The sequence below is a fragment of the Cupressus sempervirens genome, chromosome 9 (genome assembly GCF_028749045.1).
Source record: "Cupressus sempervirens isolate cs-2001-9-10 chromosome 9, ASM2874904v1, whole genome shotgun sequence".
In the NCBI taxonomy this organism is placed as follows: Eukaryota; Viridiplantae; Streptophyta; class Pinopsida; order Cupressales; family Cupressaceae; genus Cupressus; species Cupressus sempervirens.
Window position 1 is genome coordinate 546,301,332 of NC_143126.1, and position 72,089 is coordinate 546,373,420.

Sequence of the window (72,089 nt, forward strand, 5' to 3'; positions counted from 1 at the left end):
TCTCAAGTTCCCATTGATGTGGTATTTTTTTAACTAAAAGAAGGGTAAAAATTTTATTGAATACCAAAGAGAGAAAAACAACACAAGAAACAAAGAGAACTATAGAGCTTTATCTTGGTCGACAAGTTGAACCAACATCTGAGATAAATCAAGGGGAAGCATCCTATGATCAATAATGTTCCAAGCCGACCCTTGCTCAGAGGCCCATTTAGCCAAACAATTAGCCACACCATTCCACTCACAAAGGATATTCATAAAAGACACAAAATCCAGATATCAGTACTAATGAGAATTGACATCTAATGATAGATTTCATCATCTAAACAACATATTTCACTATAAGACATTCATTCAACAACTCAATATGAAAGAAAAAATTTGCAAAAATATCTCTAATGATGAGAGTTAACATCAATGACAACACCATAACCTTCAAAATTCTTCATATGGGTGACAACACCACAATATTCAACAACACCTTGATGTAGGAAAATTAAAATTTGTTTGTTAGATAATTGAAGTAGCATGACTCCTTTAAGAAGTATGTTTTTAAAATCTTTGTGATTCTATAATATAGTTGTACTAGCTATGATTCCTAAGTTGATACATTGAACAATCCATCGAGGTAGGATTTCCCTATGTTTTCCTCCTTATAACACTATACCCTTGAATAATTAAATTTTAGATTTTCTTAAGGAAAAGATAGAGTAAGAGAGCATCTTCGAAGACCTAAATTCAACATAACATGTATTTAAATTGTATACATTATTTTTAATATACATCCATCATATGCCCTTACTCTAATCAGGACAACTCTTTATATAATTTTCTTTCTTATATATATATATATATATATATATATATATATATATATATATATATATATGTATATATATGTATATATATGTATGTATATACTTACATATATATATATAGTATATATATTAATATATATATGTATATGTATATGTATCTATACATACATACATACATATACATATATATATATATATATATATGTATGTATGTATGTATGTATACATACATATATATGTATGTACATATGTATGTACATATACATACATATATATATGTATGTATATATACATACATACATATATATATACATACATACATATATATATACATACATATATATATATACATATATATACATACATATATATATATACATATATATACATACATACATACATACATACATACATACATACATATATATATATACATATATATATATACATATATATACATACATACATATATATACATACATATATATATATACATACATACATACATACATACATACATACATATATAGGGTCATTCTTTTCTTCACAAAGCAAGTGCCACTAGTGCCTCTATTTGTTGTAAATTATAACTATTTAATAAAGTACAATAGAAAAAGTTTAGAATTATAAGAGAATAAATTGAAATAATTGTAATAATAATATTTAAGACAATATGTAAATATTTTAATATAATTCTAAAAGAGAAATATTTACAATTGTTTAAAATTAATTTTTCATTTGATATAAATGTAAGTTTATAATAATAATTTAATTATAATGTTAAACTTTATTAAAATATAAAGTCATTAAATTTGGATTCATGGTGTAGATGATATTTTTTGGGAGATTTTCTTTTATGAATATTCTTTTGGGAAATATTAATCAAACATTTAATTTTGAAAAATTATTATATTCTTATATATATATATATCTCATTGGATAGCAAGGTTCTCATAAACTCAATCAATCAAATTAAAGTTAAATACTTTTAATAATTTTAAAATTTATAAATCTCACATGTAAACATTAATAAAATAAAAATATACAATAAAAAATAAAAATATTAGCTAATTGGTTGAAAGTAATAGATTAATCAGTAGTTATGCACAAGTGAAGGAAACCATCGTTGTCCCAAAATAAGGGGGTGCTACCGACATCAAGGATGAGCTAGGAAAAAGGAGTAGAGCCAGCACAGGAAAGATGGTTGCAGCTGCCTCTACTGATGTTAGCAGATCATAGAAGCTACAAGGAGGATGGACCACTTGGAGATGCAGGCTGGGGAGCCCCTCAAGAATGCGTTCTCTTTGGGTCGTGGTGTTGTTTGTGTTGTTTCTCTATTTTCAGTGTGTTGTCCTTTCTTGATTGGCTTTTGTTCCTTGATTAGCTCTATCTTTTTTGTGTCCTGTTTTGCCTTGTGAACTTAATGCTTAATCAGAAGGTTCTTTATACAGAGTTTCAGGATGATCAAACAATAAGAAATATAATTACATATTAGTTATTAGAAAACTATTTTAAACTTTGTATTTCTATCAAATAAAAAGAAATATGTAAATTTTAGAAAAGAATTTAAATTATATATATATATATATATATATATATATATGAGATTACTTTTACCATTAAATTCCTTTACCAGAATGAAAACAGTAACACTGCAAATTAAAATTGTTTGTATATTGAAATCTATAAAGATGAGAGATAATGAGAGAGGTACAGTCAATCAGAACATGAAGAAGAGTCAAAAACTTAAATATGCATTGACAGTCACAGACCGTTTTTAACAAGAGACAAGCATTCAGAAAGCTGCAGAGCATTCACAGAGTAGACCATGAAAAGAACCATAAAACAGGAAACAGATTATTGCAGAAAATAAGATAACTTCTAGGAATCTTTATTAAGGTGGTGTTGAAAAGTTTTGTTTTCTTCTTTCTTTTTCTTTTCTATTGTCTCCAACGATAAGTGCAAATGCATTCTCCCAAGCAAAAGCATGGCAGAATTTACAGCATGCTTTTTTGTAAGGCAAGCATAAAAGAAGAATTGAATATGTATATTATTATGGCTTGAGTACCCAAAATTCAGCAGGAGTTGAATACAAGAATTATTTTGTCAGACCGACATTCTGATGAAATGAAAAAGGATATAGTATGCAATCCAAACAGATATGGATTTGCATATCAAAGAATTTTCTTTTATGTGGGGTGTGAAGCCCACCCAGCTGAGCACTTTTCCAAAGGCAATCTCGTGAAACAACAACAATGAGACGTACTAGGCAATGCTATTATTGCCAAGAAAATAAGTGGAAGAGTTCTCACACGTTATAGAGTTTTCACACATTTCAAATATTAGTTTCAGTATGAAAAAGTTTACGTTTTGTATTTTACTCAATGCTTTATACTGTCTTCGGTAGATGTTCTTAAGTACATTATATGTGTGAATGATGTTGATTGATGGGTATTTCTATTAACTTTTGGGAGCAGAATTGTATTCATGTTTTTTGTTTAGATATTTTTATGTTGAAAATTAAAAGTGTACAGTTTAAATAAGATTTTAATATATAGTTTTATCTAATAATTAAGCAAATTCAATTTCAATTAAGAATGATATATAAATTTTTATGTCAAATTTTTTTAAAGTGTAAAAAGAACGTCAATTCTAAGTAATTTCAAAAGGCTTGATGTTTGATCATTAAGAAAATCCCACTAATATATTGCTCACAAGAAACACTAAATACTTTTACACAGACACTTTTGCATTAGTCTCAACAAACACATTGGTCCATATATAAAAATTACCAAATTCCTAGCTTTTGAATTAGTCACTCTGATATCCATTGTATTTCAATATCAAGTCCCAAACTCTTACGAAAAACACAAATTCACATCATGGTAATTTCTATTTGCTACAAGTATTGTATTTGCAATTTTCTCATAAGTATGAAATTGATCAATGAAACTGGACTAGGTAAAAAGGAGGGGAGAAAGTAATCTCACAACAATAAAGTACTTCATCGATACTTTAGAGATTATATCACAATCAGAATCATGTTTAACTTCAATTATATCATATTCTCATGATTTTCCATTGGATCTATATTTTTTCCTTAAGAATGCATGTACTGATCAAAGTAGGTTCAAGTGTTTGATATGTGATCAAATTTACAATGCATCTTGTGTTGAGTCAATTAATTAATGAATCCCCTTCAAAAGATAATCAATATGAATCACAGACTTTGTAATATGAATGCAGTAGTTTCTATATTTATTGTTATTTCTTATAATTCTTGTAATATGAATGCAGTAGTTTCTATATTTATTGTTATTTCTTATAATTCTTGTACAATAATTGAAAGAAAGAATCATATTATACTTTACTACAATTAATACATACATTCTAATAACATATTACAATGCATAAAATCATTACTCAAAGATATCACTTTCATTTCTTAAAGACATTCAATAAATTCAAATTTTAACAACTTATTTCTCTATTTATCATTATTCTTTATTTTTCATCTTAATCTTAGCGAATATAAAAAAACTCAGTCATCTTGTGATTTATCACTCCAACAGCCTTTGTCTATTATATATATTCAATTATTGTACTGTAATACATAAAAGTGTTATTAAATACCTCATTTCTATTTCGTTTTCTATAGAGAGTGGCTATTCTCAAAGACATCTCCTTCACAAGTTAAAGCTGTCACTCCCATGCCTAAGGTTTCTACAATTTGTACTACAAAAGCACTTCATTCATCATTTGAAGATTACCTGCCACATGCACTTTTGAACTCACTTTACACTCTTCTAGTATTCATGCATTTATGTCATGTCCCTCTTCATATACTGCTGTATTATTCACAAGCACTTATTACAAAAACCAATGGTTGTAAGCCTGTAACGCACATTTTACTTTCATGCTCAATCACAAAGAACATTGATTTTTTTCGCTGACAGAGAAAGGGATCCACAGTCAAACAAAAACAATAGACTTTTCCTTTATTGATGGAAAATTATTGATATTTCTGTAATGGGTGGGACCATGGCAGAGATAGGCCACTAAAATATCACAGAGAAAACCAATTTAATGTTCAAACAGCTACAATATAAGAAATTCCATGTATTCATGTTTGATCATGTTTCCCTCACAATATGGCTGATTGTCATTGGTCTATTTCTGAGCCAGCAAAACTCTTGATTGCTGAGCAACAAATGAAGTTATTTATTTGAAGGGACATCACTCAGAATGAGAAATATCTTGTGATTCACAAGAGAATATATGATGGGCTGTTTATAGGAAATAAGCTTGCGTTTTTATTTACAAAGTTTGATTGGTTTGAAATGGAAATGATATACTTAGATGGAAAGAGATGTGTATAAGATAATATATTTAATAGAATATATAATTACTTTATAGTAAGAAGAGATATTTGATGGATTAATTTATAATAAATATAATTATGTTTCAGCTTTCATTGGGATTATTTTAAGTGGTATTTTTTATTTCAAAAATTTGTTTGACTAAAAATGGTTATAGTCAAATGAAAAAATGTGTACAAGATAATTCTTTTAACATAATAGATTATTAATTTACTAGGAATTGATAATATCTTGTCACTGACAACAGAATATTTGATGGTTTATTATATATGAAATAGAATGATTGTTAAGGTTTTGGTGGAACTCTTTTAAACTTAGTATTTTTTATTAAGAAAGTTTGTTTGGTTTAAATTAGTCATACTCAAATGAAAAGAGATGTGTGCAAGATAACCCATTTAATAGAATACATTATTTCCTATTTAGGATTTAAAAGTATCTTGTTATTAGGAAGAGAATATTTGAGGGACTAGTTTATAAGTAATAAAATTATGCTTCAGATTTTAATATTACTTATTCAGAAAGTTTGTTTAGCTTAAAAGGGTTATATTCAAATGGAACAAGATGTGTGCAAATTTAATCAAAATCCTATCAGTAGTCAACTTTGACTACCTTTCCACGAGATTACCTTTAACTATTTGTTGAATTAGAATAGTGATGTTTTCGTTGTAGTCTTTATGCACAATTATTCCATTTAACATAATAAATAATTAAATAAAATTCATATCACTTCTATCTAGCTTCTGGACTAGTCAATTTAATCAAACTTTTGATGTTTTTACTACTCATGTTAATTTGTGATTATTTTTGTTAAATTATATAGATTGTTTTTAATATCCATGTCATGGATTAAATATTCTGATTCCTAATTGGTTGCCTTAATTTGTTCCATCAAAAAAGTTGTATATCTATAGTCTTTTTTGTGCTCTAATATTTTTGGATTAAAGATAAACATTGATTTTTAGGTTCATACATCACATCTCTCATCTAAATGAGAACACAACTAGGCTAAAAAATTGTTCAGTATGAATATTCTATAAACATTATATTCAAATGTATAAGAGATTACAGATAATATTTTGGAAAAGTATAATCAATCAGACAATAAGGAATAATATTAAATGAATTCATTTTAACATCATTTATTTAAAAAGTTTGATTGACTTAAAATGACTCTATTAAATAAAAATATAGATAAAAAAGATAAACCAATGTTCAATGAGAACAAAATTATAACATTTCATATTCTATTTTTTATTCGTCTTTTTAAAATTATTTTTAATATCATAATCCTTGACCAGAATGAAAACAGTAACACTGAAAGTTTATTTACATATTGATCAGAGATACAGTCAATGAAGAAGAGTTAAAACATACAACGTCCACTGCTCTAACATAACTATGCATTGGCAGTCAGGGACCGTTCTTCAAGAAGGGACAAACACTACTGAACAGATAAAAAATTTACAGAGTAGAGCATGAAATATTTAATAAGTTGGTGTTGGACAGTTTTGTTTTCTTCGTTCTTTTTCTTTTCTATTGTCTCCCAAGCAAAAACATGGTAGACTTTACAGCATGCTTTTGTTTAAGACAAGATTATGTACCTAGTCCAGTATACAATGAGAATTCAATGTGTATATTATTATGGCTTAAGGACCCATGAGTTAAAGATAAGAATCAGACCGACATTCTCAAATTAAAAATGAGCTTGGATTTGCATATCAAAGAATTGCTTTTATGTGGGGAGCACTTTTCCAAAGGCAATCTCTTGAAAAATGTGAAAGGTACTAGGTAGCCAATGCTATTATGGGCAAGAATATAAGTGGAACAATTCTCAAACATTTCAAATACTTACAGAGGGAAAGTTTCACTATGAAAAAATTTATCTTTGTATTTTTTATCATTCATTTTCTAGTGTTCTTTTTAATTAAAAGAGGGGTAAAAATTTATTAAATCCTAAAGAAAATAGAACAACAGAAGAAACAAAGAGAACTATAGAGATTTATCCTAGTCCACAAGTTGATCCAGCATTTGAGATAAATCAAGGGGAAGCATCCTATGATCAGTAATGTTCCAATCTGGCACATGCTCTAAGGCCCATTTAGCCAAAAAATCAGCCACACCATTCCACTCACGAGGTATATGCATAAAAGACACAGAATTGCATAACTGAGTGGTCTACTAAATAACCAGAGTCAAATGCCAATCCACATCTACAAGGTTCTATCTATTCAATAAACTCACAACCACCTATGAGTCAATCTCACAGATAATTCTTCTCTAGCCATGTTGGTAACATTGTTCCACTACAACCAAGATAGCAAGGGCTTCCATGAGGTTATTAGTATGGCAACCCTTGTATATACAAAACAGAAAATGAATATCACAAGAGTTGTCACTCCCAACTCTCCCAATATCAGCCGGTCCAGGATTTCCCTAAGAAGAACCATTAGTGTTGATTTTAAGAACTCCGGCCTCGAGAGGAGACCAATGCCCCTAATGATTAACATGCTAAGAGCGCTACCTAGTTTTATTCTTAGAACATCTATGGGGGAATGATGGAGTATCACCCTGAAGAGGAAATGAATGGCATGAGTAAATACCAGCATCGCTAGTATTCAAACCTCAACCAATATCACATTTAGCCAAGAGTGTTTCATGAAAAGAAATAGCAATTTCCCCCACAAGTGCTTGATCTCAAACTACACAGCATGAAAGATCCTCCTATTTCTCTCAAGCCAAACATGCCATAAAATAAGGGAGGGGCCAATAGTCTAAGCAACCTGAAGAAAAGAAGTCTTGGAAGGGGGATGGCCTAGACGGTCCTAGAACTCAGACAAGGAGGAAACATGCCAGCACTTGCATCCCCACACACTCCACCAGAAGTGTCAAATCTGTTTGACAAATGGGCACTGGAAAAAAAGGTGAGAAACAATCTATTCATTATTGTGGCATAAGACACAAATGGAGGGACCCTAAAAGCCTCTCTTGCAAAGATTCTCCCAAGTAAGAAAATGATTGTAAACCAAAATCTAGAGAAAAAGTTACACTTAGCCCAAGAAGAGCTATTCCAAACTCTCTTCCACCAAGAGACCTCCACCTCACCAAAAAGTTGCCTAGTTAGCACAAGGTGCCTGGAAGAAACAAAATACTTACTAGAAGAAGCACCTCCCCAAGCCAAAACATCAAGTTCCTGCAGAGAGTTGCACTCTCTAGAAGCCAATATCTGAGAAAGTTCCAATCAATCCCCCAGAGAGCCACCAGGTGGCCAATCAGAAGAAGTCTTCCATTTGTAACCAATAGCAAGGCCTAGGTTATAAGCCTCCTTATAATGAGCCACCTTATTCCATCCAGTAGAAAGGAAAAAATCACAAAGAGGCTACAAGTGCAAATGAGAGAACAAGAGAGGAGGATGCCCATTCTAAGAATCACTCCAAAATAGTGCCTCAGTGCCTCTGTTACAAAAGACTTTTCTTCACTAGGTGAGCACCAATCTTACGGGTATTCCACACCATAGAGCCTTGTCCCTCAAGAGAAAACCTAGAAATATCTAAAGGTTAAACACTAGGTAAATACTTACGTGATAGGATACAGGCCTAAAGTTGAGACTGACTAGCACACCAGCACTAGTAGAGCTTGGCAACAAAAGCTTGACTACACAAGATAGCAGAACGAAGGCCAAGGCCTCCTTCCTTTTTTGGCCTACAAACGGTATCCCAATTAATGAGGCTCCATTTGGTATTTTGCAAAATGTTGCTCCAAAGAAATTGGTGAGAGAGAGCATCAAATTCCTTAAGAAAATATTTGGGATAGCTTGAACCATTCTTCTGTATATGGGGAGGGCTTGAATCTTAGATTGCAGAAGATTCACCTTGCTAGCAGTAGAGAACCACCTATAAGTCCAATGATTGACATTTTATCAAAGCTTGTCGAGCAAGCTCTACCTAAAAAGCCTAGGCTATGTTCCCACCACAATAGGGAACCCCAAGTAAGTTAGAGGGAGGGACTAGATCTAAAATCTCAGGATATTAGCAATCCTCCATTAGATAGGACTAGGGGTGTTGAAGAAAAAAATAGAGGACTTGTGGTTGTTAATTTTCTACCTAGAGGCAGCTAAATAAGTATCCAAGGTGAGCTGAAAGGCTTCAGCATCCTAAATCTGAGCTCTCCCAGTAAGGGTCGTATCATCAACAAATTGAAGCTGGGAAAGAGTGGGAAGACCATTTCCCCATTGCCATCCTTGAATTAGATTTTGGGAGACATGAGACTTGATAAGTCTACCAAGTCCCTCACTGGCCAAAATGATAAACAAATAAGGAGAGAGAGGCTCTCCCTAGCGAAGATCCCTAGATGCCCCAAAAAGCTCTGTCAGTTCACCATTAAGGACCAAGAAGGAAGGAATAGTAACACAGCTCAAAACCCATCTAACCCATTCCTGACTGAAGCCAAAAGCCAGAAGAACTTTCCACAAGAAACTCCATTGAGAGAGCAGAGAGACAATAAACCTAGTAAAGTGGCATAACTTTACTAGGATCCCAACAAATGGAAAGACCACCAAAGCTCCCCAAAGCACCAACACACTGACATTGCCCTAGAAACCAAATTTTAGGAGCACAACTAAAGATGGAGTCCACTGAAAGCTTGGTCTCCTAGATACAAAGGATATCTAGAGAATGATCAGCCACTAGCTCATGAATAGATTTTTGTTTAGGGATGTTATTCAACCCCCTCACATTCCATGGGAGAATAATCATTGAGTAGAGTGGGGAAAATTTTCATCCATGGTCCATACAACCCCAGACTTTACTAGTAAATCTCTTGTAAGTTTAATTTTTTCCTGATCTTGCTTTCGACAAACTCTTGAGGGAGTAGCAAAAGAGGCTTTCTTAAATGGTTTTTTTATTAGGCCCAAAGCAAGAGAAGATCCCTTTCCTTTACTAGAGGTAAACACATCTTTAACCAAACCTGCCAGAAGAATATCATTTTCCTATAGAGCAACAGAAACCGCAAGGGCACTAGACTCTGGGCCAATAGAGGTCTCCAGCTTCTGTTGAACTATAGCATCCTAGTCACCACTAAGAATAGAACTCCTCCCCTTTGAACCAGTAGCCCCACACTGAGCCTCTATAGGAATGGCTTCTTCTATGACCATGTTGTCAAGCACCTCAAAACAATTGAACCTTGAGTCTACTTGTCGATATAGATGAGATCACTTCTGACCCCACCCCTTAGCATGGTTCTAAGCTAGGACAAAACCATCCTTATCAGGACCAGTAGTATTGGATGACACTTGTCCCTAAATTGAATTGTTCATTTGAGCTTTCCCTTTACTAGTACTATCAATCTGAACATTCCCTTTTTTAGTACTAATAGTTTGACCATTCCCCTTACCATCATTGGCCATCCTTGGGCTAGAGAACCCACCAGGGGTACCATTACCTTTAGAGGCTTGAGGGCATTGGCATTGTACAACATGTGGCTATTGGTGATTAGTCTAGGTAGATTCAGCATCACAAACCCTCTCGCATTTCCATTTGCAATGAGAGCCCCATTGTATGTATAAGTATCATTTTTTTGTTTTTTTTCTTATTTTCATAAATAAATTCAAAACTAATTTCCGTGATATTAACAACTAGTATTTTGTATCTCATAGGAAACAACTAGTCCATAAGAGGTTGGATGCTAGAGCTTTTTATCTTTGATGATGCAGCCATTATATCTAGAGGAGTCATCGACAGAGGTATGTTGTAGTTTGAATTGTTGATTATATGTTATAATTTTAGTATGTTATGAATTATATATTATAGTTTAATTTATAGATTTATTTGACAAACATACTTGAACATATGCAGGCCACAATCAACGAGGTTCAAGCATTGTCAAGGACATATGAGAGGACTCCTGACCAACACAGGAGGTTGACGAGAGAGATATTTATGATAAAAAATTAATACTATTAATCTTCATTAAAAAAAGGATCATAATGCATTTGAGTAATTCAACTTTAGATACATAGAATCATATAAATTTAGTAATCTAATTTTGAGTTTTCCTTTTTTGTTTATGAAGGACACATCCAATCCACCTAGTGTAGTGAAGAAGCTGCATTTTGATCATCCACCAGCATCATAGGATAGTATAGTTGTCATAGGATGCATCATGAGACATTTTGAGATGGCATATGCCACATTGTATACAAAAACATTGATATTATACACATTCTGATGATATGATCAGCCACATTTTGTATATGGATCTATGTATTTTGGGGTGTGTGTGTGTGTGTGTGTGTGTGTGTGTGTGTGTGTGTGTGTGTGTGTGTGTGTGTAATTTGTCTATGGAAACATGAACTTTGATATATATTTGTGTAATTTGTCTATAGATATATACATTTTGATATATAATTTTGTCATTTATGTGCACAATGATATACATATTAATTTAGTACATTATTGTTCAATTTATCATGGATCATGTGTATTGTTCATGTTTATGGAATATCATTCATTTTAATCATGCTTGTTATATTTGATTCAAATGCGATAATTTGTGAATAAAATTTTAATACCTTTATTATCAAATTTTGATGCAATTTTTAATTTGAAATGATATCATATATGTTTAATTTGAAATGATCTCTGCAATCCCATAAGATGTCACTATGGTTCACTCACCCAAACACACTTAGAGCACCTTGGATACTCTTCGGTACAGGGTGGCCGCAAATGATGGAGGCTCTCCGAGGTTGGAAGAAGAGTGTCACTAGGGTTCACCCACCTATCTAGAGCTAATGGCATTGATGATTTGATACCAAGATCAATGGTTTCAAAGTTACACAGTGATGCACCTATGAACTAAGGCACAATGCAAGTTTTGGCATTGAGGCAGATTGATGTGCCAAATCCAAACAAGATGTGATCTCTTGAAAAGGAGATAGGTTATTGTAGGCCTTGGCATGACTATCCTATACTATTCAACTTTTCATCAATAGCCCCCATGAGCTCCAAGTTATGACCCTCGGAGATTGACCTCGAAATGCACTTAGAGCACCTTGGAGACTCTTCAGTATGGGGTGGCCGTGAACGATGGAGGTGATGGAACTTTAAAATTTTGACAAAATTTAAAGTCCCAAATATCATGCCAAAGACAAAATTTTCATATCTTACCCACTACTTATGTTCAAAGTTCAAACAATAAACTGATCATGTTGGGAAACTCTTTTCCTTTGTATGTTAGCGATATTCAATGATTTCTTAACCATATCACAAAGCATTGTATAAAATCCTAAAATTTCACCTACATCCCATATTTGGTGATTCTCTAAAACATCATAACTAGCTCCAAGCATCTAGTAATAGTGCCTCTGGATTTGGATAATGACAACAACATTGCAATAGATAGTTTGTTGTAGCAAGCTTTAGTATATAGAGATAAGAGCAATTTCCTGACCTCGAATTGACCATAGAAATTTAACATGTATCTAGAATAAATGAAGACCCGCAAAATTCATATTCTTCAAAACACTAATTTTTTTGTTCAAGCTTCAGACAGTGAGAAAAGTTTAAATCTATTAGCTTCCCTAGATCAGATATTCCTGATATAGTTTCCAGAATATAATAGTGGTGAAGAATAATTATTTCCAGGCAACTCAAATCCTCAACACTTAATTTCTAAAGATCCTTGCAGCTACAAATGTTCAAATAAATGATTGAAAGTTTATACCAGTGAGGGCCCCACTATGGAGGAGAATGAGCACATAAGTTTATACATGAGTATGAGAAAAGGGAGATAGAAAATCTTCAATGTCTTCTCCAAATATTTAATGAGTACAAGTTGTCAAAGTTGGTTCTAGATTACCACATGTCTTTTCAATATTTGGCAAAATTGTTGAGGGACTGTACTCATGCATCATCATAAGTCATAGTGTTCCAACACTATAATTCAATGCTAGACATATGTGGATTAAAAAAGCAACAGGCTAAATGTTTTCATGAGTGAATGTCTCACCAAGTAGATCATCGGGAGAATTCAAAAAATCCTTGAAAATAAAAGAGATTTCATCCAGAGCCCTTCCCATGCCATTCATTTCATCCATAATTGATGTTCCACACCAGCAAGAGTAAATGAATATAAGTCAAGGAGAAAAAATAGACATTTCAAAGCCTCTGAGAAGTGGAAACACAGAGATGGGATTTTTATCAAATTAAACTTAAATCTCAGTCTTGATGTTGAAATGAAGAGCATGTTCTTGAAATATAAAGGAATGAATATGAACCCACATATAGACATTTTAAATGAAGAATCTTATTAGGCTAAGCTCGAAAGTTTTGAAGATAGGTGTATTGTGTGTTGGAACCATCAAGCATGAGATTAATGGAAGAAACCACCTCTCAAACTCTGTCAAGAATAAATAAATTCTCATATGTGCCAATACAAAGTGTCATTTGAAATAATACTTCAATGAATTAATAATGGAACTATATATTATTGAGCAACTCATACCCTCGATCAGAGATAAATTGATAAGTATGGTTGTTCAAAGAAAATTAACATGTCAACATTAGAAATGTTCTAAACATTTCAATTAAGAGGAAATAGCGATCAATGATTTGGTGAGATTGAAATTAAGAGGTATACTTTTATTTTAAAAGGGATGTGACTTTTCTTTTGAAGACTTGTGTCTTCTATTAGATAGAATATATATAGGGTATTTGAAAATAAAAATATAGCAATCCAATATTTGAAAGACATTCATATTCTAAAAAAAGCATTTTATATCTACTTGTATGGAGGAATAAGGGCTTAATATGGATTTGTAATATGAATTCTATTATTTTATTTTATTAATAAAATAAGAAGTATTTTGTTTATTTTTAAATGGCATGGAGATTGAAACTATAGATGAATCATCCTTTCTAATTATTTGTTTAGAATTTTGTATACAATTTAAATATCAAATAAGTGGACACGGTCATTTAGCATCTTAAATGTGATCATCATAGATATAGTGAAATATTTAATTATTTCTATATCTATGTCTAGTTTTTCTCCCTATCAGAGGAGCTAAAGTTCAATATGGACTAATTTAAGATTGCATAAATATTTGATCTGTCACACCTTGATTATTTAATTGGTGGCAGTATAAGTGCACAAAACATTATAAACTTGTATGTGAAAATTCATTGAAATTAACTCTATTGCTTGAATGAGTAGAGGCACTGGTCTTTCTATTATATAAGTCAAAAAATCTATATATTCCTTCTACAAGCATCAAATCTATTATTAAAACCTTATACAATTCATTCAATTCACACTCAGCATCCAATTTTAATTTTTTCGAGTTCAAGGACCTTGCCAATTGGAGAAGTCCCAAACTTAAATTTGCTATAGAAAAGCTCTGAACCAAGTGATCAAGTTCAAAGAGAAGGTCTACCCACCTAGGTGTAGTGAAGTCTACAATATAAGGGAATCAAAGCGATTCTAGTTCGTTGGCCAAAACTAATTGCAGAATCCTATTAGAGAAGTGGTAGACTCTTGGATTTTTGGGTAAAAGCACAAACTTGTGTCACCCTTTTGTAAAGGAAAAGGCTAACAAAAGTATAACTATTCATCTTCAATGACATAAAATGGGTAGTATTATTTAGAATTTGAAAATGAGGTAAACTAATGAAATGTGTAGAAATGGTTGAAGTTTAAGATTATAATTTTTAGTAATTATTTGGAATAAGAAATAATATATTTTATTAATTTTTATAGACATTTTTTTAGTTCTTGAAAAATGCTAAAAATTAGGGGTTTAGTTCCCACCACAAAACTATATGGAAATAAACTTATTGTCATTTGAACTTACACTATGTTATAAATAACACTTATAGCAAGAACAATAAAAATAAAAATTTAATTTAGACCTATATTTTCTCTTTTGTTGTGATTCAAATTTCAACTCACCTGAAATCGATAGTTTTCATCTCCCACCACATTTTTCAAAACAAATTTATATTCTAACAAGAAGAAAAAATATACATTCTGAAAGAGGACTCTCTCCTCTAAAACATCATATAATTTTTAAAATTTTTGATAAGATTTAATATTTTTTTATTTCTCAAAATTAACATCTTTTCGAGTGTTAAAATATGTGCTTGTAGAATTTTTTAATTACAATATAATATACCTAAATAAAATGCTCTAAATTCTATATGAAAATATTCTTGACTTTGAGATCTATAGAATGGTGCTTATATTTTACTTTTAAAAATATAAAAAATAGTAAGAGTTATTGAAATACCAATTTTCTATAAAAAAAATATTTCTTTAGTAATTGGATACAAACTAGTATAAAACATGCATTTAATAGACATTTTCAATTGGTAAAGTGTGAGACCATATATAACTTAGCTAGAATTAATTTATCTAGATCATATGTTTGAGAAAAAATGATTTTTGGATAGAAATACTCTAATTTAGTCATTCTGATAAGTTAACCTGAAAGGTGACACAACTTTGTACTTTTACCCTTCCAATCTATGATTTTGGGAACCAACAGGAAGCTCTCCATAGCCAGAACAAGGGTGCCACTAGGGTTCACCCACCCATCAGGAGCTAATGATGTTGACGATTTGATGCAAAGATCAGTGGTTTCAAAGTTATGCAGTGTTGCATCTATGAATTGAGGGACATTGCAAGTTTTGGCATCGAGGAAGATCAGTGTGTCAAATCCAAATAGAATGTGATCTCTCAAAAATGAGATAAGTTATTGTAGGCCTCAACATGACCGTCTTGTAGCATTCGCCATTTCATCAATAGTCCCTAGTGACCCTCAGAAGATCGACCTCAAAAAAAACTTAGAGCACCTTGGAGACTCTTTGGTATAGGGTGGTCATGAATGATGAAGGCTCTTCATGGCTAGAAGAAGAGTGTCACTAGGGTTCACCCGCCCATCTAGGGCTAGTGACACTAATGATTCGATAAAAAGATCAACGGTTTCAAAGTTACGCAGTGATGCGCCTATGAATTGAGGCACTCTATGAGTTTTAGAATCGAGCGAGATTGCTATGCCAAATCCAAAAAAAATTTGATATATCAAAAATGAGATAGGTTATTGTAGGCCTCAGTACGACCATCTTGTAGCATTCAATGTTGCATCAATTTCCCCCATGAGCTCTGAGTTATGATCCTTAGAAGATTGACCTTGAAATGCACTTAGAGCACCTTGGAGACTCTTCAGTAGGAGGCGACCACAAATGATGGAGGCTCCCTATGGCTAGAAGAAGAGTGTCAATAGGGTTCACTTGCCCATCTTGAGCTAATAACCCTAACAATTTGATGCCAAGATTAGTGGTTTCAAAGTTACATAGTGATGCACCTATGAACTAAGGCACACTGCCAATTTTGGCATCAAGTGAGATTGTTGTGCCAAATCCAAACAGAATGTGATCTCTCAAAAATGAGATAATTTATTGTAGGCCTTATCATGACCATCTTTTAGCATTTGACATTTCATTGATAGCCCTCACAAGCTCTGAGTTACGAACCTTGGAAGATCGACCTCAAAATGCACTTAGAGCACCTTGGAGGCTCTTCAGTATGGGGTGGCCACAAATGATGGAGGCTCTTCATGACTAGACCAAGAGTGTTACTAGAGTTCACCCACCCATTGAGATCTAATGATACTAACAATTCGATGCCAAGATCAACAGTTTCAAAGTTACACAGTGATGCACCTATGAATTGAGACACACTACGAGTATTGGCATCGAGTGAGATTGTTGAGCCAAATTAAAATGGAATGTGATCTCTACAAAATGAGATAGGTTATTATAGCCCTTGGAATGACCATACTATAGCATTTGATGTTTCATTGATAGCCCCCACAAGTTTTGAGTTACGATCCTTAGAAGATCAACCTCAAAATGCACTTAGAGCACCTTGGAGACTCTTCAGTATAGGGTGGTCGTGAATGATACAGGTTCTTCATGGCTAGAAGAAGAGTCTCACAAGGGTTCATCCACCCATCCAAAGCTAATGACACTTATGATTCGATGCTATGATCAGCATTTTCAAAGTTATGTAGTGATGCACCTATGAACTGAAGCACACTGTGAGTTTTGGCATTGAATGAGATCACTGTGCCAAATCCAAATGGAATGTGATCTTGAAAAAATGAGATAAGTTATTATAGGCCTTGGCATGACCATCCTATAACATTTGATGTTTCATTGATAGCCCCCACAAGCTTTGAGTGACGACCTTCAGAAGATCAACCTCGAAATGCACTTAGAGCACCTTGGAAACTCTTCAGTGTGAGGTCGTCATGAAAGATGGAGGCTCTCAGTGATCAGAACAAGGATGTCACAAGAGTTCACCCACCCATTCAGAGCTAATGGTACTTTTAATTAGATGCCAAGATTAGCAGTTTCAAAGTTACACAGTGATGCACCTATGAACTAAGGCATAGTACAAGTTTTGGCATCAAGCGAGATTGTCATGCCGAATCCAAATGAAATGTGATCTCTCAAAAATGAGATAGGCTATTGTAGGCCTTAGCATGAAGATGGAGGCTCCCTATGGTTAGAAGAAGAGTGTCACTAGGGTTAGTATTAAGTAAAAACATTATTTTTTACCTCTCTTAAGTTTTTGGCATTGGACACAGTGCAAGTTTGGTGTTAGTATGTATTAAAATCATCATTTTTTAGGTCCCTCCACATAAATTACATTAAGTAAAAACATCTATGTTTCTTACATTAAATCAACAAGTTTACATTTTCAATATCTCAAGTGTTTCATCATTATTACATCAATATGCAACTATCAAAAATCTTAGTGTCAAAAATAGTAGTGTCAAAATACGTAGTGTCAAAAATAGAATAGATTTTTCTTCATTCTACTCCTTATTTTAGTTTTTTATCTTCATGCATAGCTACTCTTCATGATGTGACTACATTCCAATATCATAAAAAATATTAGTAACTTATTGTATTAAACAAGATAAATATCGATTCACTGAATCATTATGAACAAAAGAACATAAGAAGTAACTATACCTAGTCAAGTGTTCTTGTAGGGTCCTCTCTCTATTTTAGGGTCTCCAATAGGGCTTCATGATTAGCATTAGTAATAGTAAATAATTCTTTTACTTTTTGTCTTTCTTGATGCTTCAACAACTTCACATTTGTTGCTATAATAAGATTTGAATTTATTAGAATTATTTTGTGCTTTTGATAGTCTTTGAATGCAGTAATTCCATTCCTTGTAAGTATGTATGTCCACAACAATGTTACAGCAACAACAACTGAATTAGTAGGATATGTGAATCCACCATCATCTATGATCGATTGTGCAAGCTTTTTTTACCTCTTACATAATGTGCCAACCAATAATTTGATTTCTCATCATTCCCCTATGGTGCAATGAATACAAAGACATGACCTAGCTGAAGAAGATCTAATAGATGGTTATGCTCAAGTGAACTTTCCATATCATTTCTGATAGAGGCTATGATAGACAATGGAGTAAGATAATGTGGAGCCCATGTGTCCACCCACCCACTCGACTCACAATGATCCCAATCACATTGAAAATAACTAAGACAAAAGTAAGCTAGTTGTCATGTCCAAATGGTCCATTTACTAGAATCAAAGCTCTAGAATGAATGCATTTTTTTACGAGTCTCTAACTGTAGCACAATGTTATCTATCACCTATGGACCCTTCCTCAAACAATCAAAAGAACCTACATACTACTGAATCAAGAGTCACCCCCTATGATAATATTGAACTACACTAATCAACAATACTATGAGCATCTAGAAGCTCTGCTCAGAAAATCTTCAATTGCTCCTTAACTAGAGCTCTCTTCACATATGCCCCTACTCCATCATGCTCTGCTTTCCCATGGTTGGACTCAAAAAAACTCCAAATATGAGGCACCCCTCTCTCTACGTGCATCCTACTCAACCAATAAAAATTCTTGAAACAATGTTGCACAAACTCATGAGAGTTAGATCTAGCGTCACTCATGTAAAAATGGTACTCTCTAATAATCTTCCAATTATCTTTTGCACTATTAGGGGCATTTCTATATGTTATGTGGATAAAAATAACAATCTAAATGGAGTTGTAATACTGAGATTGTGTCTTATTTTGTGGATAAAAATAACAATCTAAATGGAGTTGTAATGTGTAGTTCTCTGCGAAGTTAACAACTAATATAATAATGCCAATGGGAAAAGTCTCCTTACACATTCTAAATTTTTGATCCAACCACTAAGACCTGTGACTATGCCTTGCATACTTGTAGAAAATATTTGTCTTAAAATTTGAAATAAAACTAGCCACACTGATTTCTTTTGCAACCAATTCGCATCTAGACCCTCACCCCCACTCTTCAATGTGTATTTCACCATTTTATATACCATTTTTTATTACTATTTTCCTCCCACTAGCTCCAAAATTCTCCAACATTTCTTTACTATGTAAACTAGAACAGATGGAGTGTAATAGTTCATGGTGCATAAAAAACTTAGCATGATATTTGCAACAACGTATATTTTGAATTTTAAGTGGCACATAATAAAATGGCTTCAAATATTCAAAATCCCTTTGTGATATATGTAATCTTCGATGACCCTCTCTAAATTCTTTGAACAACTTAATTTGACTTACCTCCAAATAATGTTTACGATGTGACGTGCAGTCTTTGATGCCAATTCTCAAATTCAACTTGTCTTTAGCATTGTGTGATACTCTTGAGCTAGGGTGTCAAAACAATGTAATTTCTTCCTTCACATCATCAGATAGCTTCTTATCAAAATTTGGAAGTCTCCCACAAAAAGACCATGTTTTATTTTGAAGAGGATCATCAATTCTCTCTTGTCTACTAATTGCTCTTCTCAAAGTAGTATGCTTTAGGTTCAAGTTAATACAAGTGTGTCTCATATATCTGCCCTTTCTCAAATGATGACTTACCAAAGAGATTGTAATAACCCTTTGAGAAACTCTCTTATCCTTCTTATTCCTATTTTTCCCAATGCTATTGAGAGCACTAAAAAGATTGTTCACAATAATGGCATTTTTTTCCAACTTTTTGTTGACATGAAAGTTCAATTACAAAAGCATAGGTCTCATCTTTTGCATCTTTAATAAGTGCATAAAAAGTTGACATTGCTCCACCAATGTCTTGTTGTCAAAAAATATCTTATATAGTCATGAAGCCCATAACCAAAAGGTTTTTTATGATTTTTCCTTCCAAATTGGTAATAATTATTTCATCAATTTCAATTTTCCATTTCGGTGTTCTAGGACCTTCATGTCGATTATAATTAGGAGATATGAAATGTCCTGTGCATTTTCATTTTCGACATGGTCAATCATGTAATTTGAACTGGTAAATTTTCATTCTCCAAATTTGCATTTGCTAAATTTCAATCTTAGCATTATCATTATCAATTGATACATTTCCATTCTCCAACTGTACATATTCATTATTTAACTCTACAATTTCATCTTTGATCAATACATCGTCAACTTAATTCACATTTAACATACCTTGTCTCTTCCTTTAGTGATTTACCTTGTCACTTTCCCTATTTGTTGCAATGTCTTCATTTGAGACCTTCCTTTTGCATTTAGCCTTTCGATGACTACTACTCCCCATTCAGACAACAATATCGGACACCTTATCATACATTATAGCAACATTTTCAATTGTATGGGCCCTAAGAAATCATTTTTCTTCAAACTCATAAAAATAACCCCAAAAATTGTGATTGTCAAGTCTATAATAAAAAAATATTTTGGAAAAAGTATGCTAGTATTTTGGGTACCTGATCCCATATCGGGTACCCAATATGGACACCCAAATTTTGGAGGGAAGTCAAAATTTGGCAAGTGTGGGAAATGTGAAGAAAATTGTATATTATTATATATTAATATTTTATTAAATATAATATGGTAATATATATAATAATAATTATTATTAAATATAATATAGTAATTTATATATATATATATATAATTATTATAGTTATTATTATTAAATATATTATAGTAATATAATTATTATTATGATTATTATTATTAAATATAATATAGTAATATATATGATTATTATTATTACTATTATATAGTCATATATTATAATTATGTCCCTAGGGGTCCTAGGACCTATTTGGTTTGATCGAATGGGTCGAAAGGGGGTCATAGGACAACCTATGACCCATTTTGACACATTTCATGACAACACATGTCCCTAAAGGTCCTAGGACTCCTAGGGACATATTTCATTTGATTGAATGGGTCAAAAGGGGTCATATGACAACCTATGACCCCTTTCGACACATTTCATGACAACATATGTCCCTAGGGGTCCTAGGACCCCTAAGTACCTATTTCATTTGATTGAATGGGTTGAAAGGAGTCATAAGACAACCTATGACCCCTTTCTATGCATTTCATGACAACATATGTTCATAGGGATCCTAAGACCCCTAGGGACCTATTTCATTTGATCAAATGGGTCAAATGGGGTCATAGGACAACCTATGACCCCTTTCAACACATTTTATGACATCATATGTCTTTAGGGGTCCTAGGACCCCTAGGGACCTATTTTGTTTGATTGAATGGGTCAAAGACCCCTTTCAATGCATTTCATGGCAACATATGTCCCTAGGGGTCCTAGAACCCCTAGGTACCTCTATTGTTAGATCGAATGGGTCGAAAGGGGTCGTAGGACAACCTATGACCCCTTTTGATGCATTTCATGACAATGTTATATTTAATAATAATATAATAATATATATTTTAATATAATAATTATATATTACAAGATTATATAATAATAATAATCATATATTACTATATAATAATAATTATAATAATCATATAATATTACTATATATATTTAATAATAATTGTGATTATCATATATATATTACAATATTATATTTAATAATAATTAGTATTATTATCATATATATTACTATATTTTATTTAATAATAATAATAGTCATATATATTACTATATTATATTTAATAATAATAATCATAAAATCATATATATTACTATATATAATAATCATCATTATATATAGTCAGAATAGTCAATAATAATAATGTCTACACATCCCAAATTTTGATTTTCCTCCAAAATTTGGGCTATGAATCTTTGGTAAAATTTTTGGTTGCCACTTTTTGGGTGCTCGATTTCACATTAGGTACTCAATTAGGCTTGGTATTTACCAAACCTGTTTGGTCAACTCAAAAAATGTGTTTGAGATAGGTTTCAGTGACATTCAGACTTCAAGTAGCCATCTGACAATATATTTTTCATTAAAATTCAATGAAATGAAAAAGGTTTTCTCACAATACTCTCAAGATTCCATTGATATAATTGCTATAAAATTTCAAGTTTAATAAGTATTATTAGTTAATTTTTAATGAAGATGTTTGAAAACTACTAATTGACATACTGATTGAAAAATAAATATAACATTCAAACAGTATAACATTTGGAAATCCAAAAGTTGCATTACATTCTATGTTTTGCCTGGTATTAGAAAAAAAAAATTGTAAAATTTTCAATTAGTTAAGTTAGCCACACACAGAAGTTTTTTATTCTAGAAAGGTTATAATAGAAAATTCATATTTAATTATTTATTTGGAATAAAAATACTCAAAAATTCAATGCCTAGATGGTTATCTTTGTCAGGCCGTATTTTGTTAGTTAAAGCTGTCCTAACAACTGTCCCAAACTATTACCTGTCAATTCTCAATGCTCCCTCTTCTACAATTTTTCAAATTCAAAAGATTATCAGAGACTTTTTATGGAAAGGAAATTTGTCAGATGAAAAGAAGCTTCCTCTTGTTTCTTTTCTTGAAATGTCTCATGATAAGGCATCTGGGGGTGTGGGGTTGCATGATATTGCTACTAGAAATAAGGCTTTTGGGGGCAAGCTTGTGTGGAAAATGTATACAAAATCTCATGCAAAATGGTGTTCAATCATGCAAGGAAAATACTTAGATTCTCCAAGTCCTTCCAGAATTTTTACTGTGTTTAATCCTCCTTTAGGTTCAGCCATATGGAATTTTATGATCTCTTCAAAGGATGTTGTTTGTAGTTATGTTACTTGGGAAATTCACAGTGGAGAGAAAGTAAAGTTTTGGGAAGACTCATGGAATGGATTTCCCCCTCTATGCAGACAAGAAAAGTTGAATGAAGCATGCCAAGTCCTAAAAGCCGAGTGGGGCTCCTCTTTTTGGGACTATGTTTTGGCTATTGAAATTCATTCAAGAAGGGTTCTCTGGAAAGAACCTCCAACACATCTTCTTAGTTAGCCAAGTCTCCTTTCCTTGAGGGACTCTCTTGCTGAAAGAATTGTTTTTCTTTCTAATAGGGAAGATATAGTTATATGGGCCCCAGCCAAAGGTGGTCATTATTCAATCAAGGAAGGTTATTATGGTCTTCAACAAGCATATAATTCAAGCAAGAAGTGTAGAGCTTTTTCCTTTTGTTGGAACTCCACTGTGTTGCCTAAGGCTGGATGTTTTTCTTGGCTAGCCCTTAGAAAAAGAACACTCGCCAGTGAACGGTTGTCCAAGCTAGGTATTGCTAAATCTTTTATTTGTAAATTATGCAACAAGGAGCTAAAATCTACAAATCATCTTCTTCTCCAGTGTCCCTTTGCTTATCAGTGTTGGTTTTTTGTGTTGAACAAGCTTCAAATGTCTTTACCTCTACCAAATAGTCTTTGGGACCTTTTTCAGTCTTGGCCAGTTCTATTCTCATGATCTCTATTTGCTATTATTTGGAAGTGCATCCTTGCTACTATGGTGTGGGCCATCTGGTGGGAACGTAACAAGATCATTTTTCGCAATGAAAAATCAAACCTAGAATCTATTCTAGATGGGATTGAGAATGCAATTTTAGAAAGAGTAAATGCAAATATGTTCAATTGTATGAATAATATTTCAGTTTCTACTTGGGATTATCTTCTTCTAAAACTCTAGAAACAAATTAAGTTACCTCTAGGTTTCTCTGCAAACTGGAATTCTAATCATCAATCTGATCGACTTCATGTAAAATGGTCTCCCCCCTCTAGAAATTTTCTAAAGTTAAATTTTGATGGTTTCTCTCGTGGCAACCCTGGTAAGTCAAGATTGGGTGCTTGTATTAGAAATTGGCAAGGTGAAGTAGTTGCAATCAAAGCAGATGTTTTACCAGTTGGTACTAGCAACCTTGCAGAAGCTCAAGCCCTATTGGCAGGTCTAATTCTGGCAAAGAGATGTAATGTTTCCACCATCCATATTGAAGGTGATTCTTAGGTAATTATAAACTCTTGTCGCTCACGATCTTCTCATACTTGGAAACTAGCCTATGTCCTTCAACAATGCTGGGATTTAATTGATTCTTTTCAAGCTACTTGTTTCTCTCATACTCTGAGGGAGGGCAATAAACTAGCTGATTATCTAGCTAATCTTGGTTGTGAAGGCTTCATATTTGAATCTTGCCATTCAGAGATTATTTTTTTGAAATTCCCATGCTTAGCAGAGTGCCATATTTGGGACACAAAGAAGATGAATGAAGCTTTATAGAAACTAGTACTCTATCTGATCAACACATGGCTATTAGCTTGCACATTCTTTGTGCATGTTCACAAATGCTTCAATTAGACAGGAGGTTCAAAGCTCTCTTGATTTTAGTTAAATCTTTCAGAAGGAGAGGTTTATTGGCATAATTGGACCCTACTCATTGTTGAGTATTGATATATATCATACTTTGGGTACTCTTGCTTAGTGCAAAGAAATTGTATTTGGTTGTAGGTATGCCTAGTATGACATATCAACTTTTAACACTTTTGTATTTCGGCAATGATTCAGAGTTTTCTTGCTAGTTCTTTCTCTGATGAGCTCTTGAACTAGTTTATTAATAAATACATTATATAAGTGCTATGTCACTTTTTGATTAAAAAAATAATAATAATACTCAAAAATATGCATGACATTTGGGTATGAGTCTACTTTTTTTTATCTATAATAATATTTAAAAAATATTATTATTTGATTTTGATTAAGGTGGTCAAACATACTTTTACTTTTTATTTTTGCCCTTAAATTTTTTTAGTATTGCATTAAAATCCAATTTTTTGATAAATCAAATAATTTTTTCTCTAGATAAGGCCTAGTAGTTTAGAAATTAAATTCACTTTCTTACAATTCTTTTCTTACAATTTTTTTTGATATAAAGCTCATAACTACTTTAAAATTATGTGTCAACATAACTCTGATTTGTTGATTTTTCATTGCTACTTAAGAACATAGTTTGGTTGACCATGATCCTTCACATATCCTAGAAACAGATGTGTATAAGATAATACATTTAATATAGTATATAATTACTTTTATAGTAAGAAGAGATATTTGATGAATTAGTCTATAAGAAATATAATTATGTTTCAGCTTTCATTGGGATTATTTTAAGGTTGGTATTTTTTTTTAGAAAGTTTGTTTGGCTAAAAATGGTTATAGTCAAATGAAAAAAATATGTGCAAGATAATTCTTTTAGTATAATAGACTATTAATTTAATAGGAATTGGTAATATCTTGTCATTTACAAGAGAATATTTGATGGTTTATTATATAGGAAATACAATGATTGTTGAGGTTTTGGTAGGATTGCTTTAAGCTTAGTACCTTTTATTTAGAAAGTTTGTTTGGTTTAAATTAGTCATACTGAAGTGGAAAGAGATGTGTGCAAGATAACCCATTTAATAGAATACATTATTTTCTATTTAGGAATTAAGAGTATCTTGTTATTAGGAAGAGAATATTTGAGGGACTAGTTTATATGAAATAAAATTATGCTTCAAATTTTAATATCACTTATTCAGAAAGTTTTTGTGACTTGAAATGGTTATACTGAAATGGAAGGAGATGTGTGCAAATTTAATCAAAACCTTAGTAATATAAAAGTTCCTGAGTGAACTTTGATTACCTTTCCATGAGGTTACCTTTAACTAGTTATTGAATTAGAATTTAGTGATGTTTTCATTGTTAGTCTTTATTTTGTGATATGCACAGATATTCCATTTAACATAATACATAATTAAATAAATAAAACTCACATCGCTTCTATCTAGTTTATGGTCTGGTCAATTTAATCAAAATAGTTGTATTTCTATAGTCTATTTTTGTGCTTTGATATTTTTGGATAAAGATTAGCATTGATGTTTAGGCTCATACATCATAATCTTGCCTCTGAATGAGAACACAAATAGTCTAGAAAATTGTTTGCTATGAATATTCTATAAACATTATATTCAAATGTATAAAAGATTACAGATTATATTTTGCAAAAAAAAATCAATCAGACAATAAGAAATAGAATTATATAAGTTAAAAAAAATTAGCATCATTGATTTAAAATGTTTGATTGACTTAAAATGACTATTAAATGAAAATAGATATGCACAAAATAAACCAATGTTCAATCAAAACAAAATTGTAATGTTTCATGTTCTATTTTTTATTTGTTTTTAATTATTATTTTTAATATCATAATCCTTGACCAGAATGGAAACAGTGACAATAAAATTTATTTACAACCACTGCTCTAACATAAATATGCATTACCAGTCAGGAACCGTTCTTCAATTAGGGACTAACACTGCTAAAACAGATAAAACATTCACAGAGTAAGCATGAGATTGACCATAAAACATGAAGCAGATTACTGCAGAAAATATTGATTAAGTTGGTGTTGGATAATTTTGTTTTCTTCCTTCTTTTTGTTTTCTATTGTCTCCAAGGATATATTCTCCCAAGAAAAAACATGGCAGAATATACAGCATACTTTTGTTTAAGACAAGATTATGTACCTAGTCAATTCAATATGTATATATTATTATGGCTCAAGGACTCATGAGTTAAAGATAAGAATTATTTTGTCAGACCGGCATTCTCAACGTAGAGCTTCACTTTTCACAAGAACTTTTTAAATTTTTTTTTTGTCAAAGTTGCAAAAACTTTCTGAAGGATGCAACAGAATTGATGAGAAAATCAAAGAAGAGAATCTGTTTTCCTCGCCTAAGCATCAAGATAAGACAATAAGTGTTGACCAATTTTTTCGAGGTAAATTAAAATAAATGGATTTTTAGCTTTTGTGAAGTTGCAGAGGATTCCATCGTTGATTTATAATTAACCTTAGCAATCGAGGAGGAATATTTGGGACGGCTGGCCCCATATATCTCGATCAAATCTACAAGAAAGAAGGAATGTGTGGGACGGCTGGTTCCCATTCCACTCTATAAATTGGATTGTATCTGAATTTGTTGAGAACATAGAAAGATGGCAAAGGTAATGAAAGTGTTTTGGGTGGTCATAATAATGATGGCTTTGATAGTGGGAATGGGCGTTTTGATCTTAGCTGGTGAGGAGGATTTTAATCCGTGCTATAAAAATGAGTGTCGGGGTCCTGAAGATTGTATCTCACCTCAGACATGCCTCTCTTTTGGAGCATGTGCTCTCGGTGTGGGATTTTGTTCTGGTTAATATGGGTCTTAAACATTACGAAGAAATTAGCTTGGAAGAATAAGTCAATTTTGACTATTTAGTACTTTTTATATTAGAGATCAACTCTTAGTCTGTGATGTTTTTGCCATCCCTATGATCTCTTTATTTGCTCTATGCAATTAGACTTTGCTCTTAGAAGGAAAACTTTGAACTTCTCAAAATAAATAATCTCTACCATTATGATATTGTTATAGTTTAATAATTATGTTTTATATGGTGTGAGTTATGAGACTTTGAAAAACACGATGTAGTTGTATTGATGTAGTGTATATTTGAATAAATCAAATTTGGATAGTTATGAATGTATGTAATTTTATATCTATATCTTTTATTGGGAGCATCTACAGGTTATTTAAATAAATTTTAGGCTCTAGGGAAGATGGTCACTATCATTACATGTAGTATATTATTTTGTAGTCTAATGAACATAGATAAAAGGGAGATAAGTATGTTTTAATATGTATATCTTTTTGTTTTTAAATTAGTCATATATAACAAGGAGATGGCCACTTCATTGTATGTAGTGTCTTATGAAACATCTAATTTTCTTGGGATACTCAAATATATAAAAAGGATATGGTTATCTTTTACTTCATAATATCTTGTGTTCTTATATCAATGATAGATAAAAGAGAGGTGGTTATATTTTATTGTTACTATATTGATTCATTAGATTGATAATAGATAGAAGAGAGAGAACCACTTTAGGCAATACAAACTCAACCAAAGTTATGCTAACAAAGTAGATGATGAAATTTAGATTCTCTTAAAACTAAAGATGTCTATTTTATTATTTACTAGCATGTGTGCAATGACTCTTTCTATGATCATATTGGCATATTAATGTCTTGATTGGTTACTAGATATTTATTATGAATGAAAGATAAACTATTAAATTATTATTTTTAGTTCCTGATGCATTAGAACCTTTAATGTATCTATGAATTGATGAAAGAATTTATTATGGGTTAATTGCCTTTTATGATGCTTGATCTATATGAGGAATCACTTACTCTCAACTTAGAATGTTCCAAATTATGGGCTTGTGGGGATGTGTTTTAGTCCTCCTTTAAATTTGATAGAATGCAACTAGGGAGATGTAGTTTTTTCTTATTTTTCTTCTATTTGACCCATGATTTAAAAAGTAAAAGAGGCAAGATTTAAAAAGGAAGATGTGGATTGAAAAGGGAAGCTCACAATGTCTAAGAGGGTTTCAAGCAAGGAGAATACTTAGCTAAAGGTAACAACCATTTTATTATATGGGATATGAAATAACTTTATTCAACATTGAACTAATGTTTTAAGTTGAACTTTCTAGGTGACACAGATGGTCCAGATGTTTTCCAACCATAATAGAGAGTTGCAAGCATAGGCGGTGCTGCATAGGAGAGATTAAGAAGTTAGAAAAAATAAGTGATGCAATGTCATTCTTCATATATTCAATAATATACTAATGATCTATAATATTGATTTATCTAGATTTGAATGTATATCTTAAATTTATTCTAAATAAATCTAAGGTTCAAACTTATTCAGTGGTTGATATAAATTTGAATATATATCTTAAATTTGTTTTAAATAAATGATAGATTCAAGAGATATTTTAAAAAATTTGTTATGTAAATTATTTCAAGAAAATTTGTTTCATATGTCTTTTATCTTATATCTTAAAATATCATAACCACTAACTCCTTCCAATTACATTCTTTATCCTTGAAAAAATAAATTAAGGTTTTGTATTTCAGAGTTCATGAAGGCTAACTCCTTGCAATTAAATTTCTCAGCTCTTTTGAATATGCTTGATAGTATATCTCCTTAATTTCAAATTCTCTTTACTTCCTGTTGTTCAGCGGCCATCAAAAGATTAGAAAAAAAATGCCACCATAGTTTTAAAACATATAAGAGAATCCCAAAAAGCATTGATTTTTTTTAGCATGATAGATAATCCACAGTAATAGTCTTTCTCCTTTAACGATGAAAATTTATTGATAATTTTGTATTGGCTAGGACCAGGGCACAAATACTTAGATTAAGAAAGTTTTCTTGTCATTAGCTTTTGGCCATTAAAATATCACAGAGAAAACTAGTTTAATGCTCAAATAACTGCAATATAAGAAATTCTTTGTTATTAGCAATTAGAAATAGGAATTAGAAATATCTGGTTATTAGGAAGAGAATAATTTAGGGATTAGTTTATATGAAATAAAATTATATTTTATAGTTAGTATCATTTATTTAGAAAGTAAGTTTGATTTAAAATGGTTATATTCGAATGGAAATAGATGTGTAGAAGATAATAAAATGAAAGCTCATCTTACTTTCATTTATTTGTTTGTTTTGACAAGTTATTCAATTAGAATGGTGATGTTTTCATTATCCATCATTTTTAATAAATACTAAATTAATTATAAGTGTAGACTTTTTGTATCATTACACCTTATGCCTAATTGTTTGTCTTGACAATTTGTTCCATCCAAATAGTTCCATTTCTATAGTCTATTTTTGTTTTCTAATACTTTGATCAAAATTATATAACAATTGGTGATCTCTCATTAGAACAAAATCAGAAATATTAAAAAAATTGTTCACTGTGTATTATCTAAAAACATTATATTCAAATGTACAGCTTACAAAAATATAGCCAATTAGACAATAGAAAATAGAACCTTGCTATCTTAGTTGTAATGGAACAGTGCTGTCAATGTGGCTGGAGAAGAATTACCTATGAGACTCACTCGCAGGTGGTTGTGAATTTATTAAATAGACGAAACCTTGTGAATGTGGATTGGCATTTGGCTCTGTTTATTCAACAAATCACCCAGTTATGCAATTTTTTGGATTTTGTGTCTTTTATGCATATCCCTTGTGAGTGGAATGGTGTGTCTGATTGCTTGGCTAAATGGGCCTCCCAGCATGTGCCAGATTGGAACATCAATTATCACAGGATGCTTCCCCTGATTTATCTCAAAAGCTGGCTCAACTTGTGCACTAGAATAAAGCTCTTTACTACTCTTTGTTTCTTTTATTGTTCTGTTCTCTTTGGTATTCAACAAAATTTGTACCCCTCTTTCAATTGAAAGAGAAAACATTATTTTAGAATTAGTATATTTTATTTAAAAAGTGTGATAGACTTAAGAAGTTCTATTTAAATAAAAAGATAACCCATTGTTCAATCAGAACTGAATGATAATTTATCTTTTATTTTCAATAAAATAGTCATTAAATCACAATCCTTTACTAGAATGAAAACAATACCACTGAAAATTTGTTTGTATATTGAAATCTATAAAGATGAGAGAATGGTTTACAGAGGTACAGTCAATCAGACCATGAAGAAGAGTGAAAAAACATAATTCAGAGGACCACAAAACATTTAGACAACTGTAGAGCATGAAAAGGACCACAAAACATGAAACCATATTACAAATACATTAGAGAGAGTTTTTTTCACATATTTCAAATACATTAGACAAAAAGTTTCCGTGTTTTTGTATTTTGCTCAATGATTTGTACCATTTTAGGCAGATGTTCTCAAGTTTTCATTGATGCGGTATTTTAATCTCATGAAAAGGAATCTATATTATCAACGCATACACATTCATTGAATCATTATTGTTACATAAGGACAAGTATGAATGACACTACAAGATATCAATACTAGAGTTAGACATCTAAAAATAGATTTCATCATCTAAACAACATATGTTTACTCCAATCGGATTTTATCTCACAACTATCAAAATTTGTATCACATCGGCCGAAATTTGCCGGATTTTGAATCACGCCTGCAGATAAAAGATTTACAATCATAAAAGGCATGATTTTGTGATCTTACAATCATGAAAGGCAGAAAAAATCTTTGAGAAATCTTATCTACAGATACAAGGGTATGATAAGATCGTGGCCATTGACAACCTGTCCAACACACCATTTAACTCAACTCATGCACTACTTGTCCACTTTTCCTGAATTCCACCCAATGCAGACAGATCAGATTTGAATTAATCCAATGTATTTGTTTTCTTCTTCGCTCAAGCAGATCCTTCAAGATTCAGGTTTACCCATGAAACTTCATTTGTAAGTCTTTTACACCTTCAGAAAAAGTCAAGGGATCAATATTTGTCTTCCATATGTGGTAATAGATTTATCTTTTCTTGAATTGCATGTATGTTTCTTTCGACAATTATTTTGGTGAGGACCTAAAGTTGATTACATGGCTTTGCGCCATGGCTTCATTGTGGTAAGCCTCACTTGTTTGGAATCATCTTATCTTTTAACAATTCCTTTCGTTGGGTTCCATGCCCAATTCATGGCATTGATGAATTTGTTCTTAGTTCCTCAAATCTTTATCCATTGAAATGTACAGGCCCACTTGGCTCCAAATAGCAAATTCAACTTTCACAAATACATAAGGAAGTCTTTCGATTATGACTTCAATACGGTGGTTGGAATCAGGTTAGTAAACATACTTTTGAAACCATTGCTCCTCAGATGTTTATAATGTTTTTTTTCCTGTTCTTCCCTATTTTTCCCTTTTCATGTATATTAACACTATTTCTTTGAGTTGTATGCAGCCCTCCATTGTGGGCATTTGTTGTGGTCTTTTTGCTTCTGAATGTGTCTGGTAAACCTTCAACATAGAAAAACCTCAAAATATTTGCTCTTCATTATCTTATAAGGTTTTTTGACTGCTATATGAAAATCGAATAAGTCTTTTGTTGATTGTATGCACTATCTTTTGGAACAGGGTGGTATGCATACTTTTGGCTCTCTTTCGTGCCTTTATGTGTAAGTTATGAAATTTGTGTGTTTTAATAGAAACAATTGTTAAGAATTTTTGTGATAATAACAGAGATGGCCTTAGAAATCCATGAGAGACATATTGTTGATGGAACGCCAGTAGTTCAACCCAGTGATAAATGCTTCTGGTTCGATCACCCAAAGTTGGTTCTCTTTCTGATACATTTTATTCTCTTCCAGTTATTAAAATTTTGTAGAGCTTGAAGTCTCAATGTAAATGTTACTTCCTATTACTCTGTGGAAGATAATATAATCGTTGATCAGTTCAACCTTATTTTGTGCAGAATGCTTTCTAGCTTGCTTTCTTTATATGGATATGGGTAAGTACTAAGAACAATATTATTTGGTCAAGAATAATTAGTTACATAAATACTCTCAAACAAATTTTCAGTAATAGAGTTGAATAGTACATCTTCCAGCATAAATGCAGCTAATTTAGACTTCATTTCTTGGCAAGTGCAGTATAAGTTTGGCCTGAGGTCCTGTTTCCATCAAAATTTCACATTTATCTTGATCAGAGTTGCAATGGAGTAAGTATACAAAATGATTTTCATCCACATTTTCAGTTAGTGTTTTTCCCTAATAGACTCGGGACAGGCATGGAATCCTTTGAATTGGGGTTTTGATTTCCATTCCCCTTCCTAATTTACACATAAATCTTGTAAGAATAACAGATCTCTGATTTAGAGACAAATGTAAACTAATCTTCATTTCTTGTGCATGTTTCTAGCATCGCTGTGCAATTTTTATGCAGCTATTTCACACTTCCTCTCTATGCACTTGTGATAGGTATTTCTTTTTATGCACCCTAAAAGTGGAAAAAAAACCGAGTATTCTCTTAATGCAGATTCAATTGAGTAGCATTCGTGTTGAATCCCATAAGAAAAATCCAATGTAGTTATACTCCTAGAAGCCAATTCAAATTCATTACTGAAGAAATGTGGAATTTATTGTGCTCAACATTTTAGCCACAACTGAACAATAAATATAATTTTGTTTTTGGATTCGATTGTATATGTTTTTTAAGCATCACTATTTGTGATCACACTCTGTGATTTAATTCTTTTTTCCTTTACTATACTTCACTCTCATTCTGATGATGGATAATGAAATGTGATATAAAACATTGATGCTAAAAAATTACACACAATCGAATCCAAAAACAAAATTATATTAGAAATATATTGTAGAAATGTAGAGAATTATTCTCTAAAGTTCAAAACAATGCTTTATGCAGATGGGGTCTCACATGAGAGAGGCTATATTGGAAGAGCGAACAGCTAATGCGCTAAAGAAATAGCAGCACAATGCAAAGCAAAAAAGGAAGAAAAATAGGGGGTCTGAATTCTCTGGAAGTGGATTTCGAAGTGATGATACAACTCCAAGCCATGGATCATCACGAATACACGTGCTCCACAAATACAGATCAATGGGAGACATTGAAAGTCGAGATGTTTGTCGTAAATTTTTACCGTTCAGACTATGAAGCATCCAAATATGAGATTGAAGAGCCTTCTCCTTTGCCTTCTCCTCATCATCCTTTTTCTTCCCATCATGCTCAACCAATCCCAACTTCTGAGAAAGAGAAGACAACAAGACAAGACTTAGCTATAAAAAAGATCAATGATGTCACTGATTTCTCCTTTGCAGTGGATTCTACTGAAATAATTGCATCATAATACCATTTGCTAATATTATTCATCAAAGATAAAGACAAATAAATTCCAAGAATGGTAAAACCATTTCCCACCCTATGGTAAATCATGTTACCAGTCACAATTATTGCAATTACATTCTACTATTTGTTGTTCATTCCAACCATCCAATTACAAACTCTTTCTTGTCCTTGCGAGTTCTACATACCAAACGTCCAAATGATTAATATGTATGTGTTGTAACCCAGGCATGTGCTGGGCACATTAGCAACTTCAAACTCGCTATAGTTACCATCAATGATGCAATTATTGGAGGCTTTGTAATGGGAATCATCATAAAGTTTTCATTAACTGGGTCAATAATCAAGTTGAAAAAATGTTGAAGCCAATATTTCTGATTTGGGCAGCCATTGTTGAAGCTATTGCATCTATTGTTTCTTATGTGCTTTTCTTTACCCTTGTAGATAGGAATGAGCAGTGCATTGGAGACATTATGCGGGCAGGCTTTTGGAACAGGGGATATTCATATACTGAGTGTGTATATGCAAAGATGTTGGATTATTTCCATAACCACAGCAATTGCACTTAGTCCTCTTTACATATTTGTTGAGCCAATACTCAAGGCATTTGGATAATCTGAAGAGATTTCTCAAGTTACCCAAAAAAATTGCATTTGGATGCTTCCCCAACTCCTTGCATTTGCAATTTATTTCTCAGTCCAGAAGTTTCTTCATGTGCACAGCAAAGTGATGGCCATGGTATGGATCTCTCTAATTAGCTTGATCCTCCACAATTTTCTATATTGGAGATGCATAGTAAAATTGGGATGGGGGTTAATGGGAACAACAATGGGGCTGAACATATCATGGTGGATAATAACATTGGAGCAGTTAATATATGTAGCATGCGGCCCATGCTCAGATTGTCCATATCAGCTTTCAGAGATCTTGGGGCTTTTGTTAAACTTTCCATGGCTTCTATGCTCATGCTATGGTATATAATAGATAATAGATAATATGTAGAAAATTAAAAAAAATATTGTGAGATCAAAGTCTCATCTTTCATACATAGTCTCCTATCAATAAGGTAGAAATACACCAAAACTTTTGAGAAGCTTTTCTCCACCACTGAAGCAAACTCTTTTTCATAACTCTGTTTCTAACGCTTTTTGCTGCAAGATTCTGTTATTCTGCCTGTATTTAGAACTACTTTTCTATTATAGAATGTCATATATATTGGAAGCTCGTACTAATGATATAGTTTTTCCTTTGTATAACCTCTGTTGTGGACTAATATGAAGTTATGTTATTTTAGATCCCTGCAAGAGTTGCACTTCTCTTTGAATTTTTTTCAAAAAGATTAATAGATCTCTTGTTTGGCCTTCAATGATATGTTGGGAATGTTCTATTCATTATACGAAAGCTCCACATAGGTCTATTATAAGAACTTCTGCTCGATGCCTTTGAATTTTAGAGCATTACCTCTGCTATGTTAATGCCATGCTGATATAAATCTGAACCTTCTGAAAAATGCTTTTGCTAAATATCATGCTCAGTGATATTCTTAGAACATTATATATGCATATCTCCTGTATGTGTATGTTTTTTGGAGTTTTATCGCGTGGGAACTGTTGTGGACCATTCTGTACGAAAACCATACTGCAGATTTTTACATTTTTGCCTCATTTGCATAAAAACACCACACAAAAACAGACCATCTGATAACATCATGCTCCCTTTTACAAATCAGCTTGGCATTCCTAAATAATTTCTCTTTAAATTAGTTCTTGTATTGGGCATGTCTTCTTGTATACTACCCCTTTTGTTCTTTGGCTCAAATCATCATGATAATAAATTTTGGTGATCTTAAATCTTTATTCAGTTATAACTATGTGCTATGAATCCCTTTCTTATTCTTTTGTTTGCATATAATATCTTTTGCTTGACTTTAACAACATAGTTTGTTTGCATATAATATCTTTTGCTTGACTTTAAAATAGGGTATGTGATCCAATAAATTGAACCCTCGTGTAGCTTAATGAGTCCTTGTAAGTTCAAAAACAACTTAGAACTTTAAAGTCCCTGAAAACAAGATTCTGGAAGAGCTAGAGTCCCAGCCTATAGTTTAGGAAAAAGATAACTACCTATAATCTTTATAATAATTTGTATGAAGTTTGATCATAGCCTTGCAATAGATCTCAAGGGTGCCAATTATGAGCAAGATCAAGTCAAACAAAGCCAAGATTTAGTCAACAAAATCCAATTACTTCTTCAACCTAATCTTGGTTGTAGAGAAAAATATCATAAGAAAGATAAAATATTATGATATTGTAGTGTACTTACACATAGATGACTTACTAAATAGTACACAAGTTTTTTTAACCATACTAAACTCATGCTTCTCTTTCCCACTCCCTACATTTCTAGTGATTTGAGCTTCCATGATTAACTAATAAAAAGTTAGAAATAAAAAACTAAAATCATTGATTGAATGTAATTTTATGACTACAATTATAATCACTAGAAGCTAATACTTGCATTATTGCAATAAAGAAGGAATGCAGTAGTTGTAGTGTCATTAATTTTTAAAATGATAAGGAAAATATATAATACAGCTTGGGTGAGGAGATTCCTCCATGATGTGGCAAAGAACTTCAATGAAATGACATTGTACAATATTGAAATAAAATTGGAAACAAGTGCCACATAATGGCTTACTACTTCCCTTAATGAATTTAAATATAATTTTAATTAAAAAATATATATACATTATTTAACTTTAATAACTTATATCAAATTGTTGATAAAAATAAAATTTATTTATTAGCATATGTGCAAGCAAACCAGCTTTTATGACGCTTGCTCTCAACTTAGAATGTTCCAAGTTATGGGCTTGTGGGCATATCTTTTAGTCCTCCTTTACATTTGACAGATGCAACAAGGGAGATGAAATAGTTTTTTCTTTCTTTTTTTCATTTTTTGACACATGATTTAAAAAGTAAAAGAAGCATGATTTAAAAAGAAAGTTGTTGATTGAAAAGGGAAGCTCACAATGTCTAAGAGCATATTAAGCAAGGAGAATACTTAGCAAAAGGTACCAACCATTTTATTAAATGAGATATGAAATAGCTTATATATTCAACAGTGAACTAATGTTTTAAATTGAACTTTCTAACTAATGTTCCAAATATTTTGCAGCTATAATAGAGAGTTGGAAGCATAGGTGGTGCTGCATAGAAGAGATGAAGAAGTTGAAAAAGTAGGTGATGCAATGTCGTTATTCATATATCCAATGATACACTGATGATCTGACAATCTATAATACTAAATTATCTAAATTTGAATATATATCTTAAATTTGTTCTAAATAAATCTTAGATTCAAACTTATTCAATGGTTGATATATTTTTTAAAATTTGTTATCTAAATTATTTCTAGAATATTTGTTACACATATCTTTTATTTTCTCTCTTGAAGATATCATATAAAGACTGTCTCCTTCCAATTAGATTCTTTGTCCCTGAGAAATTAAGCCAAGGTTCTGTATTTCAGAGTTACCTTACAATTAAATTTCTTAGCTCTTTTAGACATGTCTGATAGTATATCTCCTTCCTTAATTTCAAATTCTCTTTGTTTTCTGTTGTTCAGCGGCCATCAAAAGATTAGAGAAAGAAATGCCACCATAGTTTAAAATCATATAAGAGAAATCACTTTTCTGAAAACAGCATCTTTTGGATTTATACCTATTCCACAACTTCTAGTTTATTCCACCATCAAAAACTGAGATCCATAGCTTTTTCCTATATGACTTTTTTGGGTGCTTATTTACTTCTAATTCATCCTTTTTAAGGCTTCTATTTCCCTTAATAATCATGGGAGATTTTTGAAAGTAAATATTTAGAAGGCGAGTTTGGCAAAGAGATTGTACAAAGAAGTTGAGATATCAGGCATTAACAGTAGCACAAATCAAAACGTAAGTTGGAGAGCTTAAGAGCAGGTTAAGGTGTTATATTACAGTTTTCCTTTGTTAGATTTTGTAATTATTATCATGTTCATAATCTGTTGTTCATTGAAGTTGGTTTTACTATGACGAGTAATCAATGAGTTTTACTGACTTAAACATCACACACTAAGATTTGATTTTTAATCTAACAATGTTAAATAATCAAAATTGACTATTTTCATCAATATAGTGTCCAACCCCAGAACTTCTTTTTGAGTTGTAATTAAAACATTCCTAGCATTGACAACATAAATTTCCACGGCATTATATCTATCATGTCATATATACCCATTGTCACTATATAGCTTTGATTATTTTCTACATAAAATGGTATAGGAAAAGATTCCATTATCAATAGGGGGTTTCCTTATTATTTTTGTCATAGACTCATTTAATTACAACACAAAAAATGAAAACAAGTGTACTAATAGTTGATGGCACATACATATGGAGCAATGCTAAATAGTTCATCAATTTTTTAGCATTTAGGTTGAAGATTGACACTTTTTTTTAATATATTAAATATAGAGATTGGAGAACAACCAAAAGAAGCTCAGCCTCAACAAAAAATAACATACAAAAGAGGTTACATCGGAGAGAGCATATATACAAAAGGAGATACAAAAAAGGAAGCAGCAGAGGCTAGTGAAGAATATCTCGAAGGTGTCTATCCAGGCGGTCCGGCCTAAAGGCCCATCCATCCAAACAATACTCTTTCTGTTCTGGACTTGAGTCAGCATGAAAATCTTGTCCATGTTGGTTTTGGGACATTTAGCCACAAGTACTGGTATTTTTTACTGAGCCACTATTGGTACATTACATCGCAGGTATCCAAGAACATTTTGAAATGACTTTTTTGGACCACTTTGCACTCTGTCTTCCCTATAAAAAGATTTGTGAATACCCAAAGCTGAAATCTTAACTTTAATGACTTCACTCACCTATGAAAACACACTAAAAAAATTGACAAATCAAACTAATAAAAATTTGATTTTTGGTACAAATATATACTTATTTGCTATTGGTGTACCAAATAGAACCTATATCTATCCATCCATAAATCTAGATTGTTATGTAAGAACTTTACAAATCTAGATTGTTATGTAAAAGCTTTAAAAATCTGACAAAATAAATATGACTACATAACTACAGGGTGGCTGCTCTGAGGCAGACACCCTTCTGAAAAAGAACCGATGGCTGTAACGCTCATTTTACTTTCATGCTCAATCACAAAATGCATTTATTTATTTAGCTTGACAGATAAAGGAATCCATAACAATAGTCTTTTCCCCTTTATTGATGATAATTTATTGATAATTCTGTATTGGGTGGGATCATGACAGAGATACGTAGAATAAGGAACTACTTTTCATGTCATCAGCCTTTTCGCCATTAAAATATGAGAGAAAAAACTAGTTTAATGTTTAAGCAACTACAATATAGGAAATTCTATATATTTATACACAATATGGCTGACGGTCACTGGTCTATTACAGTCAGCCATATTGTGTGGGAAACATGATCAAACATGAACATATAGAATTAAAACTCTGGATTACTGAGCGACAAATGAAGTTATTTTATGATACTTCTTGGCGCACTAGGAATGAGAAAGATCTTTGAAGGGGCATCACTAAGAATGGGAAATATCTTATGATTCACAAGAGATTATACGATGGGTAGTTTGTACTAAATAGGGTTTTCCTTCAGCTTTTCTGAATTTTTCAAGATTAACAGTTTTTGTTTAGAAAGTTTGTTTAGTTTAAAATGGTATGTTTAGGTTGAAAGAGGTTTGTAAGATAATCAATATAAATATACATATGAAAGTATGAAATAGATAAAACATGTATTAATTTTATTTGTTTAGTAAAACTAGTATCGATTACAAAATAATTATAATTTAATGACTTTTTTTTAAAATTTCTAAATATTATAAATTTATTAAATTATTTTAAAAATATATTCTTATTATAATAAGATTCAAATTTAACCTAGAAAAGTTAAACATCAACACAATCACACCATCCCACTCCACCTATTCTGCCATTGTTTAAGTTGACCGATTAATTAATATTGGTTCTAATGTTCACACAATATTCTATAATCATTATAATATAATATTATAGGATATGGTAAAAGTTGATAATAAGATTCATTTTTTAGCCTAGGGGGATAAGAAAAAAGTTAGAGTGAAGATCAAACAAAGTAGAGTATTCTTAGATTGATATATAAAATAGATAAATAATCTCATACTTCCTAATGTCATGTGACACCTGGATGATAATATCCTCTCCATCTGCACCCCTTTTTGCTAAGCGATCTGTTTTTTAATTTCCCTTTTGATAAATATGAAGAAGTCTTGTTCTCTCAAACTTATCTATAAGATTAAGAACTGTCTCAAATTTTGAGTTCATAATGCAATTAAGAATCATCCTTTTTCTTAAGGTGTTGATGATGATTTGAAAATCCACTTTGATAATTAATGTTCTTATTCCTAGTTTTGAGCTCCCAATGAGCACTTCCTCCAACTCTTCTACTTCAGCTATAATTGTTTTTTTGCATTTTCACAGTATTGTAAAGACAGATTAGAAAGATCAGATAAAAAAATCCCATAAAAATTCTTTACAATATGAAACTTTTGATTTTTAGTACAAACATAATACATCGGTCAGTTTACACTCTTCTAGTGTTCATGCATTTATGTCATGACCCTCCACATTTCACTTTCATGCTTAATCGCCAAAAAACATTGAATTTTTTCGCCTGACAGAGAAAGTGGTCCACAGTCACACAAAAACGATAGACTTTTCCTTTATTGATGGAAAATTACTGACATTTCTGTAATGAGTGGCAGATATACGTAGATTAAGAAAAATTTCTTGTCATCAACCAAGTTTGACCATTAAAATATCATAGAGAAAGAGTGATTTAATGTTTAAACAACTATAATATAATAAATTTCATATATTCGTGTTTGATCATGTTTCCCACACAATATGACTGATTGTCATTGGTCTATTTTTGAGCCAGCAAAACTCTTGATTACTGAGCAACAAATGAACTTATTTATTATAATTCCCGGTGGGGGGACATCACTAGGCATGAAAAATAAAGGGACATCATTAAGAATGAGAAATATCGTGTGATTCACAGGAGAGTATATGACGGGCAGTTCAGTTTGAAATGGTATCCTTATATGAGAAAAGTGTATAAGATAATCTATTTAATTGGATATATAATTAATTTGATAAAAATAAGAGATATCTTGTTATTCTTAAGAAAAATTAGATGGATTAGTCCATAAGAAATATAATTATGTTTCATCTTTTGTTAGGATTGATTTAAGGTTGATAGTTGTCTAGCTTAAAATGGTTATAGTCAAAAGAAAAAAATGTTTGCAAGACAATCTTTCTAAAAGAATAGACTATTAACTTATTGGGAATTAGTAATATCTTACCATTGACAAGAGAATATTTGATGGTTTATTATATAGGAAATAGATTGATGGTTCAGTTTTTTGTAGGACTATTGTAGACTTGGTATCTTTTATTTGGAAAATCTAATTGGTTTAAATTGATTATAATCAAGTGGAAAGAGATGTGTGCAACATAATCCATTTAATAGAATACATTATTTTTTAATCAAGAACTAAAATATCTTGATATTAGCAAAATAATATTTGAGGAACTACTTTGTAACAAATAAAATTATCTTTCATATTTTGGTACGATTATATCATTTATTTGAAAAGTTTGTTATATTTACATAAAAAGAGATGTGTGAAAGATAATCTATTTGACAAAATAATTAATAAATTGATATCTCATATATTACTTCCATCTATTTGCTTGTTTTGACAAGTTGGTTGATTAGAATAGTGATGTTTTCAATGTCCATTTTTTTGTGATAAATTTGTTCTCTTTGGATTAAATTATATAGATTTAAATGCTTTGTATCATACCCCCTTATCTCTACTTGCTTGTCTTGATAGCTTGTTTATTTTGAAATTATTATTTTTACTATATGTTGAGTTGTCATTTTGCACGATGCTTAACGATAGGAATCTTTTCAAACTCCTCTCTTGAAAAGCTGATCTGGGATCAACTCCAAGGTTTCGGGTAATTTTTCGACTTATTTAAATCCACTCAGTTGAAAATAAATGTGAGTGTTCACGAGGAGGCCTTTGCTGATTTGTTTAACAATTTGGATAAGATTTTGAATTTTTTTGTTGTCTCAAAAGAATAAAACACACATAAGAAATATATTTTTGTATTTTTATGTTCTATGATGAATGCAATCTAACAATGCAACTATATGAATTCCTAATTTAACCAAGGGGTTATTAAAGAAAATAATGAAGATATGGTAACAAGAAGTTTAAGTAAATAACATGAAAGTAAAATCCTTACAGACATAAGCCACGAAAACAACGCGTCTGCGAATTATGTCTTTCAAAAAGATTAGTGGGTAACCAATGAAAATAGGAGCAATGCTTTCTTAATTCCACTAATGCAATCATCGATGGTAATCTAGTAACTGTAAGATGTCTCACTTTTCATCAAATTGCAAGGCCACAGAAAGTGCGCTTGTGCAAGATGAAAAGCTATGCAAGAAAAATATGGTGATCTCTACTCGAACTAAGTACATCAATAGAATTTTTAAAACCATAGCAAACACTAGAATTAAAAGATCGCACAACCAGAAAAATGCAATAAAACTATCAACTCAATTACATTCCATGAACATGCATCCACAAAATATAACACACTTAGGCAAGAATCACTATACTCCAAATGTGAGCACCAACATGCCATATTATTGCATCAAAATAATGGCAGCTTAGAATACATATTATATTCCTGAATTTATAAGAAATCCTCTTCTCAATTTGCGTTGAGAGTGAGAGATATCTTTATGCAATCATATGCTTCTAAACTAATAAAACAAATCTATTTATATACAAACTGACTATCTATTTATATACAAACTAACTATTTATATCATTATTTAGATGCATGAGCCTTTACATATCTTTAAAACAAAGAAAATATGATAAAATAAGAAAGAGAGAGCCATCAGTTGATGTAAGAGTGAACTTGGAAGTGCCAAAAATAGAAGCTCCATTTTCACTAGGCATCTATTGGAGTTAAATTGTTGTCAAAATGCATTTTCAATGCATGGAAAGCTCTAATTTTAGAACTAGCAGTTAACTATCGGTGCACCTTTGGCTTCTTTAAAATATTCTAGAACATCATTAAAAAAGTGTACCTGGCATAGCAACACAGCAGTGCACCTCGGAGGCAGGTTCAAAAAATATAAAATTTCGCCAAGTGTCAAAATTGAAATTTTGGCTTATAGGTTTTGTTCCTATTTATATCAAAGCTATGTCTGGGTATTTGCCCTTGAATTTCTAAATGATCTCAGTAACTTGGGCCGCATTTGGAAAATCTAAGGCTTCATATTTGTCTTTCACTTTCTCCATTTAGTTGCCCACCTGGATACAAGTTTCCATAAAATCTCTAAGTTTTACATCCAACTCTAATAGTGTCTCTTCTACCCTGAATGTTTGCCTAATTTTATCATCATTAGTAGCCTCTTCCAAAGTTTTCCGAAATTGTTCCACTACTACATCTACTGGTATTAACTTCTCCCTGGAATTATCCTCAAAAATTTCTAAACATGCATCACTATAATGCCTCTCTGCTTCCAAAATTCACTCTTTGGTTTGATCCTTGAGCTTGAGAGTCACCATATGTAATGTCTCCATTACTTTATTTCCATTACTTTATTACCATCTGCAATTTTCTCTATCCAATCATCAATTTTATCTAACTCCTCAGCTGTATACACTTCCATCAACATCTGATACCTTTGTCCTTTAATAGACTAAAATGTTTGCAAATCTTTGACCTAGGTATGCACTTTGTCCATCAGACCAAAATCTTGATTCTAAATGGCAACTAGCCTATCTATATTATCCGACATATGGTGTAACATCTTTAGATTTCCTTGTATAATCTGTACACCTTTCTCCTCAAAAATTTCTTGCCATTGCTGACAAGCTTTCAAAAATGGATCCAATTGGCTTGTACCCCTATCTCTTCTCTCGAGTGTTGCATTCAAGTTTTTCTCGGGGTTTTTAGGATCTAGGGGACCAATAACTTTTCTTAGATATCCTTTTAGGATTTCACTTTGTTGCCGAAGTGTTATCAACTCTGCCCCATCATGTTCTAAGCTCTTGAACACTTCTTTAATCCCTATTGTAACCATCAACTTAGCAGTATCCATGGTAGTTTTCCCAAGTATGACCTCCTTGATTTGATAATTCCTTGGAGTTGATTCTTCAACATTGGAATGAAGAGGAGGTATAGCTACATAAGAAAACAAGTCTTGGCTCTGATCACTCATGATGAAGGCTAACTTTTGTGCATCTTTTGGGGGTGATTAGGATTTCTTAGGACTTTGATCAATTCCATCATATCCTCTTCCTCTATGGTGAATTGTTTCTTCTTATTTCTTATTACTTCTTTCCTCAGCCACCTTGGGATATGCTCCAATGAAGATTTTCCTTTTGAGGATGAAGGAATATGCTCTACTACGCCCTTTCCCTTATCTCCCCTTTCTGGAGTCCTCTCCTTTTGTACATCTGTACAAGGAGTCTTTGTGTTCGTAGAGTCCACAGTCCTTACCTCGGTGTCTTGGGAAGTTTTCTAAGGTTGTTCACTTATCTATCCTTCCTCTAAAACTTCCTTGGTGGATGCTTGTTGTGGCTCTTCCTCTTGTTCTGCCTGAACCTATTCTCCTTTGGTGCTTGGAGGAAGAGGGGTAGATGATCCCTTGTCTACAAAAAATGTGATTTTTACTGGGGATGATGGAACTACCTTAGGCCCTTGTGGTTTGGGTAGTAGATGACTCCAATCCTCCTATTGAGGTTGATTAGTTAGAGTGTCTCTTGTCTTATCCTTGACCAATTTAGTACCCACAAGCATGAAATCAAAATCTGACATCTGAAAGACATTAGTGCCCTCCACATCCTGCTCATCTATCCACTATTGCATTTCATCTTCTGATGTTGTAGTTTGAATGGGTTGCTCAGGAATAGATGACAATGTGATTATGGAGCTTCTTCTCCTTTCTGACTTTGTGACTCTTGTGAGATGAGTCATTTGGTTCAAAGGTGCATTTTCCTCTTCCTCCTCATCATCCTTCTCTTCTTCTTATGGGATAGGTTTGGGGACTAGTGGGAAAGGAATCACTTTCCTAATGACCTTTTGCCTCCTCTTTACAAAAGTCTTGATCTTTATTTTCTTAGGTACAGAAGGAGAGGCTTACATACCTCTTGTTGGGGCAAAGATACCTCTTGCACTTTAGTTTCTTTTTCTCCTTGGCCTTGTGCAAATGGCAGCACTTGAGGATCATCTTGGGCTTGTGTAGCTTCCACATTCTTAGGCCCTTGTACATTATCTTCTCCTTTCTATGGAGGTGCCTGAGTCACTTCTCCTTCTGGCTCAGCCCATTGAGGAGAAGTTCTCTTCCTCTTCCCTTTACCCTTTTGAGCCCTATAATACCCAAGTGGTCTATCAAGTTGGTGTACTATCTCGATTCTCATTAGAGACTGGGCTGTAAATGTGGGCACAATGACCTTAGCTTCTTAACCTTTAGTTGTGTAGGCTTGAGCATGAAAGACCATTGTTTGAAGAATTGGATCAAGTTTGAAAGGTCTCTTGATCAAATCCTTTATCAATTTGATGACATGCCTCGCCCTGCGATTAATGTTTGAGTTTTATTCTTTGTTAATCTTGACATTCATGATAGGTTGGTTACCAATCTTATCCCTATTGAAAAATGGATCAAGCAGATCCTCTATATCTTCTTGAACAATCTTCAATGGAATATTTATCTTCAAAGCACTCTTTGCCAGATATAGAGTCATCCTACAATAATCTCTTGTGTGGACATCATAATCGTCTATTGCATTCATCCAGTGATCCTCAACTACATCCTCATGTTGAAATGTCTTTCCAGTTAGATGTTGCACTCTTCCGATGTTATCAAAGTAGGGTCGAGCAGAATTATATTCTTCTAAGGGATATTGATCCCATTCACACTCAAAAGATGAAATGTCTTGTCTTCAGGCCACACTGAAAGGCCCTATAGTAATAAGCCATACCCAACATATTTTGTGTTGTTTTCTAACTCTTTCGTATGCAGACAAGAGTTGTTGAGCAATCTCTAGTAGAATGAGTTTGTCACTGAGATACCTAGTGAGCTTTTTAGGGTTGATAGTTGTACACGCTACCCTCAAATATGTAAATGTTTGGAGCTGGATGTAGTAGGCTTCAAATTATGATACCTTAGCAATTGCCTCTTCTAACATCCCTTTTGCATAATCCCCCTCTATGAACCAAACTATTAATAATGTGAAAGCATCATTTACAATCATGTATTCCTTGCTTTTCTCTGTAAGCTTCTTCTTTACCAGTTGAGGATATATAATATAGGCTCATGCATTTGCATCTTGCATGTTGTCCTTCTTATAGAGCCTAGGATAATCTATGGCCCTTGCGGCTAACAAGTATACTAAATATGAGGTCATATAAAACTTTTGGTTATATTCCTAACTGCCACTAGCTACTCACCCAAGTACTTGCTAAGAATAGAAACCCAATCAATCAGCATCTTCACCGTCTTGATAGTCTCAATGAAATTGACCATTCATATGTTCAAATGTCTAGAAGCAGGAAAAGCCATGACTCTGCTCAAGAGTATGATTAAATATCCAATATCCTCCTTCATATATCCTCTTTTCATATCGAATTTGCCTACTTTTTGCCCCAGAGGAGTCTTCTCAATTAGATATGATGATTGTATGATCTTAGAAGCTTCATCAATATATTCCTTGTACCATCTCTCGGCTTGGTGATAGGTCAATATGATAAATTGATCCACCCTTGGAAGATGGAACACCTTCTCTATATTGTTGGGTTAGAGATCTAGGATGACCTCTCCAGTATGCTCTTTATGATCCTTTCTTCAAGAACATATATTTATGCTAGTGTCATGATCAATTCTAATGACTGTACTAAAATTGGATGCAATGTTGCATTAACCAGTCCTGATCGAATCAAGGAAAATATGATCGGTGATCTTTCTATTGGTTTGTTGCATGTGTTAGGAATGCGCCCAAATTTGTGTGACCCAATTCGGTGTCCCACATTTCTAAATAGTCATCTTGAAAGCATGATTTGGACGCAACACCTTGAAACTTGATTACTACAAGCTTCGAGACCATCTTTGTGGTGAGGGAGGATGATGAGGAAGCCATTGAATCTACATAAACGTGATGTCCATTAGTTCATAATTAAAGAAAAAATGATTAAATCAAACCCTAATATGGACACAAACAACCTAGAAACCAAGTTGCTTGAAAAAATACCAAAAAACCTAAAATGACTCTAGAATGCAAAAAAAAATGCACACTTGGCACACCTTGAAGGTGCGCCTGGTGTGCATTATCCTTTGCAAAGTTTCAATACATAGGGTGCATAGCAACACACCTCATGGGGCTCACTGATGCACACCCTTATATTCACTTGGTCATTCTTAAGTGAAAAAAGAGGTGTGCATCTAGTTTAGCTTTTAAAGTTTTTAATGAGTTTTTAAAGTTTTTTTTGTTAAGGTTTATTGCAAAAGGAGGTGCACATTAGTGCACCTAGGTAGGTACATTGCTATGCACCCTCTTTGATGTTTTGTTGTCTTGTTTTATGTGAGTGCAAGCAGGAAGGAGAGGTGATGCACACCTCTGCTAGTGCACCGCTCTGGTTGATCAAAGAAGAAATGAAGATAAAGAAAACAAGTGGAGAGAGGCATGGGGGTCCTCAGGTTATGTAGACCTAGGACCCAGTGCACCACTTGGTGCTACCAGCTACGCAACACCAAGTGGCGATGCTTTCTTCTAAGTACTTTGGTACACTAGCGCACCTGGGTAGGTGTGCTAGGGTGCCTTTTTCCTTTGCAAAATTGACTTAATCTCTCCAAAACATGATTTTCAAGATCTGAGTTCCCAAGTTGGGACCAGTCTTGACCAAAAATAATAGATAAAACCCTAAAAAGACTTGGACCCTTGACTAGAGTTCCAAAAAGTCAAAAAAACGTGTGTTGTGAAACCACAACACTATAGAAAGTTTGTTTGACTTGAAGTGGTTAATTCAAATTTCAAGAGAAATGCATTGAAGTGGTTGTATTCAATTGAAAAGAAATGCAAGTAAAAATGTTTTATTCAACAAGATACACAATTAAATAAGACTCATGTCACTTCCATCTAGTAGCTTGTTTGGACAATTTGTTCAATTAGAATTTTAATGTTTTTAGTGTCCATCTCAATTTTATGATAACTTTTTTTAAATTTAATAATATCTAGATTATTTTAAATATCCATGTTGCCCATCATATGCTCTCACTCTAATCTAAAACTAAAAAGGGCAGTTCTTTATATATATATAGTCAATCTCTTCTTCCCAAAAAAGACATCTATATTTGTACTCACATATCACATGATCTCTTAAAATTTTGTTCAATGTTAACATGCTACTTAAAATCAGTAAGTTGGAGAATACTACTGATGTTAGCCAGATCAAAGAAGCACCAGTTGGAGATGCAGGTTGTGAAGCTCCTCAAGAAAATGAGATAGGTTATTTGTGTTCTTTTCTGTTAGTTTGTTTCAATGCTTTAACTGGCTTTTTTAAGTTGGCTCTATCTTTTTTGTCAGATTTTGCCTTGTGAGCTTAATGCTTAATCTTTAAGATTTCTTGTACACCCATTTCTTAATAAAAACTTTTAAAACATAGATAATAAAACAAATTACAAATTAGTTTTTAAGAAAATATTTTTAAATTAGAATTAGTATCTTTATAGTTGTATTTAAATAAAAAAATATGTAAATTGAAACAAAATTTTAATGTTCTATTTTTATATAAAATAATTTTTTTTAGATTACGTTTATTACCATCAAAATCTTTTACCAGAATGAAAACAGTAACACTGGAAATTTAAACTTATTTGTATATTAAAATCTATAAAGATGAGAGATAATGGTTTAGAGAGGTACATTCAATCAGAGCATGAAGAAGAGTCAAAAACATAAATATGTCTTGACAGTCAGAGACCGTTCTTCAACAAGGGACAAGTATTCAGAAAACGATAGAGCATGAAAAAAAGCATAAAACATGAAACAGATTATTGCAGAAACTAAAGATAACTTCTAGGAATATTTATTAAGGTGGTGTTGAATAGTTTTGTTTTCTTCTTTCTTTTCCTTTTCTACTGTCTCCAAGGACAAGTGCAAATGCATTCTCCCAAGCAAAAGCCTGGCAGAATTTACAGTATGCTTTTGTGTAAGGCAAGCATAAAAGAAGAATTAAATATGTATATTATCATGGCTTGAGTACCCAGAATTCAGTAGGAGTTGAATGCAAGAACTATTTTGTCAGACCGACATTCTGATGAAATGAAAAAGGAGACAGTATGCAATCCAATCAGATTTGGATTTGCATATCAAAGAATTTGCTTTTATGTGGGGTGTGAAGCCCACCCATCTGAGCACTTTTCCTAAGGCAATCCCGTGAAACAACAACAATGAGACGTACTAGGCAATGCTATTATTAGCAAGAAAGTTAATAGAGTTTTCACACATTTCAAATATTTTGGACAGAGAGTTTCAGTATGAAAAAAGTTTATTTTTTGTATTTTACTCGATGCTTTCTATTGTCTTAGGTAGATGTTCTTAAGTACATTATATGTGTGCATGATGTTGATTGATGGGTATTTCTAATTAACTTTTGGGATCAGAATTGTATTCATGTTTTTGGTTTAGATATTTTTAAGTTTAAAATTATAAGTGTATAATTTAAAGAAGAATTATATATAGTAGATTTATTCTTTCTAAATTCAAATTTTATCTAACAATTAAGTTAACTCAATTTCAATTAGAAAAGATATATCAATTTTTTTTTAAAGTGCAACATGAACATCAACTTTAAGTAATTTCAAAAGGTTTGATGTTTGATTATTAAGAAAACCCCACTAATATATTGCTCACAAGAAACACTAAATACTTTACATAGACTCTTTTACATTAGTCTCAACAAACATATTAGTCCATATATAAAAATTACCAAATTCCTAGTTTTTGAACTAGTCGCTCTGATATCCATTGTATTTCAATATCAAGTCTCAAACTCTTACTAACAACACAAATTCACATCATCGTAATTTCTATTTGCTACAAGTGTTGTATTTCAATTTCATAAGTATTAAATTGATCAATAAAACTTGACTAGGTAAAAAGGAGGGGAGAAAGCAATCTCGCAACAATAAAGTACTCCATCCATAGTTTGGAGATTATGTCACAATTAAAATCATGTTTAACCTCAATTGTATCATACCCCATGATTTTCCATTGGATTTATAGTTTCTTCTTAAGTATGCATGTACCGATCTAAGTAAGTTCAAGTGTTTGATGTTTGATCAAAGATGCAATGCATCTTGCATGAATTCAATTAATTAATGAATCTCCTTCATAAGATAAACAATATGAATCACATACTTTGTAATATGAAGGCAATAATTTCTATATTTATTGTTTTTTCTTGTAATAGTCTTATATTATTACATACATTCTAATAACATATTGGAATGCATAAAATCATTATTGGACAATATCATTTTCATTTCTTAAAGGAAAAAACATTCAATAAATTCAAATTATAACAATTTATTTCTCTATTTACCATCTTCTTTTTTCTCTCTTTTTTTTAAAATCTTAATATTAATGACTATAAAAAACTCAATCATATTGTGATTTATCATTCCAACAGCCTTGGTCTATTATATATATTCAATTATTGTACTGTAATGCATAAAAATGTTTTGAATGCCTCATTTCTATTTCGTTTTGTATAAATATTGGCTATTTCCAAAGTCATCTCCTTCACAAGTTAAAGCTGTCACTCCCATGTCAAAAGTTTATACAATTTGTACTACAAAAGCACTTCATTTTCAATGGGCCCTTGGTCTACTGGTGAAGTTGAATGGCTCACAAAGAGCCCACCAAGGATCAAGTCTTGCTAAGAGCAAGGCCCAAAGACATCATAAGGGATGAGGTTGGGATCATGCCCCGGTGAATTTGGTAGCGTGGATGCTCCTCAGTCCTTGGCTCTAAGCCAAAGAAGTTTTAGGCATGAGTGGGCCTGTATCAGGTTCCTAAAATGTCTATGTGGCCTTCGCTGGGCTACCTGGCAGGTTTGAACCCTCCATCAAAAAAAAAAAGCACTTCATTCATCACTTGAAAATTACTTGCCAGATGCACTTTTGAACTCAATTTACACTCTTCTAGTATTCATGCATTTATATCATTTCCCTTCTCATATACTGATGTATTTTTTTTTTTTGATGGAGGGTTCAAACTTGCAAGGCAACCCAGCGAGGCACGAAGCCTGCGAGCTACCAACTAGCGAAGGCCACCATTAACAGTTTTAGGTACCCGATACGGGCCCACACGTGCCTGAATACTGAACACCTCTTTAGCTAAGAGCCAAGGACTGAGGAGCATCCACACTGCCAAATTCGCCCGGGGCACGATTCTTGCCTCATCCCTTATGATGTCTATGGGCCTTGCACTCAGCAAGACTTGATCCCTGGTGGGCTCTTTGTGAGCCATTCAACTTCACCAGTAGACCAAGGGCCCATTGACACTGATGTATTATTCACAAGCACTTATTACAAAAACCAATGGTTGTAAGCCTGTAACACACATTTTACTTTCATGCTCAGTGACAAAGAACATTGTTTTTTTTCCGCCTAACAGAGAAAGGGACAAACAATAGACTTCTCCTTTATTGATGGAAAATTATTGATATTTATGTATTGGCTCGAACCATGGCAGAGATACGCAGATTTAGAAACTTTTGTAGTCATTAGCCTTTTGACCATTACATATCATAGAGAAAACTAGTTTAATGTTTAAACAACTGCAATATAAGAAATTCCATGTATTCATGCTTCCCACACAATATAACTAATTGTCATTGGTCTATTTCTGAGCTAGCAAAACTCTTGGTTGCTGAGCAACAAATGAAGTTAATAATGTTACTTCTTTGTGGGGGGACATCACTAGGAATGAGAAATGTCTTTGAAGGGACATCACTCATAATGAGAAATATCTTGTGATTCACAAGAGAATATATTATGGGTAGTTTATAGGAAATAGGGTTGTGTTCCAGCTTTTTTTGGATCATTTAGGATTAATAGTTTTTTTTACTTGAAAGACATATTTAGATGGAAAGAGATGTGTATAAGATAATATATTCAATAGAATATATAATTACTTTTATAGTAAGAAGAGATATTTGATGGATTATTCTATAAGAAATATAATTATATTTTAGCTTTCATTGGGAATATTTGATCGGTAAGAGGCCAAAGTCAAGATTAATTATTATGTGTTGTAATCAATTATTATTAATAATATTTATTAAGCACATTCATGGGTAGGCTCTTGCCTTTAAGGCTGATATTTTTCATTTAGAAAGTTTGTTTGGCTAAAAATAATTATAGTCAAACGAAAAAAATGTGTGCAAGATAATTCTTTTAGTAGAATAGACTATTAATTAGTTTACGAGGAATTGGTAATATCTTGTCATTCATAAGAGATTATTTGATGGTTGATTATAAAAGAAATAGAATGATTGTTAAGGTTTTGGTAGGACTATTTTAAGCTTAATTAGTACCTTTTATTTAAAAATTTTGTTTGGTTTAAATTAGTCATATTCAAGTGGAAAGAGATGTGTACAAGATAACCCATTTAATAGAATACATTATTTTCTATTTAGGAATTAAAAGTGTCTTGTTATTAGGAAGATAATATTTGAGGGACTAGTTTATAAGAAATAAAATTATACATTAGATTTTAATATCACTTATTCATAAAGTTTGTTTGACTTAAAATGGTTATATTCAATGGAACGAGATATGTGCAAATTTATCTATTTCCATCTATATTATCAACATGTACACATTGAATCATTGTTGTTATATAAGGGCAAGTATGAATGACACCACAAAATATCAATACCAACGAGAGTTCACATCTAAAAATAGATTTTATCTTCTAAACAACATATTTCACTATAAGACACTAATTCAAAAGCTCAATATGAAAGAAAAAAATTCCAAAGAAATCTTCAATAATGAGAGTTGACAACACCATAAAAATGACAACACCATAACCTTCAAAATTCTTCATATCAGTAACAACACCACAATATTCAACAACATCTTGATGTGAGAAAATAAAATTTGTTCCTTAGCTAGTAGAAGTATCATATCTCCTTTAAGAAGATTTTTTTTAAATCCTTATCATTCTATAATATAATTGTACTAGTGATGATTCCTAAGTTGCAACATTGAACAATCTGTCTAGTTAAGATTTCCCTATGTTCCCCTCTGCATATCATTCTACCTTTGAATAATTATATTTTAGATTTTTGAAGGAAAAGATAGAGCAAGAGAGCATCTTTGAGGACCTAAGTTCAACATTACATGTATAGTAGGTGGAAATAGTTCTTTTGGTGATTGTACAAATAGAGTTTCAAATAACATAAATAATATAGGATTTCATCATCTTTTCTTTTTGGAAGATAATATATTTTGAGTTTTTTTTTTATTTAAGTTTACATTTTTTTCAGTGAAAAAAAAAAAGTTTAAACTTTTTGATGCTAAATGAACATCCCTTCAACTTTCCATTTAGAAGTTATAATTTTGAGAAATTTTTTTTTTTTGATTTCTATAACCAAAAGTTTGAATCACACCTCCATAGCTGAAAGTCCCTTATAATTTACATTGCTAAAAAAATAAATCATTTTTTGTGGGTTTTATATTTTAATCACTCATAAAAACAATAAAATTCACACTTGAAAGTAGAGCTTCACTTTTCACATGAACATTTTAATATTTTTTTTGGGTCAAAGTTGCAAAAATTGTCTCGAAGGATGCAAAGAATTGATGAGAAAATCAAAGAAGAGAATCTATTTTCCTCACCTAAGCATCAAGATAAGACAATAAATGTTGACCAATTTTGGAGGTAAATAAAAATAAATGGATTTTTATGTCGAGAGGCGTTCTATACAATGGCAACACAAATGCCCAGCACAGGAATATGCCAAGGTTCCTTGTCAATTAAAAAGAAAGGAAAGTTGTTACACACTAATTTAATTAAAAATAATTTAATAAATACATTTTTAAATTATGCTACTGACAACAAGAGTAAGCAGTGACAATAACTGCCGCCGAGGTGGGCTATGCGGGTGGCGTTTCATGCATTTAAATTTGTTTTTGCGTTTTGAAGTATTAGCCATGCAAATATGCCATTTCAAATGTTTCCTTTTCATTCTTTCAAGATGATCGAATTAAAGAATTTGAATATAACTCATGTAATGGCAGGAAGCCGTAAGGACAATTCTAATTCCTTATATATTATATTCGTCTCTCTTCTATTCTGCAAAAGTCTCTTACCTTGCTCATTTACAGTGCATGAGGAGATCCGAAGGAGGCATTTAAGCCAAGATAAAGTAATTATCGACTGTACAAGCTGTGAGTCAAGTAAGGTTGTGATTTAAATTTCTTCAACCATATTTCATTCGTAAATACTAGTCTTTCTTTATGTGGCATATTCATATATGTTTGAATCGATATGTGTTTCAAGTTGTTGCTGATTCTTGCAATATATCCATATATGTTTGAATCGATATGTGTTTCAAGTTGTTGTTGATTCTTGCAATATATCCATATAATTTTGAATCGATATGTGTTTGAAGTTGCTGCAGATTGTTGCAATATACTCTAAAATGAAAATCTTCCGCTCATTGTTGTATCTTAATTAATTTTTTTAAAACTTTCCTTTTCTTTCTCATTCTAAAATTCTAAAAACTTTCCTTTCCTTTTGCTCATTTTAAAATTCTATTTTTTTTTTCCTCTCTACATAATTTTGGAAACTTTCTTTGTAAATAAAAATAAAAATAAATGAGTTTTTTAATGACAATTATTGAAATCAAAAGTGACTAAAATTTTAGTAAAAAGAAAAAAGAAACGAGGAAACAACATTTTTTAATAGTTAAATTTAAAACAACCACCTAAAAACATGAAATATAATCTTTAGAGTAAACCAAATAGGCCCATCTTCTTTACATGTCATGGACTGTGTCTAAACCTTAATGGCTTCTATAATCTTCATTATTTTTTAGAATAAGTTAGGGAGCCTAATCATCTTTACCATAGCAAATTGTGACTTTTGAAGCAACATCTGTCATTCTTACTTGCTCCTCTATTTTCCTCTATTTGTTGCTATGTATGCTAAGAATTGAATCTGCAACAATATTGCAAAAATGTTGTTGCAATAATAAAAATCATGAGCACACAAATAATCTTATTAGCCATTGCTATGAATCTTTCATAGTTTATATACAGTTCTTTGTTTGCATAATAGAAACTTCCAAATCAAAATAATAGAAACTTCCACATTAAAATACATTTCCTTCCTTTTTCTCATTTCAAAATTCTAAAAACTTGACTTTCCTTTTTCTCATTCTAATTTTTCTAAAACTTTCCTTTCCTTTCTCATTGTAAAATTCCAAAAACTTTCCTTTCCTTTTGCTCATTTTAAAATTCTATTTTATTTTTTCCTCTCTACATAATTTTGGAAACTTTCTTTGTAAATAAAAGTAAAAATAAATGAGTTTTTTAATGACAATTGTTGAAAACAAAAGTGACTAAAATTTTAGTAAAAAGAAAAAAGAAAGAAGGAAACAACATTTTTTAATAGTTAAATTTAAAACAACCACCTAAAAACATGAAATAAGTTTTTCCATACAAATTTTGTTTACATAATTTAAACAAATAAATAAATAAATAAATAATGTTTTCTTATGAGTAATAAAATGATGTTACACATGGTCTTTATTTTTATATGATTAAAAAATGAGAAAATAAAGGATATGTAAAAAGTTCTAAGTATAGATAATATTAACTATTATAATACTAAGCAATTTATTATAATGTTAATTATATTTGAAAAACTATTTATAATGTTTTCATTAAGATTAGTATATTGATTTAGAGTACTTGAATTAGATTACTATTTCAATTATAATAGTTTTGTAATTTACATTTAGATTAAATTTAATCTTCATATATTAATATTTGAAAACTGGATGGCAATGCCGCCATTTTCCAAATATTTTATTAAAGTGACAATTTATTCATTTTTAAATTAAAAAATTAAATTTACACTTTTAATTTAGTTGATTGAAAATTAGAGTAGCCATATATTTATTTTAAGTTATGATTATTTTTTATATGCAATTTTAAAAGAATAAATAGTAACTTTTACGCATCAATCTTTGAAAAGTGGAAGGCAATGCCGCCATTTTTTAAATATTATAATACTAAGCAATCAATTATAATGTTACCTATATCTAAAAATATTTGTAATGTTTCAAAAGTGGATGATAATGCCGCCATATATTTTCATTAAAATATCAATTTATTTGTTTTTAAATAAGGAAAAATAAATTTATACTTTCAATTTTATTTTTCTATTGCAAAGTTCGACATCATGTATACATGTGTTTTGCAATAAAAGGTCTTTTAGACCATTGTTTTTTAAAATGATGTATCCAAGGTTTTCATAAATAAAATAATATATTTACATGATGTATCCAATGTTTCATAAATAAAAAGTCACTATATATCTTCATATTTGTATATTTCTTTAACAAAATGTATTTTCATAATTTTTTTAATGTATTCTCTTATTTATTGTTCATACTTTCTTCATTTATTCTTAATTAATATATTTTTCAGCAATCTTTAAATCTTTAAATTGTTTGTCTCCATTCACAGATACTTTGATTTTACTCATTTAAAATATAAATTTTCTTCATTCGTGCAAACATTATATATAAATTTAACTACTTATATAATAATCTTCATTGCTATAATTTTTCTGATGTCTACTAAATAAAGTATCTTTTAAATAAATCATATACACATCTTAATAGATGAAGTTTACTAATTTATATGGTTTCTATGGAAAATTATTTAGTGTCATGAAAAATATAGCTTAATTCACTAATATTAGTTTTGTACTAGCTATGGTGAGACCTAGGTTAAATTTTGAATCAGAGGAGGCAAGAAGAGAATACCAAAGGCAATATCAAAGAGAATATCGTAGAGAATACCGTAGATGTCAACAACAACAACAACAACAAACAGAAAATGAAACAGAACAACAAAGAATAACATTAAATCAAGGAAATAGGCAAAGTTATGGTAGAAGAAGGTCTAAAGTGTCAGTTGCACAACTAGAAAATGATGAAAAAGAGAACAGAAATGTACAGAGAAATAATCGTCAACGTACTTCTCAGAGGGTCCTTCCAGATACACAAAGGTGCAGAGTCCAACATGTTGAAGTGCAAGCAAGTGACATACATGAATATCCTATAGATGCAAACAATCAACTAAATGTTCAGTATGAAGGGTCTCCATCTGTAGAACATGTCCCAGAAACACCACAACATGAAAGTCAAATCCATGTGAATGATGAATTAGAAGGTGATAGAGAGAACATTCCCAATCCAAATGGTATTCTTCAATCCAAATTTAGAAGATTCCAAATGCAGTTTAGATATCAGATAGATAGTTTGAAAACACCAAAGATGTGTTATGTTTGTCAGGAGTCATATGCAGGAATGAAAGTATATCGCACCAGTGAGGGTCCAATATGCAATAGGTGTCGCCAAGAGACAGGAATTTATAGGTTTTTATCTTCAAATAATATGGATCCAAGATGTCAACCACCAAAGCTTGCAAATTTAACTCAAGTTGAAGAAATGCTCATTGCATGTGCAAACCTTATATTGCAAGTTACACATGCAACTGGAGGTCAGTATAAGTCTAAAGGACATACCATTAGTTTTCCTCAGCATGTTGAACAATTATCAAAAGTCTTGCCACATACAATTGATCATTTACCAATCATCATTGTTCGAAGAAGGGATCAACGTGGTACAGGATATAACTTTACTATGAATAGGGATCGTGTTTATAGAGCATTGAAATACAAAGTTGAAAATGATAAATTTTATGTAGATGTCAGGATAGATGAAAGTTCTCTTAATGACTTGCCTTCAAATAGGGATGAGAATATTTTTCATAGATTAAAGACAGTGCACATGGAGTTTGATTCTGATGCAAATGAAGTTGTATTCCTAGGTCCTCTCATGGAGATAGATGAAGGTAATATAATTGAGCACACAAACTCTATGGCTTCAAGGCCACCTAATGCTCAAAGGGAAATGGAATTAATTCATGCTTGGGTTAATAATCCTGATGCAATTCCATCTACTTTAATTGAGTGGCCATCTATAGGTGCATCACCTATCAATGAGTATGTCACATCTGGGTTGTTGGATATGGGTTTCTCAACATTGTTTCCAGATGGAAGATGTGATTTGTTAGAGCCTAGAATGAAGTGGGTATACTTGCATGAATTTGTAAAGCATCTGATCAAATATAGGGATCATCGCTTTGGAAAACATCCAAGGTTTAGGTATTTTGTGCAGAACATGGTAATGAGACATCATGCACAAAGTTCATCATCTATTTTTGCAAAAAGGAGCTTTTAGGAAATGCCAATAACTATTCATGAATTGCGTGAACATATGGAAAATATGCCTCACAATAATCTCGTAAATAGGCTAATGCGATTTGGAACAAGTCTAAGAGGAACAAGATCATATTGGGCAAAATGTAAAGCAGAATTAAGTGACTTGCTTGACCGACTTGGCACACCTACAATTTTCTTCACATTAAGTGCAACAGATATGCAATGGCCTGATTTACATGCACTAATCCTGGTACAGCACCTACTAATCCACAAGAGGCTCAAAGATGGAGAAGGTAGAATATCATCAACTATCCGCATATTGTCAAATATTACATGCACTTAAGGAATACAATGTTCAAGAAATAAATACTTGAAAAAGGTATGAAAGTAAAGGACTTTTGGTGTAGATATGAGTGGTAACATCGTGGTTCACCTCATGTTCATGGCTTCTTATGGCTCGAAGGGGCACCAAATATGGACACTATTAATTGGTCAAATGAGGATGAACGAAAATGTGTTGAGAGATATTTTGATTCCATTATTCATGCTTGGAATCCTAGACATGATCCACATCAAAGAAACATAAATTTAAGTTTCATATTATAAATGAGTTAAATATTAATATGTGTTTCTCACCTCTATCCAATAGAATAATCTATGAATTATCATTTATAGGTCTTCCAAAATTTTGGTGAGCATCCATGCCTGGAAGCATACAATGCAACTAGCTGAGATGGATATAGACCAGGATTATGAACAGATGCTCAATTGTGTTGAGAGACACACTGTTTGTAAGGAGGGAGCATGCCTTCATAAAAAAAGAGGAAGAATGGTTTGCAGGTTAATCAAATTAAAAAAAAAATTATGTATAAATTTTCTATTTCACATTTTTTAACAAGTTGGGTTAACTACATATGTATTCACCAATGTTTCAGGTATAATGCTCCTTGGCAATTAAATTTGGAGGGATCAAAGTTATATATCGATGCAGAATCGGGTGAGAAAAAATTTGAACCAGCAAAAAATGATGACAGAGTTAATACACACAACCGATACATACTGCAATTGTGGAGGGCTAATGTTGATTGGCAACTTGTCCTTTCAAGACATGCAATTATCAAATATATTGCAAAGTATGCAGCAAAAGCAGAGAGAAGCTCTGAAACATATCAACAAATATTGATGCGTCTTTCAAATCTTGAAAATCCTGATGATTTAGCATCACAGGCATATAGAAAGCTTTTAACAAAGACAGTTATAGAAAGAGATATTGGAGCTCAAGAAACATGCCATATGTTATTAGAACTTCTGTTGTTGGAGTGTAGTAGAAAGTTTGTCAATCTAAATGTCTCACGTGAAGTTTTCAAACCTGTGGTAATCAATGATGATAGAAATTAGGAACAACTCACAAAATCTTTTGTTGATGGTTATAAAACAAGACCACTTTGTATGGAAGGTATTAGTTTGATTGATGCAGCAAGGTCCTAGTTATATAATCCTAAAAGAAGAGGAGATAATAAATGGGGGCCAAGAAAGAAAGTAGCTATTGTTAGATTTTTTCCTAGGTATTTTTCTATTCCTCCACGAGATTCTAATAAGTGGGTGAACTTTTGTTTGTCTGAGTTGTTACTATACAAACCTTTTCGTAATGTTGAGAGAGACATTGGTCATGATAATGATACTATAGTAGCAAATTGGGACTCCCTCAATTATAATCCTTGGCATGTCCGAAGGCAAGAACATGCACAAAATAATGAACCTTCAAGTGATTCAGAGACAGAAGATAATGGAGCCATTCAGAAAAATACTACAGAACATGAGTGGGAAATAATATCTAGGTTACATCGTGGTCAACATATGCCAGTTTCTGAAATTGACACGTTGGGGAGAAGAGATATTGATAGAAATACAAATTGGTGTAGTGGATATCAAAGTGAAGAGGAGACAATCCGAGCAATAAATTTCATACCTAAAATGAAAAAGCATGGATTTCTTATGTATGATGACATTCCATAGTGTATCAACTTTACAACTCTTAGTCATAAGCAAAAAAAGGTAGTCGACATTATTCTGACACACTACCATAGCAATCAAGTGGGAAATCCTTTGTTTATGATAATTCAAGGAACAACAGGAATGGGAAAGTCTTATCTAATTGGTGCCATCAATCAATCTTTTCAAATGACATCGATGAAAAATCCTTCTCCTCTTCTATTGCTTGCACAAATTGGAGTTGCAGCTTTCAATATAGGAGCATCTACCATTCATTCAAAGTTGCAAATTCCAATTAAATTTTTTTCCCAACTACAAGGGACAAGACTTACAAGCTTTCAACAAGAGATGGAAAATATCAGATATATTTTGATTGATGAAATGAGCTTCATTGGCCAGAACATGCTGGAAAATATAGATAGTCGACTTAGACAAGCCTTCCCGCATAAAGCAGACATAAGCTTTGGAGGTATCCCTTTCTGTACATCACATGGTGTTATTAATGTCTTCTAATTCTTATTAAGATTGGTCATATAGAATACATATCTTTTGATTTTACTTTATATATGTAACTAAAAATTTTGCAACTATCTTTTAGGTGTATCTATTATTTTAGTTGGTGATTTGGGGCAATTACCTCCTGTTAATGATAGACCAGCATATGATAGCAATAGGCGGGCAAAGTTATTGTGGCAAGAATTCAAGACAGTGGTTACACTAGATAAAGTATTTAGGCAAGATGGAGAAAATATCCAACAGCAAAGATTTCGTCAGCTTCTCACAAATGTGAGAGATGCGAATCCACAAATAGATGACTGGAACTTGCTTATGACATGAACACCTATAAGATTAGATGTTGCAAGCAATGATGAGTTTGATAGGGCAGTGCATTTATTCTCTACAAATGACAATGTTCATAACCATAACATGAGGATGTTGTATTATTTAAGACATCCAGTTGCATGTAGCCTTGCAACCAAGTCAAGGAATGGTAATGGAAATGAAGATTTATCAAGCGAGGAACTTGATACAGAGTTATTGATTAGTAACAATGCAAGAGTAATGTTGACTATAAATCTATGGATAGAAGCTAGTCTTGTTAATGGATCATTGGGATATATCAGAAATATTGTCTATAAACCAAGAACTGCTCCACCTGGGCCACCATCATATGTTACAGTTGAATTTGACAATTACTCTGGAGTACCATTTGATGATCACCATCCAAACATAATACCAATAGCACCATTGCAAAGGGGTAGGACCTTCCAACTACCATTAAGGTTGGCATGGGCGTTGACTATTCACAAATCTCAAGGGCTAACTCTTTCAAAAGCCACAATCGACATAGGTCCAAGAGAAAGACCAAGATTGACATTTGTGGGGATATCTCGTGTTAAGTCACTGGAAGGTTTGAGGATAATGCCACCTTTTACATATGACCGTTATGAGAAAATGAAAAGTAGGAAACAACTTTCAAAGAGAAAAGTAGAAGAATGTAGACTGAGAAGTCTTGAAAATCATTGATGTTTTGAAACATATTATTTAATAATAAAGATTTATTTGTTCTACTACATTATGTGATCATCATATCAACTATTATGTTGTTATTCTTATTATGCACATTGATAGTTCATATTCCATAGTTAATGAAAAGTATAATTTGATATGCTCAATCTGACATGATAACCTTTTTATTACCATTACGCTGAAATTTTATTATACTAATTCTCTAATTTATAAATTTAACTATGATCATCAATTGGGTCCACAAATTAAGTTTATAATATTATTTCAAATTATAAAGGCATTCATCAATTCAAATAAATCATAATGTTTTTGCTTCATTACTTTCAACCAATACATTGCTACTCAATATTTTAAATCTATGTTTGTCTATTCTTCACTATCCATGAATGGTCATAATATTACCATGTTTCAATACCCAAAGTTTCATTACAAATTTTAATACAATTTGGTTTTATATTCATTTTCTCCACAATTGATTGTACTAAGTGACCTGTTCTATTTTTTCAAGACCATTATTGATATAAAATATTTATCCCTCTCATTAAGTATACATTTGTTCTATTTTTTTTAAATTGGTGATAATGCTTTCTAAATTGTTTTCCATGTCTTTTTTAGCCATGGAAACCTCTGATAGATAGTCAAGCACTGTTGACATGAGCCCAACTTCTTCAGTAGACTCAAATCATTTTTATGAGACAGAGTTTCAGAAGTGTGCACGAATAATTAAACAATGTTGTACAACTATGGTAAAAGCTCTTGAGAATGCAGCTTTATGTATTGATCATGTACAAGAGATAGAGATAATGGAGATGGAAGATGTTGCGAAATATGTACGCAACACATCTACAAAAGTAGATGCATTTCCATCCATGATGAAAGAGGTCTATGATGATCATATTACGAAGAAAGGCCGTAATACAATTTTAATCTCTCAAGAATATGTCATGTACTTACATCATTATGGAGAACTATACACATGGTCCATATGATGATTTCACAATTTTTAGTATTTCACTTATTACTTTATCTAGAGAATTGTACTAGGAGATGTTGTTCTCCTTTCATCTATGTATTGGAAAAATAAATAAACAATTTAACTTCTTAGCTCAAATTCTTCTCAACTATACTTGCAAATATTTCAAATCTTTTTCCTTCACCTTTGTGTTTGTATTATTAAAGCTTTAACATGAGATATATCATTTATTTGTTGATCATTAAATTATGTATAAAATTGATGTTTTATTTCTAACTATTAATCCACTCTAAAGCATAATATTCATTTTATACTCATTTTAAGTGCAATCATTACCTCAATAACATTTAGTAGTCCTTCATTGTACACTATTCATGCTAAGCATAATTAACATTAATCAATTGTCTATTTATAAATGCAACTATTAAAGTTATAAAACTACATAAGGAACATTGTAATCCTTATATTGCTCTATTATGGTAAGAGGCACGTGTAAGGAGAACAAGCTGCTCTCCTAAATGTAACTTTAAACATAACAACAATCATAATTCTAAACATGGTCCTACTTTTCCACTAACCATAATTCTAATGCTTTGTCTACTCCTAACTCAAACTATAAGCCTAATTGCAACTTAGAATTTAACCCTAACTCATATTTTAACCCTCACCCTAACCCTTACCCTGACCCTAACCCTTTCTCTACCCATATCTTTAATTCTAACCCTAACCCTATGCCTACACCTACCCCTACCTCTAACACTAACATTAATTGTACCTTTAACCATTGTCCTACTTTTTGCCTAACCTAATCCTAACTCTAATTTTGACTCTAACGCTAACTCATATTCTAACCATAAACTGAAACCTAACCTTAACCTTAACCTTATCTCTAACCCTAACCCTAACCCTAACCCTAAACCTAACTCTAATACTAACACTAACCCTAACCCTACCCCTACCCCTAACTCTAACTCTAAATATAACTCTATCATAATTATAATATAGCCCTAACCCTAACCCTAACTTTATGCTGACTAAAATTGTAACCCTAACTCAAACCCATACCTTAACCTTAACCCTGATGTAACTCTATACATATTGCTAACTCAATATATAAACCTAACCCTAACCATAACCCATAATCTAACCCTTTCTCTACCCCTTTGTCTAACTCCACCCATAATCATAATCGTAACCCTATTGCACCTCTAACTCTAACTATGAATCTAACTCTACCATATGATTTTACTTTAATATTAACCCTACCTCTAACCCTAAATCTATCCTTAAACTTGACTTAAAACTCTAACCTTAACCCTAACTCTAACATTAACCCTAATTCAAACCCTACTTGTAATATTAAATCTATTTGTAACTCTAACCCTAACCCTAATTGTAATTCTAACCCAAACTCTAAGTGTAACTCTATCTCTAACTATAACCCTAACTCAAACTATAACCCTAACTCTAACCCTAAGTCAAACTCATGCTCTAACCCTTAACTTGACCCTATCCTCAACCATAACCCTAACCCTAATACTAACCCTTTCTCTACCCCTATCTATAACCCTTACCCTAACCCTAACTCTAATCCTAACCTTAACCATAACTCTAATCCTATCACTAACCTTAACCTTACTCCTACCCCTACCTCTAACTGTAAATCTAACTCTACCATATCTAAACTTCAACCCTAATCCTAACCCTAACTCTAACCTTGACCCTAACTCAAACCCTTACGCTAACTTTGACCCTGATGCTACCTCTATATATAACATTATCTCTATATAAACATAACCCTAACAATAACCTTATGCCTAACCCTTTCTCTATCTCTAACCCTAACCCTAACCCTGATTGTAACCCTACCCCTACCTCTAATTGTAGCCCTGAATCTAACTCTACCATAATTGGACTTTAACCCTAACAATTATTTTAACTCCAACCCTAACCCTAACCATGACTGTAACCCTACCCCTACCTCTAATTGTAGGCCTAAATCTAACTCTACCATAAATGGACTTTAACTCTAACCCTAACAATTATTTTAACCCTAAAGCTAACCCTAACTCTAACCCTTTCTATACACCTATATCTAACCCTGACCCTAACTCTAATTCTAACCCTAACACTAACCCTAAACCTTACCCCAACCATACCCATAACTCTAACCCTAACTCTAACTCTAACTATAAATCTAACTTTACCATAATTAGACTCTAATCCTAACTGTATCCCTTAGTTTAATCTTGACTAAAACCCTAACCCTAACTCTATCCTTAACCCCAACTCAAAACTCTAACCCTAACCTTAACCCTTACTTTAATCTTCACTAAAATCCTAACCCTAACTCTAACCTCAACCTCGATTCAAAAATCTAACCCAAACCTTAACCCTTACTTAAATCTTCACTAAAAACCTAACCCTTATTTTAACTCTAATTCTAACTCTACCTCAACCCTAACTCTAATTCTAACACTAACGCTAACAATAATAGTAACCTAAATCCTAATTCTTACCATTGTCCTTACCCTAACCCTAACACTAACACACTCTAATTCTAAACCTAACCCTAACTCTAACCCTAAGAATAGTCGTAATCCTAAAATAGCCCTTTCCCTAGCCCTAACCCTAACCCTAACTCTAATTGTAACTCTAATCGTAATCCTAACTCTACCTCTAATTGTAACCCTAACCCTAACCCTAACTCTAATTAAAATCCTAACCCTAACCCTAACGATAACCTTAACCCTAACCCTATTTCTAACCCTAACCCTAACCCTAATTCTACTCTTCAATATAACAATTTACCTAACAATATCCTTAAAATAAAACTCGATTAAACTGATAAGAATTTTTAAAAAAAATGTTCAATAATTTTATACTAATACTATTTTATAGTAAGTTTATACAACTTTATTTAAAAAGAAATAAAAAAATCAATACTAACCTTATCAAAAATAGAAAAATTAAAAAATACTTTTCTGGTTGCGCCGAGAGTAATCGTTCTCGAGGCGCCTATTTTCATTTTCATAAATCCCAACCATGATTAAAATAACCTTGGGATTAAATGAAAATAGGCACACTCTCAGCGTAATAAAATATATATATATATATATATATATAAGCTAGTTTTATTTTTTTTAAGCTTTTGTGAAGTTGGAGGGAATTTCCTTGTTGGTTTATTAGCCGATAGGCTATTATAGGTGGGCATTTCATATAAACCTGTTGACACCTTGAAACAACTAGTAGTTTTTTTAGGCGGATCCCAGTTTTCAATCATGTGCCATTTTTCTTCTCTGATCTCATGATGAAGTAAGATTTATAAAATCTCATAATCAAATTAGATTTATAATATCTAAGTGATCTTCACTCATTCTATAAAGACCTCATCTTAGATCAGAGCAGAAGAGAGAAGCACCTGGCTGTTTCACTGCATGCTCCTGAATCTTTGCATAAGCAGACTGAGAAAATTCATCAAGAATCTGGTAAACTACCTGAAGCATTTTGCAGACATTGCTAGCTCCAGAAACCTTATGCACGCAGGCAAATTCGTGCGGCTCGTCCGCAGGAACTTAAGGAGCAAAAATACAGTCTTTTGCACAACGTCTACGCAGAAGCTTACAGGAAGCGCATGGAGAGTTTCCTGAATGTTTAGTTCCTCCCATTCCAAACACAAATCGCTAAAATTCGCCTTTCCAAAACGAAAATTTATATACCCTCCTGTCTGAATTCCTTTTCGAAAGTAATCAAATTTCTTCTCCAGCAGCTCTTTGCACATCTGTCTCTCTGCATGAAAGTTTCTGAGCCAAAATGTCGATACCTCTTTTGATCTTCAAAACAAACAACAGATTTGGTACTGCATGCACCAGCCACTGAGAGAAATTATAATGACTGCATCAACCTGGCCATTCTCAAATGCCTCCACCGTTCACGGGTATGGCTCTCATTGATATCATCTTATAGATTTTTCAATTGCCGTGTTCTTGAATCTGATTGTGTTCGCATTATAATTATAAATTATATACAATCAATGAATTGTAATGATCTGATGTCTCTAATTTACTTATCGATTCATTTCAGATGTTTATCTAATGGAGCACTTTGTTTATTCAGGTTGCAGTTTTTGCAGTGCAGAGAGTAGTTGAAGATGAATAGGCACTATAAATCTACCTCAGATATAAGTTAATATATTTATTATTTGAAGGAGATTTTTGGTTCTTCCTTTTGTTATTGCTGTATTGTTATAGATTGATCGGACTATAAATAATGATGTGAAAATGTTTTGGTGGGATCGTGCAGGCCGCTGCTTTACCAGGGGATTCCACAGTTGTTTAGAAACAGTACAGCCATCGCCAAGCCTGAGAGAATGAACATCATTAAAAATCAACCATATTTTATTTCTGCGGCAAAATTTTGTCATCACGTCTTCCTCCAATTCTCTTGTTGGAAGTATAAGAGTTCTGAGGGGGTGAATCAGAACTCACTGTCACTGATTTTGCTTAACCAATTTTTTCAAATTACAACTTTAAAGTTTTATAAACTGAATGCATTCAAATCTTACGGAAATAGTAGTCATTCACCATGCATGAATAAGATCCACTACTACATGGTAGCATATTTTAAGACATTCCTTTGAGACAAAACTTTTCTTTTGTCTTTAATGTTTTAACTTTTTCAATTTTTTGAAGAATTTTAATTAACGCATTTACCTTTTGTTTCTAATATGAAAAAATTTAAAGATCATGAAAACTTTAAGCGAGAATGAAAAATTGATGGGTAGAAGAAAGAGTGAAAGAGGGCAGAAATTTTGTAGGGTTTTAACTGGTCCAAGAAAAAAACTTTCAACGGAAGTTGAATAGAACAAAAGGGAAAAAATCTGGAAGCAGGGCCATGTTCCAAACACCGAGTTGAATCAAAAGTTCGACAAAGAAGCCAAGCTTTTTGAAGATTTATCTTGGGTAAGACCTTAACTCTTTGTCTGATACAATGGTATTTACAGTCAGATCATTGTTTTTTGTCTTCTTATGTTTTGTAACCAGAGATCTAGGGACGTGTTTCATATATGATCGTGTAACCAGAGGCATCAACATTGAGCGCATTCCCAGATCTGCGGCAAGGAGAATTTTTTTGGGTAAGATTTTCCGCTCCACTCCTGTAGTTCAGCCAACAAAGAGTCATAGGCATCCATTGCAATATGGGTTTAAAAATAAGGGTCTTAAAGATCATCATTCACACAACCTAATATTTTTTAGGTAATACAATGGTGTCTGATTCAGGCAAAGAGTTGTAGATGTGCCAGAGACGTGATTGCGTAAGCAGAGATCTAAGGGCTGGAGTCAAATTTGATCATGTAACCTGAGGAACCGACATTGAGTGCATTTCCAGATCTATAGGTAGGGAAGGCAAGGAGAATATATCTTTTGGTAATATTTTAAGCACCACTTCTACAGTTTAGCCAGTAAATAATTAGCGGCATCCGCTACAAAACAAGTTTCAAAGTAAGGGTCCTACAAATCAGGCATCCAGACAACATACAATTTTTTGAGGTAGGGCTTTTGTTTAGCCTAACGTTCCTCGAAGACCTATTTAATCTAGTATTTATCATAACAATGGATCATATCTGGAGAAAAAATTAAAAAACCCTGAAAAAATGCACACTGTTTCAAACCATATACCATTTGATATCTTTTTAGAGGATCATCTGGTCCAGGATTATTTACGTAACAACGAAGACAATACAAGATCAATAAGATCTGGGCCTATTATAGAGATCAATAATGCAGTCAAGATCATGATGTTTAATCCAAAATATGATCTAATTGATAGTAGTCTGTAACAAGGCATTGATTCTTTGATAGCTCCCTTCAATCCAAATTCTCATAAACAAGCTTCCTCTAGTTCTCATCAGCGTTTCATTTGGGTTCCTGCGAAGAGCATCTAAGGTATGAAATCACAGAAGGTTTTGTGGTCATAAATTCTTCAGAATATTTGGCTATTGTTGAAACCCTCCCTAGATTTGCAGAATGTTAATAACCAAGTGTAGCTAGATCTTGTCTAGAAAAATAGTGAATGGTGCCCCTTTCTTCAAAATGCTCTGCAATGTATTGCAATAAACATTGGTTACAAACTTGTTAAAAAGGATCATACTTATGATCTAGCAGAACTACAATTACAACATATTATGCAGAACTACAATTACAACATATTATGGAGAATTTGGGAGCCATCAGAAAGTCCAAGGGTGCTCAATGTAAATTTGGAGCAATTTTGATATGCACATTTTTCTATGTTCAAAATGAATTCCCCTCTTTTGGAAAGGTAAGCTAGTAAACAAACAGGTCAATAGTAGTACAGGTCAATGAATATATAGAGCAGGTGGGGGAAAATTTTGAGACTATAATGACCAGCTGCTTTGAAGACTTTAAGAAGTCTATAAAATAGAGGCTTAGGATACCTGTTTCACTTGTTGAGCAGCACATCAATGACATTTTTTTCCTAGTGGATATTGATTATACATACATTCAAGCTATAGTACTAAGGGTGAGATGGTTGAGGCCATTTGGATATGAAATCAACATTGATGAGGCATCTGTAGCAATAACAAATTTACTTGTAGAAGAAGTAGATAAGAGTGCCCAACCCTTTGGCACTTATGATGTTGTAAGATCCAAGGTAGACATGGAGTTGAAAACTACTTCTACCCTGAAGAAAAAGGACAGATTGGCAAAAAGCTTAAGGCTAAATTTAGAGAAGGGATAGTAGAAGCAGAAGAAGAAGAAGAAGAAGAAGATGATGAAGAAGAAGAAGAACAGGGCCAGGAGCCACTTGCATTAATCTAAGGCATGAGAGAAGATGCAAAAGAGGTAGAAGGTGTTGAGGAGGAAGAACAAACCAAGGAAGCACCAAAGCCAAAGCCTAAAAAGAGGAAAGCTCAAAAACAACCTACAACTCAACCCAAAGGAAAGAAAAAAGCAAAGCCTAGCCCAGCTAAACCTACTACAAGGGCAAATACAAGAGCCACAACAAAGGAGGCTAAGGAGCAAGAAAAGAAAAAGGCCATTGAATAGGAAGGTCCAGCCAAAAAGAAGCTGAGAAGAAAATATGTTGCACCCCCTAAATAAGATGAAGAAAAGATATAGTCTGATGATAATGGCCAATTCAGAGTGGTAAGTCACACCACTAAGTCTAATTTATCAGACTTAAAAGGCATTGACTTTAATCAGTTAAGTAGAGAAGAATGGAACATAGTGGAAGAATCAATCTACACTATGATGGCCAAGTTCAAGAACACTCCACTTGAACTAGACAATACAGTGCCTAAGGAGTTATATTCTATTATAGAAAATAAGTGAGATTATTGCCTCAATATGGAAAAAGAAATAAGAGAGTCAACATTGGCTCAAGTAATGCCTGAACTAATTAAAGGGAAAATTAGCATAGCAAGTAAGAAGCATGGGAGAAAATTTGCACCTTAAGTATAGAGCCTTTAGTATATTGCAAAATAAAATTGAAGATGTTGTCAAAAAGTCCACTCAAATGTGAAAATTGATTTATGGCCTCACAATTGTCAAAGAAGGATAGGTAGATCCCTTTGAGGAAAGAAACAATGAAGAAGAAGAAGAGGAAAATGATAAGGAAGATCAAGGAGAAAAGGATAAAGTAGATGATACAGTGGAAAAGGAAATGCAAAATGATGATATGGCAACTGCTAAACAATAGCAACAAGAATAGAGTGTGCACAACACACAATTGCCACCACCAAGTTCTCCACATGTAACTCCCACACCTACAGATACAGTACTTGTACAAGATGTACTTGACACTTCTAGTCAGAACATAAATCTAGTGACTACAGAGGACCTTAAAAAGATCCTTCACCAGACCACACTACAAGTTCAATTGTGTACAAATCTAGTTTTGGTGAGTGTGGAAGAATTACAAAAGGCAGTAGTTGATATCACAAGGCATAAGGTGAATCCACAAGAACCACCTTCTCATATCCCAACAACTACAAGTGCACAACCCTAAGAGCAGGCTACAGAAGATGTATCAGCTAAGGTTGACTCCACAATTGCAATCACTACAACTGCCAAGGAGCAAGCAAAGGCTTAAATAGGATAGATGGATACCTTTGTCTCTACAGCATAAGAACAAGGTGCACCCCCATAGATCAAAATAATTGATCATGGAAGAATAGAGGAGGAGACCCCAAAGGAGGAGCAAAAGGCAATACAAACATTGATAAATTTTCATACAACAGGGACTCCAACAATGCCTCAGAAACTAAGCACTATTGTTATGCCATAAAAAAATTTCATCACGAGGCTTGAGCTCAACGAAGGTTGTAAGGGTACTTCACTATGGAGACCCTACTCTAGATGAAGAGATAGTCATTCCTAAGTATAACTATGCAACCATGAACATAGATCAAATGAATGAAGTGCAAGAGGCACTAAAAAAGAAAAAGAAATAGGAGATACTAAAAAATGAGTATAAACAAAGGCAAGCTTTAATTGAGATTAAAGAAATCTTTCTAGATGCATTTAGCTTGTAGGTACCTGATGAAACCAAGCCAATCATGAAGCAACTATCTAGTATAGTGGACCAGTTACAGAATGAAAACCTTGATACTAATGCCAAATTGTTAGAATGGTTAGAA

General features: G+C 32.3%; 1 protein-coding gene across 9 annotated transcripts; it reads left to right on the forward strand.

Moving 5' to 3' along the window:
• Nucleotides 1-31,389: 31,389 nt before the first annotated feature.
• LOC149539802 (MLO-like protein 5) lies at nt 31,390-39,061 on the forward strand. 9 transcript variants are annotated; one of them, XM_089800998.1, is made up of 9 exons: nt 31,390-31,833; nt 31,962-31,996; nt 32,123-32,211; nt 32,331-32,380; nt 32,609-32,699; nt 32,841-32,876; nt 33,019-33,086; nt 33,287-33,345; nt 33,794-35,361. In XM_089800998.1, exons 2-7 carry the CDS (start codon nt 31,970-31,972, stop codon nt 33,032-33,034), a joined length of 309 nt encoding a protein of 102 aa, XP_089657124.1. In that variant the 5' UTR covers nt 31,390-31,833; nt 31,962-31,969; the 3' UTR covers nt 33,035-33,086; nt 33,287-33,345; nt 33,794-35,361. The 9 variants fall into 9 exon arrangements, with proteins under 9 accessions (XP_089657124.1, XP_089657121.1, XP_089657125.1 ...); XM_089800995.1 differs by lacking the exons at nt 31,962-31,996; nt 33,287-33,345; nt 33,794-35,361 and adding exons at nt 37,409-37,469; nt 38,742-39,061 and having other exon boundaries at nt 32,143-32,211; XM_089800999.1 differs by lacking the exon at nt 31,962-31,996 and having other exon boundaries at nt 31,390-31,891; nt 32,143-32,211.
• Nucleotides 39,062-72,089: the final 33,028 nt, after the last annotated feature.

What these genes read in the sequence shown, in the direction of transcription:
- LOC149539802 (XM_089800995.1), top strand. Translation starts at nt 31,766, where the DNA reads ATGTATTTGTTTTCTTCTTCGCTCAAGCAGATCCTTCAAGATTCAGGT. An exon ending in TTACCCATGAAACTTCATTT is followed by an intron (nt 31,834 to 32,142) that starts GTAAGTCTTTTA and finishes GGCTCCAAATAG; the next exon opens with CAAATTCAACTTTCACAAAT. An exon ending in TTTGCTTCTGAATGTGTCTG is followed by an intron (nt 32,381 to 32,608) that starts GTAAACCTTCAA and finishes TGATAATAACAG; the next exon opens with AGATGGCCTTAGAAATCCAT.